This window comes from Silene latifolia, chromosome 5 (genome assembly GCF_048544455.1).
Source record: "Silene latifolia isolate original U9 population chromosome 5, ASM4854445v1, whole genome shotgun sequence".
In the NCBI taxonomy this organism is placed as follows: Eukaryota; Viridiplantae; Streptophyta; class Magnoliopsida; order Caryophyllales; family Caryophyllaceae; genus Silene; species Silene latifolia.
This window is the reverse complement of record NC_133530.1, coordinates 39,258,833-39,330,921: the sequence shown is the minus strand read 5'-3', so window position 1 is coordinate 39,330,921 and position 72,089 is coordinate 39,258,833. Positions and strand designations below refer to the sequence as shown.

At 37.0% G+C, this 72,089-nt stretch overlaps 1 protein-coding gene and 1 long non-coding RNA gene across 2 annotated transcripts; both read right to left on the bottom strand.

The window, feature by feature from the left end:
• Positions 1-20,344: 20,344 nt before the first annotated feature.
• Positions 20,345-32,066, bottom strand: LOC141657296 (DNA polymerase I B, chloroplastic/mitochondrial-like). Its single transcript, XM_074464473.1, has 14 exons — positions 31,718-32,066; positions 30,128-30,294; positions 29,410-29,730; positions 28,931-29,283; positions 28,254-28,445; positions 26,367-27,040; positions 25,356-25,782; positions 24,737-24,832; positions 24,185-24,277; positions 23,903-24,097; positions 22,921-23,013; positions 22,519-22,731; positions 21,442-21,531; positions 20,345-21,017 (listed from the first exon to the last, which is right to left on the bottom strand). The coding sequence occupies exons 1-14, from the start codon at positions 31,891-31,893 to the stop codon at positions 20,856-20,858; spliced, it is 3,252 nt and encodes a 1,083-aa protein (XP_074320574.1). The 5' UTR covers positions 31,894-32,066; the 3' UTR covers positions 20,345-20,855.
• Positions 32,067-35,793: 3,727 nt separating this feature from the next.
• LOC141656072 (uncharacterized) lies at positions 35,794-36,754 on the bottom strand. The gene is made up of 3 exons (XR_012548323.1): positions 36,622-36,754; positions 36,077-36,111; positions 35,794-35,970 (listed from the first exon to the last, which is right to left on the bottom strand). It is a non-coding gene; the product is annotated as an uncharacterized LOC141656072 (long non-coding RNA).
• Between the last annotated feature and the right edge of the window lie 35,335 nt (positions 36,755-72,089).

The following is a 72,089-nucleotide window of genomic DNA, read 5'->3' as shown; positions in this document are numbered from 1 at the left end:
TTCGCAGTACTTATCGTGTCAGAAATATTTTCAATTCTTTTAACAAAGGGTTTAGGAATTATTCACGAATGACGAATGCGCCTTGATTGAAAAATTCTACAACATATTGGTCGAGTCAAACCAGCGAGTAACCTCGATATTGGGAAGTTAACATATAAGACTATCATGCATAAAATTCCGTTATTGGTATTAAATATGTTTAACTGCACCCAACACAATGACATGCAAGGTTAATGTATTTATCGACACCAATTTTTACCATTATTCGTTACCTGTCATGCTAATATCAACTTACCATGTTAACACGTAACTCATTTAAATCACCAAATCACATTTCCCGTTTCGACATTCGTAACCAACCACAATCCACCAATTCGCTACATGGACGAACAACATGACTAACTTGACTCACCACTTGTGACTCCGTTCTACTTTCATTACTCCAGACTTAGCAACGATCATGAAACCATTCGACCAGACACTTGCTGGAACTCTCTTTCCGAATTTATACTTACATGACAAAGTTTAACTTCATTTTCAAAACCTTTACTTTCATATTGGACGGTGATCAAATTCTTAATATACTTCGTATAACATAGCCGTCGATAGAATTCCTTTACAACTTACTACGAGACTCAAACTCAGGTAGCTTAATTCAATTCCTTCCAACAAAACAAGCTTAAGCGCCGACTCATATATTATAATCTTACAGATTGACTTATTCATTTCAAATCCTATCTTTACTAATGAACGACTATTACCTCAATCATCAGGATTTTAGTTGCACTTCTTTACTCAGTTATATTCACGACTCAATTAAGCGTAACTATAACAACTATCATTTAAACCAATGTGTGTCATGTGAATCATAAAAGGGTTATCCCATTATAGTATTGCCAACATAGTTATCATGAACAATCTTGATTAGAATATAATTAATAGTGATGACTCAAGAATCTAGATATACCAATCGTCGTATTATATCAAACAATTTCCTTTATATCATACTCCTACAATTGCAAGAATCTCTTTAGCATTTTATGACGATCTAATGACGATCATTTCCAATACGAAATAACACACTGTTTATTATCGCGTCACGGAGTTTAGGTTCAATTGAAAACATTTATCGATGAAGATAATAATTATAACTATGGGCGCACAACTCATATGGAAGACATTAGAACTCAGATGACACTCTACACGTGTGATCATTTAGACACAATCATTACTACCATCCCTGTGTAAACTTTTACACATAATTATTGTAATTATTCATGTGAGTATATTAGCACAATTAAATTACTTTTAATACCATCAACTTTACCAAATTATTTTAATATCATCAACTTTACCAAGATATGACAACATAGTTTTATATTTATATGTATCCGACCACCCTGCAATTATGATGAGCACTCAGAGGTATCACCACGTGTCAAATGTATATTAATATGTGTAAACAACTGGACTCGTATAAACATTTCACCCTCGATTAAGAATCAATTTAAACTATTCAATTTCACTCATACTATCATGCCAACAATATTATCAACTAAACTTCAATTTTTATCACTGGTTGAGATACGTAACTATTGTACATGCCTGCTACTATCGTTATATAAAGACATTATAAATTCATATTATTAAAGCTCGTGAATTAATCAAACACTGTATGAAGACTCAACCTAGAACACACATTTTAAAAGTCATGATTCACGTTGTAACTTTCAAAGATTACTAATAAATAACTGTTCGATTAAAACTTGATTCATATTACTTTTACAAAACATGGAGAGTTAAAATCACAGGGAAAAGAATTAGGTTGAAAGCACAAGAATTCTTTTTTTTTTTTTAAAGAATTTTGTAATTCAATTGGTCAAGACAAGCATGTGACAATGATTGGTCTGAAACTTGGGTCAGTTTGCAAAACTCATTATTTAATATTGAGACATCAAGATTTTTCGTGGCTTATCAATTTGAAAACGCATGCAACTCTTTTGATCGGTGGAGTTGAAATTATGCAAAATTATTAATACAATTTAAATGAGAATTTTATAAATCGTTGGTCAAACATCACCGCACGGGAACTTCCTTACCATAGTTCACTTAAAGTATTTATTACTCCTAATCCGTATATCATATAAGCATAAAACCATTGTCAAATGAACACTAACTCACGAGGCTATCTCTCATAAAATTTTTATCCTTAGACAATGAACAAAAGGGAAATGGCAGTAACGTCAATTAAAGAGTAACATCAACCAACACAAGTTTCATCACTAAGTCTTTCATTTCCTATGTCCCAATTCTTACAACTACACTATCGCTACTAACTCATACCAACTTAGATCTCACATTTGTATTTACGTAAATATGTACCCATAGAATCCCTTCGCATCTCGATCTATTCCGTATATCTACTCACGATTGCTATGACTATAAACATGCAATTCAAATAGTGTTTCTAATTACTATCACAATACTATACTAACATGGCTTTGGGATCACATAACCGCATATTACTTAGTCATAGTGGTACTATCAGCACATCATTCAACATCCACCTAGGTAATTATCATCGACTTGCAATTATTTTCATGCTCACGACTAGCACAACACTTCATTGATTATTAACCTGAACTCGAAAATTTATTTCTCATTTTCCCAACATTATATGATCACGCCATCATTCATACAAGATACTTACCGTAGCGTTGTCCTGCGGAATGGTTAGAATATATGGGTTCAAAGTTTATATCAACTCGATTATGCAATAATCAATGCACCAATCAATTAACACTTAGGCAACGATATAAGCATTTCAGGTTCAATCCTTAGGCAACTTTTCTACCCTTTCTCTCATATACCCTCAGGGTTTTCCGAGTCAAACTGAGAGGGCCACTGGTTCGGTGTGAGGGGGCCCCTAACTCAAACCTTACCTCGGTGTGCTCCTAACAGATTCTATCCCTGTTCATTTTAATTAGACACATCCTAGGTTCATTGGGTTCATTGGTTTAGGCCTGAGGATCGTTCTCTCTGATACCACTTTGTAACACCCCGGTTTATAAAAGAAGTCCTCGTCAAGACATTCTCTAATAAAACGGACTGTTACCATCTCGGTTTCCCGAGGTAGTGAATAACAAATTAAACTCCAAGGCAATTATATAATATTTTAACTTAATTATTACAAACCTCTTTTCAACTCGATTACAAGAACTGACAAAATAAAAGTGAAAGTCTTCTAAATGATGATCTAGCCACTAAGTCGTCTGATCCAATGTCTCACGCCCATCAAGCTCCCGTCCTATCTCTTAAACCTGTCAAGTCTGCTCCCCATAAAACGGATCATCACAGGTGTTCACGAATACACAGGGTCAACCACGAGGTTGAGTAGGGAAAACATAATAAGTACGACAACAAAATGCATAACTTTATTTCCGATTCGTCACATACTCCACCTCTTCATATCACAGACCCTGAATAATCTCCACACCATATCACAAACCCTGAATAATCTCCGCTCCATATCACAAGACCCTGAATAATCTCCACACCATATCACAAGACCCTGAATAATCTCCACACCATATCACAAGACCCTGGATAATCTCCATACCGTATCACAAGACCCTGAATAATCTCCATACTGTATCACAAGACCCTGAATAATCTCCATACTGTATCACAAGACCCTGAATAATCTCCACGCCATGTCACACAACATCCTCCAACTCCAATGCATATGAATGCTCAAAAGAAATTGATGCAACACGTTATGTAAATCAATTAAATGATGAATCATAAAATCACGCCGGTTATCCGATATTGTACTATCATACTCAATATGATCAATTCAGTCAATCACCTTTCCGAATATAAATGATAACGTAAATCAACCACGAATCCAACCAACACAATTCAACAACAACGATATTAGGACAAGTGTATTTCCCCTACCTCAAGTGCCAGCAATCCAATTAAGCAGTCCAGAAATAAAGCAATGAATTGATTATCGATCCTTCACGAATCCGCCACCTAAAACAATTATAATATTTATAATTACTAACTACTAAATATGGAGATCTCTCAATTAGAAGTCTTCCCGAAATATAATCCCGACACCAACTTATGTCCGACGGATAATTAAAATAACCCGATTAGTATTTGACCCAACTTTCCCAAAATAGAAAGTTATTAAGGTATAATCTCTTAAAGTGGAAACCTTCCCAATATAGTAACTATTCTCTTTTAACAACCCGGCTCAAAACCCGACTTGAATTATTAATGTCTCGGGAATAATTTATTTAAGTGACCCGGGATTTAATTAAATAGCTCCTATGATAAATAAAGATTAAACGAATTATACGATTTATAAATACCCGCATCCATCCTTAAACAACTCAAACAATCCCGACTCAAACCCGTCTCTAATTATATTAAATAATTCGGGAATTAAATTAAATAACCGATATGATAATTAAAAGATTAAACGGATTATTCGCTTAAGAGAAACCCGAATTAATTATTGAACAATCACAACCCGTCTTAACCCGTCTTTAATTACTTTAATTAAATAACTCGGAATTTAAATTAATTAATTATTACAATGAATAAACAAATTATAACGATTAGACTTATGACCCAAAAACCCGTTTCAAAACCCGAAACAACCCGTCATCAACACGTCTACTTCACACGCACTCCCACCCTTCATGCGCCGCCTACACCACCGCGACTACCACCGCACCTGCTCCCTACTTCAGCCCCACCACCAACGACCACCACCAGCCTGGTCGACTACCGCCGGCGAGTCGAACCAGGACTGGCGTTTGGCCTGGTTCACAGCCAAGCCTCACCAACCACCCTCTGTTTACCTCTCACCACCACCGCAACCAACAGCTACCCACTGCCCAAACACCACCATCCTGCTCCCCGCCAAACCACGCACCCAGACACGGTGGCACCACTGTTTCGACCTCCCCCGAGTCCACAGTGGTGTCACCCCCAACCTCACCACTTAAACCGCCTGTAAACCTTCTGCTAAAACCCGTTTGTGAACCCCTATGTCGATGCCGCCCATCACTGTTACAACCACCACCAAGAACCACCGTGACCACCACCAATAAACTCGCCTCACACTACACTACCTGTATACCCCACCCACAACCACCAGGAACAACTTCCTTAGACACGAAACAACACTAAACACACGACAAAAATACAAAAACAGAGAAAAGGGTGGGTTGTTCTTACCTTTCTGCCGCCACTACCGCCACCTATGAAGGTCGACAAACACCCTAAGATTTCCTTGCTGCACCACCGACACTCCTGCTCTCTTCCTCTCTCTCGTTTTACGCAGAAGGGGTATGTAATCAAGGACGAAAATGGAAGGGTTGTCGGGTTTAATAAGGAAAAGAGGAGCAAGGGAGTATGGGTTGTTTTGGTGTTGGTGTAGGCGTGGGATATGGGGTATGGGTTGACGTGCACAAGGGAGTATGGGTAGTCTAGGTTCCATAAAAATAATCAAGCATGCCTTCTTATTTGTATTTAACCAATACCCGTAATCCTTACTTAATTATCTTTATGTGTAACGTAAACTTACGATCGTTGGATGTAATTATCGACTCACCATTAACTCGATATAATTTGCAATCTGAATTGTATAATAATTATAAAATAATATCCGTTTAAATAATTATATTATATAAAATACGGGGTATTACAACCGGTCTTTCCAGTCTTTGCAGGAAGTAAGCTTATCAACGGAGACGTAACCCGGCTCCATTTGCACGCTGTACCATCCGACGCGACCAGGAAATGACGGCCGAAGGTGGTGAAGCCGACGGAATAAATTAATCGTCGGGACCTCCCCCTTGAAGAGACAGAGCCAGACAAAGCCGACTATGGTCCTAATAGCCAAGGGGTGCAGTTGGGCCACGGCGACATTCATGGCTCTAATGATGGCCATAACATATTCGTTCAGCGGAAACCGGAGCCCGTACTCCAAGTGCCGGATGTAAACGCCGATGCAACCCGGTGGAGGGCAACAGACGGCCTGACCCTCCTCAGGGACAACAATTTTGTATCCCCTGCCGAAGTAGAAATGGCCTTCGAAGAATGTTTCGCCGGAACAACTGGCGAATTTGTGGGTCCAAGCACGGTCAGGACCGACCTTACAGGCGTCGCCATGATCCATGATGAACTGCCTCCCCTCATTAGGACGAGTCCTTCCAACATCCTCGCCGACATCATCAAAGCCTTCATCAGCCTCGTCATCATCCTCCCAGCCCTCCAAAACTTCCGGGTCAACTTCGGGAGAAGGAGACCTAGGACCCCCGGACCTTAGCGGAACGGCGGCCAGTGCCTCATCATCATCAAGACGCGACGGGGAACCCCCCGGCGCACGGCTACTAGGACCGGCATCAGCAGAAGACATGCTTACAACAAAACTTAAAAGTTAAAAAGGTGGAAAATTTTTGTTTACCTTGAAGAAAAGTGTTACGCCGGGGTAACAATTCTGAAAGCTAGAAAGAAGTTTCGTCAAAGAGGGCTAGAAAGAAGAAAATTTTAGAGAAAATGAAATTGGTGGCCAATTTCAGGGACTAACTGCCCTATTTATAGGAGAAAGCCCATGAAGAGGGACCAATCAGGGCACAACCCATGAAACGTCAGCCAATCAGCGAGCAGACACGTGTCAGACATGCAACCACGGAATGTCAATCGTTGCAACAGTTGAACGTCAATCAACGCAACAGTGACCAAGCGTCTTCAACACGCCCCTTCATATCTCTCTGCCTATTCATCTTCCTCAACAAATTCCTAAGTATCCGTTCTCCGCCGGCCACATGATCAACCAAGCTAGGTAGCACCGGCAGGGGGCAATCAAAAACAACCGGCTCTCTCAACCCAGGTCTCGGCCAGCGTCATTTTCTTTTCCACATCGGATGCCCTTTACACATCCATGTGGAGGGGGATATGGTACGGCCTAAGCAGAACCAAGCCGAGGTAGAAGAAGCCGGGGAAGAAATATTTTGTCTTGCGCAGAATATACGCTCAGCATACATCGGAGCCCATACCACGGCATAGACTACGCTGGGGGCAAATTTATGGGGCATATTCTGCACCCTCTGACCAAGTCAACACATTGAGCAAGGTCAAAGATATCCACAGCAAGTCAACGACTTAGACAGCCTAACCGACGCAGCCTGCCGGCCTGTCTCTTGTACCTCGGCTAGGACAACTAGCCAGCCGGGGCACATATCCGCGAACTCATATCCAAGACCCCTCGGCGGCGAGTTATCAGGGCTCGCCGGCCTGCCATGGGTCCCTCGACCGAGGGTACATCAGTCTTTCCACCTGCTAGCCACTTGGCCACTTGGCCACTACGTGACAAAAGGTGAAAGTCTATAAATACTCCTCAACCCTCATTGAGGAAAGGATCCACAATTGAACCTAAGAATCACTATTCATCTGGTAATATCTTCCTTATCTCTCTACAATATATACTTCGCCAAGTAACAACAACTTATCTCTTTAAGTTTACTGACTTGAGCGTCGGAGTGAGTTCGCTCGGTCCAAAGCCGAGCCCTCAGGAAAGTCAAGGTAAACTTACAGGTTTCAAAATCGAATTTCGAATTTCTTTTATAAAAACTTCAAATTTAAATCGAGAGAAAAGATTAAAACGATTTTGAAAACCAAAATAGAATTAAGGATCCGGAATGCCTTAAATGTAAACCAAGTAAAATATATAGGAAAGTGGTTGGTAAAAAAGTGTAATAAAGGAGAGAAGAACAAATATTTTAATTTTTAAATTAAATAAAAACACTAAATATGTCAAAAAAAAAACTAAAAATCCACATGTATCCTTTCCCTCCATTGTGCCCTCTCCGTCACCATACTCTCCTCAAGCCCCAGAAATCTCATATCTTGCTCTATCACTCTCAACCATGTCTGTCTCGGTCTTCCTCTACCTCTAGGGACCTTTTCTGTTCTCCAAGTCTCCAGCCTCCTAACTGGTGCGTCCATAGGTCTCCTTCTCACATGGCCAAACCATCTTAGTCGGTTTTCCATCATCTTGTCCTCTATTGGCGCCACTTTTACCTTTTCCCTAATCACCTCATTCCTTAATCGATCTTTCCTTGTGTTCCGGGTGTAATTCCAGAGCAGTTATTTGTTACCACCCGTGCTTGTAGAATGACGTCTTTGGTTGAATCCTCCTTTCGGTCTCCTGAAACAGTGCAACATATGCATAAAGAAGCTCATGAAGATCGGGTCAATGCTTACCGTGCTTAATATCCGCCCCTCCTACATTTAGCTAGGCAAGGACTAATCCATTATGTCCTTTGCCTAGTTGGGAGGATAGAGAGGTATTCTTCCCAAGTGTTTCTAGAGATGCCAACATAGATAGTCGAGTTGCTAGAGGGAAGGAGATTATTGTTGATGACAGGGAAGGTAGTGACTCTTGCCAAGAAGAAGAGGAAGAAGAGCAAAGTTCAAATGATGATGAGAATGGTGAAGCCTCCGGGTCAATGGAGGTAGATGATGAGGATGATGAAGACGAGGTTGATGATAGTGATGGGGATGTCGCAATGAGCGACAATTGAGGATTGATAACCTATTTGGAGGATGCCACATATGCGAGGTTGATTACTTGACTTCAACCTTTACATTTTCGCTCTCCCTTTTGTTTTTCATTTTCCCTCTTCTATTCGCTTTTTGAGGTGTGTGTTCACTCATAGAGTCATAGACTGTTCTAAAGGATGATTCATGTCAGCCGACCCCAAATCATTTTGGGATTAAGTCTGATGATGTTGTTGTTGTTGTTGTTGTAGCTTATTTGGTTAAATAAGCTACTTGTCAAACACTTATAAAAAAATAAGATACCTGAAATTTTGGTCAAATAAGCTACTTTGACCAAATCAGATACCTAAAATGCCTTGCCAAACGGAGCCTAAAAAAACGTTGTTGGTGAGGTAGTGAATGAATTAATGTTTAATGAGGTCATCATAAAGGCTAAATATATAGTTTAGGATTACACTCCAGAATTAAGAAAAGGCAGGGTATAACTTGAACAATCCAAAAAATCAAAAATACAACATAGGATTTTCCTATAGCTTATTATTGAAGGGAATAAGTTAATTTATAATGTAATGATCTACTCAATCTATCCTATGATTTAAGGATGCAATTAGTCTCACTATAGACGTATATATTCGTTTAAAGTAAACGACGGGTCAAATATGCTTAAAATGGTAACATTTTTGGGCACACCATGCAACTTATTGCATGTCTTATGCTTAAAGTGGGTGGATATTTGATTCGTCTATAACTATAGACGGATATCTCCCGTCTATAATGAGAGTTTGTGTTAAGGATGAGATCTTTTTGTGCTTGTTTATAATTTTTTGGGTTTGAAAGAGCTTAATCTTTTGAATCTCATGTCATAAATTTAGGGTGTTGATTTATGCAATACACATTTTACTTATCATAGTACACATTTGACTATACTACCCCTCTCATAATTTCTCCTCTCAATTTCACATCTCTCTAATTTCCTTAGTAATTGTACTAAAAAAAAAACAAAATTAAACTTTGAATTGCATCATAAAAACAACAAATATAGTGTACTGCATAAATTACCCCACCTCTTCCCACCACTACCACCACCGTGGATCAACGTCCCACTGCCGGCCACCATTCTTCCTCCACCCTTCTGCCACCGCGGACCACCTTCCTCTGCCAGTAACTATTTCATTCGCCATCCCGGCAGCAACTGTAACACTACGGATTTTCTTTGGAGCCTACTCGACCGAGTAGAGCCTACTCGGCCGAGTAGTGCTCTGAGTGCGTGTTATTTTGGTTCTGCCGAGGAATACTCGGCCGAGTATAGTGAATACTCGACCGAGTATTGGACACTCGGCCGAGTATGCACTTACTCGACCGAGTGTCCGGTTTGGCGAAGTTATATTTCGACGGTTTGATTAAGGAGTGATTAGGGTATTTTATATTTCCGCGTCAGTTTCTAATATCACTTTTCACAGCATTATCATTTCTACGTTACCCTAATCATACCCAAATCATTCCCTAATCCTTTCATTGAGCATTTCGTAGCATATTTGTGTGGATAGTTGCGGTGATTCTTGCGTATAAGTTCTTGTTGCATTGTTGGTAAGTTCTATCTTTGTAATTATTGCATCTTTTTGGGTTACTGTACATTTATATGGGAAGGGGATGTTGGGAATTGTACAAAGTGTAATTGTGTTGTATGATCATTGTATAGGAGAAGACTTCGTAGAGGAGCGTTTTTGATTGTCCGTGCTTGCATACTTGTTTGTGATTGCTAAGGTAGGGTTTCCTACTCGAGGTTGCTATGCTTTACATGACATGTTGTTGTAATTATCGTTGTCTCACGATCATCATAGTACGGAGATTGTTGTGACAAGTGTTGGTGTGAGGGGATTGAGAGATGACAAGTAATGTCATGTGTTTGTGTTTGTGGTGGAGTCACTTGCGGGAGTGGCTTCACACCCTAGTTCGCCCTCCGTGTAACCCGCCACGGGAGGGGATGTGCACATTAAGGGACAGGGATCGTTGTCGCTCGTTGAGGAGCTGGACTAGGTGGGATCGGTGCGGTCACCCATCGGCGGCGAGGATTACCTGTTGCGATGGGTAATCTGGCGGGGCTACACACTTTAGTGTGTAGTCGGTTACTATGTGAGCTTGGGTGATTGGGAGTTGATGATGATCGGACGAGTATTGCATTTGTTTGTCTTGTTTGTTGCATAATCGACCCCGTTTCTTGTTTGTGGAATCTGCGGTGATCCATTCGGGGGATGGTGAGCAGCTTGACAGTTTTGCTAGTGAGAGCTTGGGGATTATCTTGGGAGATTTGCCACCATGAGTCATAGCATCACCGTCTGAGTCTTAGCGAGTTTCTTTTATTATTAAGACTTTGAAGTTGTATTTCGTTAGACAGTATTTGGTTTTGGATATTGTAAACTTTGCAATTTACATTACTTTAATAAATGTGCTCAGTTCAGACGCTTTTGATATGTACTAACCTCGGGCAACCGAGATGGTAACGCACTCTCATGGTAGGGTGGTCCTGGTAAGGCACCTTGGTATGAGGGGGTGTTACAAAGTGGTATCAGAGCTGAAGATTCCGGCACCTAAACAAATGAATTTAATGAACCTAGGGAGTCTAACTAAAATGAACCCGGGGAGAGTTGTTTGGAGCTACCGCAAAGACTCGGGAGACGTCCCGGAGTCGCACATGGGCCCTTACTAACTCGAGCCGGTAACATGGGGGAAAGTGTGATGAGGACTAGGCCTTGTATGTGCACGTATGTGAAGATACATGTTGGTAAAAGTCGATAGTTGCATATATGTGTGATGAAGTTCTTAACTGTTGTGATGGGAGAAGTAATTGAGGAAACGGGTTGTGATTTCAACGTTGGATTTAGCATATGTGCAAATTGGATGTTGATATGGTTACAATATGGTGTTAAAGTTTTAATATATGCATTACATGCTGACGTGATTATAACATGGTTTTAAATCCTTAAGTATTTGTCGGGAATAGTGAGCATGATAGGGGAATCGTAATCAGTAAATCTTTTTATAGCGTAACTCCCCGAGCGAGGTAGGCACTCGACCGAGTATGGAGTACTTACGAGTAGCCAAAACTCGACCGAGTGTTGTTTGATAAGAAGTAGCAATTGCCTCTTGTTTGTGATTACTCGACCGAGTATGAGAGTATACTCGACCGAGTATAGGCCACTCGGTCGAGTGTTGTTACACTCGACCGAGTGTTCTTTTTGGTGTTTTGGCGTTTGTCTCTGGAGTCGATACTCGACCGAGTATCTGGGAAGGTACTCGACCGAGTTATCTATACTCGACCGAGTATGATGTACACTCGGCCGAGTGTTCTTATGGCGGAAGGGTGTTAAATTTTGAGCATGTGTTTACGTTTCTTTCTTTCTTATCAGCTCAAAATGCCGCCCAAAAGAACTCCCGCGCAGATCCAAGCTTCAGAGATGTCTCTTGATGAGGTTGCTCGCATGATTGAGCAGCAAGAGGCTCTCCTTGAAGCTCTCAAAAATGTGGGAAAAGGAAACGAGAAGACGATGGATGCAACCCAGCTTAGCATCAACATTGCTCGTTTCCACCCTCCCACATATGACGGGGTAGGTGAACCAAAGTCGCTCGAGAAGTGGCACCGTGAGATTGAAGCTCTCATGGAAATGGTTAAGTGCCCCGAGGATATGATTGTTGAGCAGGTAGTGTACTACCTAAGAGGAGAAGTCGCAGCGGTTTGGTGGCGTAACGTCAAGGATGATGCTAGAGCTTACTACCGGGAGGAAGGGGCTATTCCGTGGTCCTGGGTTGAAGAGTGCTATGAGAGAGAGCAGTTTGTCCGGAGCATATCCGACACAAGATGAGATCCGACTTTGAATCTTTCACTATGTCCGAGGAGATGACGATCATCGATTACTATCATCGGTTTATGGAGCTATCTCGTTATGTGGAAGATTTACAACTCGGACAAAGAGGTTTGGCTCTCCGATTTGAGAGGGGTTTGTCTGCTAAGATCGTGAGTCGTATGCCGGCTGGGGTTGCTACGGACCTCAAGGAAGTGTATCTGAGAGCGGGTCAAGCCGAGAGAATGGTGGATCTCTCAAGGGAGATCGAGGAGAGGATCGCTACAAAAAGAGGAAGGCCGATAGCGGGAACAACAATCACCCAACCAACAAGAAAGGGAATTTCAATCATTCCAAGGCTTTCTCTAGTGGAGAGTGGTTTCTCCGGGAGGTTCTCGTGGTTGGGGAAAGAATGGAGGTCGGGCTGTGAGTGACAACACCAACCTTACGTGTTTCAACTGTGGTGGTATAGGCCACAAAAGGCGAGAATGCACGAGCTACAAGCCCGGCAATGGTTCAGGAGCTCGATCAGGAAATTTCTCTCAGGGGCCGACTCAGAGTTTTGCTAGTAACCGACCGGGAGGTTCATGGGGCAACAGAGGTGGACAGGGTAACCAGGGCGGTTACAACCGTGGTGGTGGTGGATCTTACCAGCGCCAGAATAACAGTGTCACCCAGGATTCGGCAGCTAAGCCTAGTACCTCCAATGCTTCAGTTCAGGGTGGAGGACAGAAGAATAATGGAAAGCTCTTCATGATGGACAAGCAGGAAGCACAAGATGATGCTCATGTAGTTACCGGTACCTTTCTTGTTAATAATGTACCGTCCTTTTTTTTGTTTGATTGCGGGGCTACACATTCTTTTGTGTCTAAAAGTCATGATGTGTCTATGGGTTTGGGCAAGTTTGAGGTTGTAAAAGATGATGTGTTCATACCTTCGGGGGAGTCTGTGTCGTGTCTCAAGTTATATAAGGGTATATCTATGGTGATTGGAGGGGTAGATTTACCAGTAAACCTGTTAGAGTTTCCTAAGGATGGGTTTGAAGTGATTGTCGGGATGGATTGGCTAGGTAGGTATGATGCCAGGATAGATTGTAGACAAAAGAGAGTGTCTTTAAAGGGTCCCAAGGGTGTTAAGGTGTCCTATAGAGGGTTTGTGGTAAAGCCTAAGTGTAGGTTTATAGCGGTTATGACTTTAAAGTCATGTTTAAGGAAGAAGTGTCCCTTAATTCTTTGTCATGTGAGAGATCACCGAGTAGAGCCGCCGACAACTTCTGAGATTTCCGTGGTGAAAGAATTTGAAGATGTCTTTCCTGAGGAAATACCGAGGTTGCCTCCCAAGAGGGATGTTGATTTCAGCGTGGAGCTTAAGCCGGGAACGGGTCCTATATCTAAAGCACCTTATCGTATGGCACCTAAAGAGTTGGCTGAGTTGAAGAAGCAGATACATGAGTTGTTAGACAAGGGTTATATCAGGCCTAGCGTGTCACCGTGGGGAGCTCCAGTTCTTTTCGTAAAGAAGAAAGATGGGAGTATGAGACTGTGCATTGATTACAGAGAGCTCAATCGGGTTACAGTGAAGAATAAGTATCCGTTGCCGAGGATTGATGATTTGTTCGATCAACTAAGTGGAGCTGGTGTATTCTCTAAGATTGATCTGAGGTCGGGGTATCATCAACTGAGGATAGCGGACGAAGACATTCCTAAAACAGCGTTCCGATCTCGTTATGGTCACTACAAGTATGTAGTGATGCCTTTTGGGTTGACCAATGCGCCAGCAGCTTTTATGGATTTGATGAACCGGATCTTCACACCGTTTTTGGATAGGTTTGTGGTGGTTTTCATCGACGATATCCTAGTCTATTCCAAGACTAAGGAAGAGCACGAAGAGCACTTGAGGATAGTTTTGCAGACTTTGAGAGAAAATCAGCTCTATGCCAAGTTATCCAAGTGTGAGTTTTGGTTAGAGGAAGTGGCTTTTCTAGGCCATGTAATATCCAAGACGGGGGTATCTGTGGATCCTAGTAAGATTGAGGCCGTTACCAAGTGGGAATCGCCGAAGAATGTTGCTGAGATTCGGAGTTTCTTAGGCCTTGCCGGCTACTACCGGAGATTTGTGAAAGATTTCTCTACCATAGCACGGCCTATGACATCCTTGATGAGGAAAGAAGTCAGATTTGTTTGGGATGAGAGTTGTGAAACGGCGTTTCAGACCTTAAAAGAACGCTTGACCACAGCTCCTATCCTAGCCTTGCCAGAGGGTTGTGAGAACTTTGAGGTCTATACCGACGCTTCAAAGAACGGTCTTGGTTGTGTCTTGATGCAGGGAGGGAGAGTGATAGCTTATGCTTCGAGGCAGCTGAAGCAATATGAGGAGAACTACCCTACTCATGATTTGGAGCTGGGTGCAGTTGTGTTCGCTCTTAAGATTTGGAGGCACTACCTTTACGGCGCAACTTTTAAGGTGTTCTCTGATCATAAGAGTCTAAAGTATATCTACACTCAGAAGGAGCTTAACATGCGACAGGAGGCGGTGGATGGAGCGATTGGAGATTATGATATGGAGATCATCTATCACGAGGGTAAAGCTAATGTTGTCGCAGATGCTTTGAGTAGGAAGAGCGTTCATTCGCTATGTACATCTATGTCCTTGCTGAAGTTGAGAGATGAGATGTCTAGATTGGGGATCTTTATGATTCGAGAGGGGAATACCATCGGGGATTTGACGATCGAGCCAGAGTTGTATGAAAACATCAAAGGTAAGCAAGAGCTTGATCCTAAGATCCAGGAGTGGAAGTCAAAGGTAGAGAGTGGAGCGACTTCCGGGTTCTCTATACATCCAGATGGGAGTGTTCGTTTTGATGGGAGATGGTGTGTTCTGACGATGCGAGTTAAGGAGAATGATCTTGTCGAGGCTCATTGCACTCCTTATTGAGTTCACCGGGTGGTGACAAGCTTTACAGAGACCTTAAGAAGACTTTTTGGTGGCCGAACATAAAGAGAGATGTAGCTGAGTTTGTGGCTAGATGTTTGACCTGCCAAAGGGTCAAAGGTGAACAAAGGAGACCTCAAGGTAAGATTCGGTCTCGACAAAGTGCCCGAGTGGAAGTGGGAGTCGATCTCCATGGACTTTATTGTGGGGTTACCTAGGTCACAACAAGGTAACAACATGATTTGGGTGATTGTGGATCGGTTAACCAAATCAGCCCATTTCATCCCCATGAAGGATACTTGGTCTAAGATGCGGTGGCATGGGTTACTGAAAGCATGTGGTTCGGTTACATGGTATTCGAAAGATATTGTCTCCGATCGTGATGCGAGGTTCATATCAAAGTTTTGGCAAGAAGTGCAAGAGTTGATGGGTACAACACTGAAGATGAGTACTGACTTTTCATCCAAGCAACCGATGGTCGACATTAACGGACCATCAAGACCTTAGAAGACATGCTAAGGGCATGTGTTATGGACTTTGGAGGCAGTTGGGAAGACAGACTTGATTTGATCGAGTTTTCATACAATAATAGTTATCATACAAGCATTGGGATGGCACCTTTTGAAGCTTTGTATGGCCGTAAATGCCGAAGTCCAGTTTGTTGGGATGATAGTTCCGAGACAGTGGTTTTGGGACCACAATTGGTTCAAGATATGGTTGAGCAAATCCAGTTGATTCGCCAAAAGATGAGAGCAGCTCAAGATCGTCAGAAGAGCTACGCCGACTTACACCGCAGGGACATTGAGTTCGCGGTAGGTGACAAGGTGCTTTTGAAAGTGTCACCTATGCGAGGTGTTATGAGGTTTGGGAAAAAGGGTAAGCTAAGCCAAAAGTTTATAGGTCCTTATGAAATTCTGGACCGTGTTGGCGAGGTAGCCTACAGGTTAGCTTTACCACCAGCTTTGGATAGAGTGCACAATGTTTTTCATGTGTCTCAACTCCGGAAATATGTGAGTGATCCGTCACACATCCTCGAGATGGAGAACATCGAACTTGATGAATCCTTGTCCTATGCCGAGATTCCTAAGGAGATTCTTGATCGCAAGGTTCGTAAGACCCGGAATGGTGAGACGGTCTTACTCAAGGTCCTTTGGTCTAATCATAATGTGGAGGAAGCCACATGGGAACCCGAGGAAGCTATGCGAGACCGTTTTCCTAACCTTTTTGATCAGGTATGTTTGGTTACGGGGACGTAACCGTAGTCTTTTAGGGGGGTAGGAGATGGTCGCGATGGTGTTTTGTTGTTTCTTTTGCTTTGTTTGGTTCGAGTCGGGAGATGCGTTTGGGGTAACTTGTGGTGATGCTTGTATAGTTCCTTGGAGTTGTCTCATGTGATTGTTAGAGTCTTGTGTCGTGGTGTTGTGCTTGCTTGTAGTAGAGTGTGAACTTCGGGACGAAGTTCTTTTTAGGGGGAAAGATTGTAACACTACGGATTTTCTTTGGAGCCTACTCGACCGAGTAGAGCCTACTCGGCCGAGTAGTGCTCTGAGTGCGTGTTATTTTGGTTCTGCCGAGGAATACTCGGCCGAGTATAGTGAATACTCGACCGAGTATTGGACACTCGGCCGAGTATGCACTTACTCGACCGAGTGTCCGGTTTGGCGAAGTTATATTTCGACGGTTTGATTAAGGAGTGATTAGGGTATTTTATATTTCCGCGTCAGTTTCTAATATCACTTTTCATAGCATTATCATTTCTACGTTACCCTAATCATACCCAAATCATTCCCTAATCCTTTCATTGAGCATTTCGTAGCATATTTGTGTGGATAGTTGCGGTGATTCTTGCGTATAAGTTCTTGTTGCATTGTTGGTAAGTTCTATCTTTGTAATTATTGCATCTTTTTGGGTTACTGTACATTTATATGGGAAGGGGATGTTGGGAATTGTACAAAGTGTAATTGTGTTGTATGATCATTGTATAGGAGAAGACTTCGTAGAGGAGCCTTTTTGATTGTCCGTGCTTGCATACTGCTGTGATTGCTAAGGTAGGGTTTCCCTACTCAGGTTGCTATGCTTTACATGACATGTTGTTGTAATTATCGTTGTCTGCTGATCATCATAGTACGGAGATTGTTGTGACAGTGTTGGTGTGAGGGGATTGAGATGACAGTAATGTCATGTGTTTGTGTTTGTGGTGGAGTCACTTGCGGGAGTGGCTTCACACCCTAGTTCGCCCTCCGTGGAACCCGCCACGGGAGGGGATGTGCACATTAAGGGACAGGGATCGTTGTCGCTCGTTGAGGAGCTGGACTAGGTGGGATCGGCTGCGGTCACCCACTGGCGGCGAGGATTACCTGTTGCGATGGGTAATCTGGCAGGGCTACACACTTTAGTGTGTAGTCGGTTACTATGTGAGCTTGGGTGATTGAGAGTTGATGATGATCAGACGAGTATTGCATTTGTTTGTCTTGTTTGTTGCATAATACTGACCCCGTTGCTGTTTGTGGAATCTGCGGTGATCCATTCGGGGATGGTGAGCAGGCTTGACAGGTTTTGCTAGTGAGAGCTTGGGGATTATCTTGGGAGATTTGCCACCATGAGTCATAGCATCACCGTCTGAGTCTTAGCGAGTTTCTTTTATTATTAAGACTTTGAAGTTGTATTTCGTTAGACAGTATTTGGTTTTGGATATTGTAAACTTTGCAATTTACATTACTTTAATAAATGTGCTCACTTCAGACGCTTTTGATATGTACTAACCTCGGGCAACCGAGATGGTAACGCACTCTCATGGTAGGGTGGTCCTGGTAAGGCACCTTGGTATGAGGGGGTGTTACAGCAACTCCTTCCCCTTACCTATCAAACCTTCTCCACCTTTGCCTCTAACCCATGACATACCACTTTTCGCCGGAACACCATGCTCCGCCCCTTTTCTCACCGCCCTCCGCCTGCGCCACCCTACCCTTGTCGTTCTCCACCCACGCCGCCATCCCGCCACCACCCAACAACCAATGTCATAGAACAATAGTTTATAGATAACTAAAACCCTAAATTAAATTAGATCATCTAAAAATCATGAAAGAAAGGCCTTAATTTAGTTCATAATTATAGAATTTACAAACTAAATCACTGTTTTATAGTTAAACTAGGTCTAATTGAAAACGGACGAATCAAAAAATTGTTGCGGGAATTGTAGTTGAGAGAATTGTGTTTGAAAGGTTTTTTTTTACCTAGGGGTATGAAATGGAAAAAAAATGACAAAATGTACTGGGTTGAGTAAAATACGTACTGCGAAAATAAATATCGGGATTATATTTTCACATACATATTTTACTCTTTCACATACACTTTGTCATAAATAATTAGGACAAAATGAGTATAAACATGCATATAACAAAAAAATTCAAATATTAAATAACGATTAATTTACAACTTTATGTAAAAGATATAAATAACGATGCAAATACAACAGAAAAATCATAGTTTAAACACTAATATTATCATATCCAAAATCAAGAAAATATCTAACTCAAGATCCCAACAAGTTTACTTCAACAAAAATATTTAGGATAACAAATTTAGTTCCATCACATAGCTCCTTGTTGGGTCAAGTAGTAGGCTTTTCCAAGTGTCTAAAGGTCAAGTACATAGTGTTTCAATGGAACCAATGGCCTTTGTTTTTTAGTCCCATATCCTTTTCTTTACATGAGAAATTGTGGGCATGTCTTTCGTTCCTCACCTTTGATCACATATCATCATAACAACCACAAATACTTCATCTATAGAATCTTAACACCTCGACATACTCCTTATTTGGAACTTATTTAATAAATTCTTACCTTGCCTACAATTACTAGTCATTTTCATCTTCAATTTAGTGGTAGGTTTGGTCACTTTATAAAGTTTTCAAGATTTTTTAAGCATCTTAAAGGATTATATCAACTAGTGCTAGTAGATAAATGGGGTAAATTGGGCTTAGTGGTGATAAAACGAGCCAAGTTCGCCGGTCTAGCTCGACTTTTTGTTAGGTTTGGGCCTCTTATCTCGGTCAGATAAAGCCCATATAGGCTCGACTAATATTTTGGTTGCGTCTGGTTGAACATTTAACGCAAATTAAGTTTATTTGTTTATTTTTATTTTTTGTTAATTTAGTCAAATAATTTTACAAACATTTTAACAGCACATCTATTCACATTATGTTATTTCTATTATACGAAGTATATAAAAATAATGACAGTCGAAACTAAAGTGATCACATGCTTAGATATTTACAAGTAGCTGATATGTTCATGCAAAAATGAAATATTTTGGTGTTTATCTTTTTTTTTTTTTTGTAGCATAATTCCATGGCTTAACATAAGTTTTATGTTTTTTTAAGGTCTTTAATAAAGTAGTCATATAAATGTATTAACCCCTTTTTCTCGTTCTTTATTATCTTTAATCTTTAGTATTCTGTTAAAAGCATTATAATCAAAGATTAACAAATAATTGACACGAAAAGAATTTATGTTATTTATTTTTCTATATTAGTTTCGACTTCCAACTTCCACGTCTCCTGCCCAAAAATGACCCATTAGAGCCAGCCTGAATTGATCCGTGGGCTAGATTTGGGCTAAAGATTTGGGCTATTAGGCCCGCACATATCTTGGCTATTTGTTAAGGCCAGGCTCAAACCCGCCGCGCAAGCCATGAATCCATGATCACCTCTGGTTGGGGCTTGGGCTCTTCCATTGTGAACAGGAAAGTTGAATTTGCAAAATTGTAAAAGAAAACACAACTTTTACGCGACTGTTTTTTTAGGCAATCATTTACCTCAAATATCATTATTGTTTTTTATTTTATTTTTTCAGATTTGAGATACGAAATAATACCAAATTACCAACACCAAAAATTAGTCAGTGTCGGCTAATAGTAGTAACATGTCTAACAACTAACAAAGGTTTTTTTGTTTGTTTGAAATCGGAGGGGAGCGGGGAGAGATTAAGCGGTGACAAATAGAACCAATTAGAACTAAAACCAAATAAAAATGGGTAACAAGCCCAACCATAATAGGTTACCTCCTAAAGGAAAGGGGCATTACCTTAGTTTTTGTTTTTCCTTCTAGTAAAGATAGCTACAATGACATTTTTGACGTCGACGAATGTCAATGACTTTACCGGTTAGATTACCCGACATTTACACAAATCTACTGAAGTCAAAATGGAAAGACAGGCAATCGAGGGTTATTCATGGAGTGGCCATGATAGTGACATAATAATAGGATCAAGAAGCTAGAACCAGATGAAATTTGAAATTACGTTGACAACCCAGTTGCTCCGGAATTAGGGGTACCAACTCTTTTTGAGGGACATCCATATCTTCTATATACACAAACCCACCTTATATAGTGGCAGAACATCGGGGCTACTGGCACACAAAACGGGCCCCAAACTCACGTACCCCAACAAACCATCAGCATTTAACGAGTTTCCTCAAGTACTTAGACTGCCCAAGGGAAACTTATTTGGCAGCATACCAGTTCTGGGCACATTTGGCATCAACAACTAGCTCAACACTGAGAATGTTTTTCCCATCGAATGGTTTTGACATGCATTCCACAACTAGATCCTTGGCCTCTACTGAGGATTCTGAAGGTCCTTCCAAGATCACTTCATCATGAACCTGCACAAAGGAAACGGCATCTTACAATTCCGTGATTGACCGGCTTATGGAGGATACCAAAGGAAAAAGTTGAGTCATACTCCCTTTGTCCCAGTCATTTGTTTACCTTTTATATTCTTTGCGAATGATAGTTTAATCAATGGTAAACAAATGATTGGGACGGAGGGAGTATACATATTACTATATTAGACTAGAAGTCCAGAAGTTCACGAGTAATTTTGAGAACAATCTTTTAATTGGTGAGTCTTGTGTGAGATGGTCGTATGCATACAACAAATCAAGACCGTTTGACATTAAATGGCTAGGTTGTATGCAATCTATGCATACAACCGTATCGTACAAGCTTTTTTTGCACTATTTCTTAATCATGCCATTTGTAATGAAATGGGAGAAGCTTAAAAAAAAAAACATAATCCAGCCGAACCTGGAGAAGCAGTTTCCATCCAAGCTCTTTCAGACGTGTATTTCTCTCTATTTCCATCATGGCACACATGGCGACATCAGCAGCACTTCCCTACATTACAAAGTACCATGTAAACAAAATCACTTTCTGAGTAAGAAATAAATGGCCTACACGAACGAGAAACAAGGATGAAAAAAGATTCAAAAATAGGTTGAGAATAAGTTGTGGCCATGTCATACAAAGATCTAGTGTTGCACCAATTAGTAGCCTGCAAGCGTGGTGAAATGATGATATTGGGACTTTGTGATGTGAAATGATGATATTGTGACTTTGAGAAGTGAAATGAGCATGAAAAAAAACACATATATATGATTGATTGAAAGTGCCGTGAAAATGGAATCACTTTCCAAGTAAGACACAGATGGCTTACACAAATGAGAAACAAGGATTAAATATAACTCAAACATATGTCAAGGGTATGTTGTGGCCATTTCATACAAAGACCAAGTGATGCACCCGTTAGCAGCTTTCAAGAGTGGCGAAATGATTATATTTGCGACTTTGTGAGAGGTAAGGGAACACCTAAAAGAAACTTAGGTACGAGTGATTGCAAGTGATATGTGTCTTCTTGCAACCGAAGAAAATATGCTCGGACTATGTTAAACGAGTGACGTGGGTAAGTGAAGTGTCAGATACAACTAATTTGTTCAAAAAAACTCCATGTTTTGGCCTAAAGGATATGTCAGATATTTGTGTCGTGATGACACACAACCAAATTAAGTACCAAAGTCATATAAGTGTTGGTAAGACCGGAAATCCGGAATGAAGAGAATATGGGGCATGGATTAGACTATATTAAACCAATTTGATTCCTTTGACCTCATCTTTGTTATCTTATTTATTACGTTTCTCTCCTTTAGTCTCACTTTCACCTGCTTACTTTTCTAAGTTTACCATCTTTAACTTGTATCTGGATCTTTTTGGTCACACTTAAGGTGGCAGTCCCATAAGATTTAGGACAGCATTTAATGTACCTATTGTTGCATGCAACTATGCAAGCACAAGCCATCTAGACACAAGTGCAGCAGAAATAGCTACCTGCACGGGTGTGTTGATAGCAGCACGTTCAATGTGACCTTTTTGTAAGGGTGAACACTTATCTACTGAGGGGAAGCGACGAGCCCTCCCTAGCAACGTGTGAACACAACCATGTGTCAAGGCTTCTTTTTTCCTTGCCTTTTGCCATCTCAACACCTCCTGACGTTCTCTATACCACAGATCAACAGTTTCCCTTGCCTCTTGAACAGAAACCTGCAGATAAAGAATGGAATAATATAACAACTTGGTAAACAGCACACTAATTTTCGAACTCTAAATCCAAATGTAAGATTTCAGATCTTTGGTTAACACAGAACAGAGAACATAATTACAAGAGTACTGATCCGCATATAAATAATTGCAACAATACAGCAGGTAGAGTGACGGGAATAACGAAGATACCTTCCAGTCTTTAGCAAGCCCCATGGGAGTTTTCCCATATGCAATTGAAAAATTGAGCATTTTCGCCTTCCTTCTTTCAGATCCATAAGCATCCTAGGAAGTAGTTATGCTATTAAAATGAATTCAGAGAGATGAAACAAAAAAAGATGTAGCTCAATCAATCGACAAGGAATTTTGACTGAAATGCTGGCCTAAAAGAACATATGTTTTCTAACATAATGAATACGCCCTTGTAGGATTGTGAAGGGGTGTAAGTGAACTAATCCCATCTGACAATCCCTCAAAATTGATTAGGTCAAACCAATCTCAAGTTCGAACCCTGAGACGCGATTGACCTAATCAGTGTCAATAATGAGCTTAGTCATGTATCTCAAGTAAGAGCCTCCCCACCAACCACGAAATGTCATCTAAAGGGTCACAAATGGTTTTTCTCTTTTGCTTTAATTGTGTGAAACAAAATTCATATTTTTTCCTCTAGTAGTAGTCACTCTTTGTATGAGAGGGTTGTAATGGAGCTAAATTTTGGGCTAAGGCAGAGGGTTGTTTAAAGGGGAACCCAATTAATTTTCTCAAAAATCATTGAAAACACTTGTAACTTCTTAGCTAAAGTAATTTGGTGTTCTTCTAACCTTTAAAGTTTTTTTAGACAAGTTTTTCTTCTTTTCTGCTGTTTGTTGTCACAAGACAAAGTTATACCAGCTTTGCAGAATTACAATCCTAGACTCCTAGCCCAAGGGTGACGGATCCTGAGAGTAATGCCAATGATTAACAGATGAACCGAACTTTATGTCATACAACACTAATCACAAATCTATGGTTTTTCCTCGAATCAAACTGCAACAACTAACCTAAACAAGAATGTGCGCCAAACTTTCATCTGTCACACAGTTAAACCCTAACACGTGCATCATAAGCGTTTAAAGACCAAACATTCTCAACAGATCAAAAACTGTATCACCAAATTAGGGCAAGATTTTCATACCTTAAGCAAAGGGACAGGAGGCTTTTCTTCACCGGGCTGTGGATGCCACTCTAAAATTACTTCATTTTGTTCAACTGCTTCCCTAATATATGGATACATATTCATTGCAGTTCTAGAATGGAAATCACCACCAGCCACAAATGCTTCTTTCATACTCTTACAGTCTGCAAGGTGTGCAAGAATCCTAAGTTCCAACTGTCATAGGGAACAAATAAAAGTCATTATAATAGGAAATCAGATATTAGAATAGCCAAGGAATTAATAGAGCAACAGTTTGCCAACCTGTCCATAATCAGCAACTATCAGTGAGTTTCCCGGGGAAGCAATGAAAGCTTGGCGAATCTTATATCGATCTTTCTCTAAAGCAGGTTGGTTCTGAAGGATAGTAAAGAGAGAGAATCAATATAGGTAAAATGAATAAGAAAGCTTCTTCCTGTTGCGCTGCCTATGTATTACGCGAGGACAGCATAAAAATACTCAACCTAGATCCCATGTTATTCAGATACTTCATTTCCAGCAGCATATTGCCTGCTGGATACAACACGATATATTGGCACTTTGTTTTAGACCAAAAACATGAAACTTGTTCGCCAAATAGCCATGCCAAACAATTGGCACCGTGTCGCATCCGAAACTCGCCACCGAGTCAGTTTAACATACATAGCCCAGACCTTACTCTCAGAATTTTTAGGGAATATCAGTACTCTTAAAAATAACATTCACATGATAGAATGCTTATGGAGCAACTATACTTTGATCCAACAAGAGACCGATAAATATTCACCAACACAAAATAAAGTTCAGAAGAATCGTCATCATATGAATGATGGCTACCTGTAGATTTGGTCTTCTAGCAGATAACCGGCCAGTTTCTGTGTTTATGTTCAACGAGCAATGAATGCGCCCATTCTTCCCTGATATATGACTGCCCTGAAAGACAAAACAACGGCTGAGACATTTGTTGAATGCCAGGAGTAACTGAATAGGCAATATTCAAGCCATATAAAGAATCAACATCATCATGCCTATAAAGTCCAAAACTAACATTGAAATTAGCAACAACATGATAACCCTTGGACTTTAGAAAACAAAGGTAGGCCAAAGGTATTTTATACCGAGAGAAAGCAAATGAGAGACCTCAGATAGCAAATGTGCCGCCTAAGAAAATCCTTTTAACAGCTTTTTATCCTTTAAGAATGAAGGTTAAACCTTTAAACATCAGTTTTCAATAATCATTGGATATTCACATGTCATCTAATGGATCACTGGATTCTAGAAATATGTTCCACCTCTTATTGACGTTTTAAATGATTTTTCATGTTCGTCAACCCTGACATCTGGGGATTAAGTCTTTTTTTTCATAGTATGAGCTTTTAGGTATTTATGTCGGAGTTTCTAAATAAAGCATATTATCTTAAGAAATTTATGCAGTTCGGGACAGTACAATATATACCTGCAAAGGAAGTATGAAATTTGAAATCAAGGAGTCAATCGAGCACATTTCACACAACGCAGCAATCGCATGACAGGCCTCCATTCCCTCATGTCCTCCGTCAAAGGCAGCATAAGCCGATCCATAAGCAGATATATCTACATCCTTACTTCTTGAGTTTTGTGGAGCATCCAATGCTTCAAGATCAGAAGCCTCACTAGAAAAATCATATTCTGCTGATACCTTCCCAGCAAGAGCCTTCAGAGCATCTCCACTCATAGAAGGCCATCCACTCGCCGTGTACAACTCAGTCTGTAACGGAGAACCAATTTTGTACAATGTAATATCGCGAAATTTTTTCGGGGCCTTCTTTCCTTCTTCAATCACATTATCAGTATTCGGAATTTTAAATTTTTTCTCTGTAGGAAGAAACTCATTTTGGTCCTTCCTGTTACAAGATACAGAAGGTAAGTCACCAGACAGTCACGACAATTCTCAATAAGAATAACAGAAACATCTCACCTTTAAACTAGTGATGATATTTATTAATAATAAAACAAAGCTTCAGCTTTGGAGTCTAGTGTTAAATAGTAGATTGATGATCTTCTGTGGGGTGCGCAAGACATGTCAAATCTTTGTTGCTAAATGTCAAATCAAATCAACCTCACACTTTTTATAAGTAAGATATAATATAAATCAAGGGACACCAAGGTGTGTGTGTGGCACCCATGTACAAAAAGATAATAATATTAATCAGATCAACCTCATACTCCTCAAAATTGTATTAGATAACAGATTCCCTCAAGTAATGTTGAATGATGAACAAGAACAATATTGTAGATGGCATCCAGAAACAAAATCTCTGAATTAAATTTATGCATAGCAAAAAAAATGTCAATTCTAAGTTGGACATGTACAGGTTCACTTTTAACATCTTCTCCAAGTGTCGTATGGGTTTCAATCACAAAATTAAATTTTCATAAAAGAGGGTCCAAAACATCAAAGGAAAACAAGAAGCTAAAAAACATAAACCTGTTGCAACTGCCACCAAAAAAGAGTTGCCTTAGCTGGGTATCACTCCCCACATTCATATGCCTAGCATCTGGGCAGTACTTAGATGCCCAATTCCGGAAACGGTCAGCAGCAATTCGTTGCTCAGCAATAGCCACCTTTTCCACCTTTGAAAGATATGCTCTGTCTACTAACATTCCTTCAGTTTCCATTTGCACAAGAAGTTTGCCAAAAGGCCGCCAGTAGTTTTCATAGAAATGGAACATATTACCATAACAATTACCATTCATTACCCACGGCATTTTTGATAACTTGGATTTTAAGCTCTCATATAGTTTCAAAGTACTCATAGAATCTAAAGAAGAATAACAGATCCATGGTTCCCTTTCTTCTATCTGCAACTCCTCGACCGAAGGAAGAGACACAATTTTCCCCATCGACCCATCTTTTTTCGTCTTTCTCCTCCCAAATATGGTTTTCATTGATATTTTACCTATCAAGTCTTCATCCTGGAACATCTTGCCCTCATTCATGACCCTTGGATCACTTGTTAGAGCCTCAAGGGAGTAACCACCCTCTGTTCGTCTAGAGGAATCCCACAGCCTTGCCATGTGCATTGTATCAGCATGGAATCCTGATAATTTGATTTCATAATTCTCTACAACATGGCAATCAAAGCTGTAGTTGTGCCAAACCTACACAATGTTGTATAAGCGGTAACTAAACATGTGAAAAACATTGATCATTGGTGGCAACCCTTCCAACGCCTTACATTTGTATGGACAGAGCCACAGAGGGCTTCGGAAGTAAAACGAATAGGGACAAAATCCCCTGTTTTGTAAGCAAGCAGAGATTGAGAGGTTTGGAGGAGGGGAGAAGTGGAGAAGTGGAGGGATCCATTTTCCCTCCTACAAGCCTAATTTAAATCCCTCCAATAAAGGAAAGATTTGGAGAAATCTCCCTTTCCCTCCTCTATTCTGTATCCAAACCTAGTGTTCGTCCCAAACCCATTTTGGGGGTGGCTAACATGAATAATCATATAGATCCGTCAATGTTAGTTAGTAGTACAAAAAAGGTATAAAAGGAAAAATAATGAAAAAAGCAAAGGAAAGTGAAGTGAATAGGTGTAAGAAAGAAATGTTAAAGAGGAAAGAAGGCGTGAGGAGAAGGGAAAGTAGGGAAACATAAAGTGGAGAAATTACATTTGAAGAAATCGAAAATAAAAGGACTGAATACACCAATTTATACACAAGAACAGATGATGGAGTATTGAGGCAAACTTAAAGAAGAACAGCAATAAAATTTTAGCTTTAACCCCTGTTTTAAGCAAGAAATGGGAACAGTTTTAATTCACACATTTCGGAAAATTCACGTGGTACCCCTGAACTATGCTATTTTGCACGTGGTACCCAACTTTTTAGGTTTGTGCACAAAGTACTCTTGAGGTTTGATTTTCAAGCATGACGTGCCCTTTTTATCGTTCTTAAAATTTTCAATTGAGCATAAATCGTAGACAAGAAATCGGTTTTTGGCAATTCTTTTTTTCATATTGATTAACTTTTCGAGATCTATAATTTGACAAAACGAAATTGGTTATTTGGAAATTTAAGATCGAAGTTATGGTTGATTTGAGGTTTTCATACAAAAAAAAAACGACAAAACGTCGTCGACATTCGCTCCCCCCCCTTCTCAAATCATAGAGTATGATGAGACAATCATTTTAGAACAAAAATTGGCCGATTCTAAATGTCGGTCTAGGAGTTATGGTCAATTGAATTTTTTATAGCGACAAAAATGGTATGTTATGCATGAAAATCAAACATAAAGGGTATTATCCGTAGACATTTTACCATGTCTTCGAATGCACAAAATTCATCTAGTAATACTGGATCTTTAAAGCAATTTCACCTTTTTAATCGACGGGTCTTCAAAGAATGGAGCAAATTCAGCCAGAATATGTTTCCCACCTCCATCTAACACGTCTACCCATATACAAGATTTCCCGTTTCCATAGTCCACATCTTTTCCAGAATAAATACTGAAGCAGATTATTTCACCATGGTTAACAGGTGTATCCTGTTTCACGTCGATCTCGGATACCTATCATGACATATTTAAAAAGCCAATCAGTAAAACCAACATTGAGGAACTCAATACATAATGCATATATTCCATATATACACACGTCAAAGTACAGTACGAATTGATACAACTGCAGGATATTACATATATGATCCATGGACCGATATAAAATCGTATATATGAGATCCTTCATTAGCTTGCTAGAGTAGTCTGAGCCTATGAAGCAGAAGGCATACTTTCCCTTCCCCCATCAAGAGGATAGGTTTACAAAATAGTTTTCATTAGATTATAAAACAATTAACTCCCGGATAAATTTGCAGCATATACTCTTCAAGGAAGAGAATGTTATATGATAAACCTATGTATACTGTGATAGATTATCATTCAAAGTTGACATCACTGACTACTAAGTCAAATGGAAACGATATAAACAGGATGGAGTATTACAACTCCTTAATCAGAGACTATGAGGGGAACTATAAATTCAATGGTACAAAACATACCTCTGTATCACAAGCATGTACATGGTGCTTGTACTCATGTGTGAGTTTATGAACAACCATTCTTGCAGTAGCAATATTATCTACTATAAGAACTTTATTAATGATGCTACAAAGCCGCCAGCGAAGTTTGGATTGGTTATCAACATCTACTTCCCGGGATATTGTATAATCATCACATTCTTCAGAAAATGGAAGACCATTAGCAGATAGATCTATTACTTCATCCCCAAGAAATGGACTATAATCAGCAGTAACCGACTTTTGATGCGCAGTATCTTTGTCTTGTGTTAACAATGTGCCATTGACTTTCTCCATCAGGACACCATTAGAGTTGAGACCCCTTTTAGTAGCATCTGCCAAGGAATAAGAAGCATACTTTAATTCATTACGTGCTTTGTTGCTCGATCTATCAAATAAAGGAAGCACAAAATGGGGAAAAAACACTAACATCCATCACACAAGAACAAAAAAAGGGGTACCTGCATTCAGCCGTTCATGTGCTTCAACCGGACTACAATCCGGTTCAATCGTCAAGTCTGCCGTGGAAATATGACGAGGACCAGGAACAGAAGAGATGCCAAGAGACCTAGACTCCTCATTTATGCTTTCGTGTAAAGAGTCCATGGAAGGCTTTTGTGTGACCTTAGAAGGTGCTCTTTGAACTTCCACCACACTTTGGCTGAAGTGCAATTTACTATTCTTTACTTCCTCTGTATTTTGTCTCCAAAGACTTTTTTCAGAACCTGTGACTACCTTCGGTCGTCCAGGCTCCTCGTAACGCGTTTGCCTTGACAATCTCCCTACATTTAAGAGCAGCAACAAGTGAGCAAGGCTATCATGTGAATTTTCATCCCGTCACCACAATATTTACTCCTTTAAACCTATCCAAAATGGTCTTTGCCCCCAGTCACAAAATAAGGCAAAACTTTGATGTCCAATATGCTCAATTGTGAAGATATGAAACAGTTGTAAAATACAAGGCCGCAAGCAAACACAGAGATTTGAAGACCCTTGGAGGCCCAATATCTTAGGTGTTCTCACAAAGATCATTTTGGAACTGCATAATAACAAAGCCCCGGCATAGGCTCCCCCCACCAAGTAGAGTTAGTGGGAGTCGGCTCTGAGTGTGTTTCAGATACAGAAGAGTACAGCCAATTTTAATTAACAACCTAATTATGAAAGAGGAAAAAGCATTACATGGAGGCATAGAATTTACTGCAAAATCACTAGTTGAGTCAGTTGTACTTTGTCTCAGAGAACACATGGGTTGTTCATAGTGCCTTCTTGATTCTGTGGATCTGGTCCATAATTCATTATCTTTATAGGAAAGTCCACACTTCCGCTGTTGGAGTAAATGGTCCTCCCTGTAAACTAATTAAGATATTCTTAAGTAATGGGGATGATAGTAATGCATCAGCACGAAGTTTTTTTTTCCAATTCAATAAACATTACTTGATTACACAATCATTCTATATAAAACACATTATAGTATCATACCCGACAGGTTAAGAACTTACACAAGACACAATTGACAAATACGTACTCGCAAGTGCAGCAACTTCTTAGCCCACCTTCAACAAGAACCTCTCGAAATAACACATAATGAGGGGTGAATTGGGCAGTATGTACGATCAAGAGCACCAAATAAACTGCCCGCCACCAAAAAAGACGGCTAATACATGGGGTCTAATGTACTCTCGTGTGCACCTAATTATAAATGCCTACCCAAAAAACCACACAGCATGGAGTTCTGCACTCTCAAATGCAGCAACGAATTTGTCGACTATCAACAATAAAATTCCTAACTACTTGTGTGGATGGATGTACATAGAGGGAAAGGGGGTGGGACAATTTTCCTTGTACAGTTCCTTGTTTGGTTCTGAATGATGATGGAATATAGCAAAATAGCTCACTAAATTGGCTGATATTCTTTTTATTGTGTAGCACCATCATTCATTCCATGCAGTTCTCAATGCAATTTTCAATTTTCATCTTTGGTCGTTCGTGTTGCAAGCACAAGGGTAAAGCTGCATACATCCGACTCCCATAGCCTGCAATTTGCCGGCGGCCTTGAACATTAGGCTAATGTTGTTCTTCCAACATAAGAAGGATCCAAACTGACATTAGCATCGCCTCGCCTCACCATGGAGTTCTGCACTCTCAAATGCAGCAACGAATTTGTCGACTATCAACAATAAAATTCCTAACTACTTGTGTGGATGGATGTACATAGAGGGAAAGGGGGTGGGACAATTTTCCTTGTACAGTTCCTTGTTTGGTTCTGAATGATGATGGAATATAGCAAAATAGCTCACTAAATTGGCTGATATTCTTTTTATTGTGTAGCACCATCATTCATTCCATGCAGTTCTCAATGCAATTTTCAATTTTCATCTTTGGTCGTTCGTGTTGCAAGCACAAGGGTAAAGCTGCATACATCCGACTCCCATAGCCTGCAATTTGCCGGCGGCCTTGAACATTAGGCTAATGTTGTTCTTCCAACATAAGAAGGATCCAAACTGACATTAGCATCGCCTCGCCTCACCATCTGGTCAACCCCCCCCCCTCTCCCTAATTGTCTGCACAAAGAAGGCGTAAACCAGCAGTTGTGAGGTATGTCCCAGCAATAACACCCAAAAAGAAGAGCACTCCACCTCAACAAAAACAACCATAAATCACAAATAACTACATGAATATAACCCAATTATCATAAACCCACAAACAGATTAAACCAAAGAAACATAACATAAAAGCAAAAGGGTAGTAAAAGAAAGGAAGAAAACGGACCATTCACGAGCAAGCGAAGAAAAACAAAAAAATCGGGTTCGGCAACGAGAAGGATAAGAAGAAGCCCAGAAAAGGGGAGGAAAAGGAGCTTTCAAAGAAGAAGAAGAAAAAGAAGAAGCCATAGATATAGCTCGAAATGAAGCTCTACCCAAGTGTTGGGTACTCTTGCTACACATACAAGACCCCGTTTTTAGGCTCAAGTTTGTGTCTTTTTGTTGTAAGTTGCAAATTTGAGAGATGGGATTTTTGGGGAAGGAGGGTTTAGAGAGGGGTTTTGTGTCTGAGAAAAGGATTAAGGCAAAGGGTTGCAGCAAAAGAGAAGACAAGAAGAACAAAGGGTCATTTCTTTGGTGACAAACTAGTGAAAATGGTGGATTAGCTAGGTTTTTAGACCCCTACAGAGTACACACTCGAGACCATTCACCGTAGAGTTAACCCCAAATTAAGGACCTCAACTATTATTTTTTTTCCAGTTAAGGACCTAAACTATCAATGTATACAGTTAAGAACCTCACAACCAAAATCCATCCATTCTACCGTTAAGTTTGGATAATCTACCAATAAAATACTTCAGAAATTAAATTAAATACTTACTTTTCTTATACTGTATTACTAGTTGAAAAGCCCGTGCGATCTTGTGAAATTTATTATTAAGTTATCTTTATAAATATATTCTATAGTTGATAAAAGAAGTTCAATTATGTTTAAATCATTGATAAACAAAAGTTCGTGGTTGGTGTAGTTGATCAATGAACTATCGGTGCTTTTAGCATAGTAGTTTTGTCATTTAGTAGTTATCATTTCAGTTGTAAAACATCAAATTACATAGTAAGAGTATGTAATTAGTTTTTCCATTTTTGTTATAGAAATCATTGGTTTTAATTAAATACTCCGTACAAAACATTATCTCCATAAATATAGTGCAGCTCACCAAATGAACCGCCCTTAATAACTGAGACAGACCTTTATGAGTTCTGCAAATTATTTTAACCCATAACAACTACGTAAAACTAAATGGTGTTACGTAAAGCAAGGAGTATCATAAATATCTATATTTAGTGTGTTTAGAGAAATGTTAGATCTCCTATAGCAAACGTTTACCTTGACTATCTACAATTAAGAGAGTAGTTTGCTCTTTATATACCTTCTCGTAAAATCAAATCCATACTAAATTCTAATAAAATTAGTAGTCTCTAAACAACAGTACAAAAATATTTGTGATTCTGTTACATAGAATGCATGAGGCTCCCATTAGGATCATCTTAACAATATGCATGTTAAACGTTCTAAGAATTTGTTGAACAACAGATTGCAAACGTTGGTTTACATTGTCATAGTTTGATAGTAAAAGTCAATTAAGTTGATAAAAAATAAAGTCCAACTATCTTGAAAATCGAAACATAGAAAACTTTTGGGTTGATTATTGATGGATCATCAGTCCCTTTAACTTAAAAGCTACTCCTTTTGGTATTAACTATATCAGTTGTATAGCATCTGAAGACACGGTTATGTTATGTAATTACCTATTTTTATTGTTGTACGCGCCACCGATTTTAGTTAATTTAAAACGTTATTCCCAAAAATGTGGTTTAATTTCATAAAATGAACACGTGATAACTGAGGCCGATTTTATAAGATTCACAAATTAGATTAACTTATAACATTTACGAATATTCCATTTTGTAAGCATACGACCATGTAAATGTTGAATGGTAGTACGCAAAATAACATGTATCTCAATTATATATGTAGCCTGTTTGGAGGAATTTTGTTAGATCTCTAAACAATAAAAAAATGTTTTTGACTATTAACCATTAAGACTGGTTGTTCCCTATGAACTTCATGTAAAATATATAATACGAAATTTAATTTTTTAGATGTGAGATATATTTTTAAGTGAATTAACGGTCAAATTTTGCAAAGTTTGACCTCCAAAAAATAAATCAGGGGTTTTGTGTGGATTCGAGGGAGTAGGATATTATGATACTACTCTTAAAATAGATTAGTTTTAGATTAATTCTATTAAAATTATAATATAACTCATTTTTGTTTATTTGAAATGTTATCTATTCACAAAATCAAGTCTCGCTATCTTATATTGTTATTCTACTTTTTAGTTATAATAACAAAATGAAAAAATTTTCAAAAATAGTTTCAATTTTAAGAAAATTGCTTCAAATTACTAATTATATACGTACAATCGTTTTTCTTCTTAACCAATATATATGCAATTATGTTTTTTATCTTAAGGTCAAACTCTTAAGTTTGACCTAATTTATTACACTAAGGAGTACTTTATATTCAACTAAATCCTTATGGGATACCCCATAGTTAACCATAAACAAAAAAAAAATGATTATTTCCACTTTGGTGCCTTAAGGTTCAGCCTAATTTAATTTTACTTTACTGTCCTGAGGTTTGCATAATTACACTTTGGTGCCTTGAGGTCTACTTCCTACTTAAGTGACCTATACATAACATTCATAATATTTTATACTCCCTCCATCATCTTTTATCTCCCCGGCCACTTCTCTAATATATGTGAGAGAATTTTATTGAAATGAGAAGATACAAGATAATGGAGGGAGTACTAAAAAAATATTTTGAACATAACAAATCAGGCATTTTTTTGCAATATTACTATTTTGTATGCAGTTTAATATCCAATTATGCACTTCATTTTACTGAAAATATAAGTACTTGAGATAAAAGTTGACTATTAAATGTTTTAGGCCACCAAAAATGAAATTTTATTCAAAACTCAAGTTAACAAAGTAGAAGTAGTCGAAACCTTAGGACACTAAAGTGGAATAATGCAAACCCCATGGCACTAAAGTGGAATTAACCCAAATCTCAGGGAACAAAATGGAAATTTTGCAAAAAAAAAAAAAAAAAAAAAAAAAAAAAAAAAAAACCTTTGAAAAGCTATGTAAAAACTATTGCACTTTTTAATATACAACTAGTTTTGTGACCCGTGAAATTTACGGGATCTTTTGTTTTTTACTATGATATTTTTAGTGAATCAAATCATAACATTCTACAATATGATTTCATGTTTTAAGACTTCTATAAAATCAAGACAAATTAGTTTTTTTGTACAATAATTTTATGTAAAATCAGAAACTAAAGTGTTATATAGTAAATACTTTTATCAAAACCATGTCATTATTTGACGTTCTTTTATGAGGGTTTTAAATGGTAAGTGGTGTTACTCAAATCCTTTTACGTGCTTTGTGATATGTCAAATATGCGCAAATAGAAGCTGATTAAAATCAATTAATAATACAGGTATTCGCATAATCGAAAACTGAAGTAACTCAATGGAAGCTGATTAAAATCAATTAATAATATAGGTATTCGCATAATCACATTACATGAAACCATAATATTATCAAACAAAGATCGCCAAACATGCAACACCCTCACTAATTAGATATTAAAATTTTATCAACAAATCCAAAATTAATATAAAACACACGATTAGAACTGTTGTGACAAAAACTAACATTTCACAGCACCCATAATATTGTAGCTAGTACTATAATAAATTGCGAAACTAAGAATTTGAAAGGAGCAACTCGTAATAATTGGATCATTAAGTCCCTATACTTCATCCATTAAACAATATTAAGCAAAAATGTGCTTTGACATTTCTCCAAATTTTCCACGTTGGGGATTCAACCGTATACTTCAAAATAGATAAACTAAGCATTCCACTCAATCATGTTTTCTATCAAAAGCCATTTTGAATAGGCATGTGTCTCATGTGTATAATTAAAGAAAATGAAAATTAAATTTAAGGTGTACAAAAGAATAATGTAGATGTAAATAAACTTTTTAGATTTCTCTCATCTTTATAGTTATTAATAATTGATAATTAATTCACCTCACTAATTTAACATCTAACTCCTTTCTTAAATGATAATTTTTGGGCTTTTCACTCCATTATTTATGTTACCTATTATCCATGTCAATAAGATTGAGATCCTCGCAAATTTAATTTCATTCTATGAGTGTTATTTTTCTAAGGAAAAATGATGATTAAAAAACAACACATATCAAAATAAAGCATACATTTGAAAGTTTTTGAAATACTAATTTTTTTTATGAACCTAAAAACAATTAGTCATTTACATTCATGTTGTCAATCTTATAGTTAGTTTATAATATAGTATTGAGTCGAATGAATAGAGTATTTGTTTAAGTAATTCTAATATTTCTCTTCTTAGTCTTCTTTCTTCAATAAACCATCCCTACATAAAAAAAATCACTTAGTCATTAATTTTTGTTATTAATTTAAGTTTCTCTTAAATAATGGAAGAAAGATGACATTGAGTCTAAAGATGTAAGTATATTTACCTTTGAATAGCACAACACCACAAATCTCAATATCCCTAAATAAGAAATAAACAACAAATATGCGAGGATAAAAATGTGATGTACTTCATAACCAATGGAAAATAAATAAAAATGAATTCTTAATTTAAAACTTTAATACATTTACCTTGATGCTGATACAATGATAAAAAAAAAGTTAGTGACATATACAATTCTTTTCGCGATAGCGGTACAAAAATATTTACTTAAATGTTGTCTCACAAATGTTGTCTTCCGTCAAAAACTTATAGTCAATCTTGTAGTTAGTTTATAATATAGTATTGAGTGGAATGAAGGGAGTAGTTGTTTAAGCAATTCTAATATTTTCTTTCTCCATATAGTATTTTTTCTCCAATGAACCATCTCTAGGGAAAAAAAGGACAAAATCCACCGAGTAATTAATAAGAAATAAAATGGTGAAATTTGATTTACGTGATATTAATCTTATCGTTATTAATTTAAGTTTTTATTTAAATAATAATAGAAAAAGGGCATTGAGCCATAAAGATGTGAGTATATTTATTTACCTTCGAATAGCACAATACCACAAATCTTGATAGTTCCTACATAAGAAAGTTTTAAAAAGTGATGAGCAACCAATTGAACTTAAAAACAAATAAATGAATTATTATTTTAAAACCTTAATACATTTACCTACCACAAATCTTGATAGTTCCTACATAAGAAAGTTTTAAAACGTGATGAGCATTTCATAACCAATGGAACTTAAAAATAAATTATTAAATTATTAATTTAAAACCTTAATACATGTACCTTACCTTAATACACTTACCTTGATGTTGATATACTGATAAGATTTAAAAAAGACTATTTACATATACAACTACGATTTTATTGGCGATGAGGGCAAAAAAATATTGGCATGAAATTTGGCTCACAAATGTTGTCTTACATCGAACATTTATATCCAATTGAGGATGCATGTTATGACTTTTGGGTGTCTTTTTATTATTATCATCAAATTTAATATATATAATAATTATGTAGTAAGGTTTTAGGACTTTTGAGCATTCTTTTTCATTATTAGCAAATTTAATATAAACATAAATATGGAGCAAGGAGAAATGAAATGTTAAAGGTTTGCTTTAATTTTTATTTTATTTTTTATTTTTTTGTTGACAAAAGTCACCTTGTTTAATGTTAAATATGTTATTATTTACTCTTAATATCAACAAAATATTTGTTTTTTTAATAAACGGAGTAAATTAGAATTATGTGATATTTATTTGTTGCTTAAAATATTCTAACAATAAACGTCGAAATTTAAAATTTAATATGAATTTTGATTTTAATTGTTGTTTAATTTATCTACAAGCTTAAAAGTCCAAAGTATAATATTTGTAATACTATTTGCATTTAATATTTCTTTCTTTTTTTCTTTTTTACTTTTAAAATTAGAAATAATGATGTAAACTTTGGTGTAAATTTTAATTATAAATTATGAAATTTTGATGTAAATTTGAAAGAGATATATAAATTTTGGAAAAAAAATATATTTAAATTAATGTCATATAATAATAAGTTGATGATTTATACCACATTAACTCGCCATGTCATATTAAAATTTGACATGGCATGTGTAGTAAGTGACATGGCTTTTTGGTAGTGTAAGGTGGCATTTATGACGTGGCATTTTAAATTCCCCTTTTAATAGTATTATATAGATCAATACATGACAAAGTAATAACCAGCCATTCGCAAACCGCGGTAAATAATTAAGTGAATAAAAACACATAGAAGAATTGGAATTTAAAAAGTACAAATTGATCTAACCGCATAATTTTGTATATTTCGCAGTTCAATACATTTTTAATATCTATTATGGATTTGATATGAATTTGAAACCAGTTTGAATAAACAATTTGGTGATATAATAGTAGATTATATATTGTTCTCACAATTTGTATATATATTTACACTGATTTATTCATAGTTAGCTGGTTCTTAAAATATTAGTCTGCCTAAAATCGAAATTCTTGACTTTGTTCATTTGTATTTTATTTTTTGGCTCATTTGACAAAATCGATATGAGACTTATTTAATATTTTTAAATGGTAGCTCAATTTTTTTAATCTTATGTGAATATTATTGGTAATCTGATCATACATATTTGATACGTTGTAGAAAGTCAGAGTTAAAACTATTTCATGCCATCGTTGAAGTTCTTTATTTCTAATTTTGTCATTGTAGAAATATTTCTCTGTCAAATGCCAAGTAAATATCATTATTGACCTCTTTTTCCTATTATGACATATTACTTTTTCATGAAGTGTTTTTTTTTTTTTAAAATAAAGTTTAGCTTCCTCCTAAGGTTTTTGTGTAAGACAATTACAGGTTTGGTTATAATTACCAACTCGAATCTTTTGTAAATCTTTTAAATATTCAAAAAAGTTTCTAAATAAAACTATCTTTATTACTACATGAATTTCACCAAATAGTTAAAATCGAATAACTTAGATTTTTGGCAATATTTATATTTGTAAGAAATTATGATCTCTTTTTTTTTTCTCACAAAGATTAATTATATGTGTATAAAATATACAATTTTAACACTTTTATACGTTTATTGAATGACTTTTTTTGACTTTATAAATATTTTTAAAATAAATATTCTTTATAATCTATTATTATGTTAGTAAAGAATAATCGATAAATTATTAGATCCACTTCCATTAGTATTTTTTTCTTATAAAATATTACATTTATTTACTTCTATTAGGATTACTTTCTCATAAATTATTAGAACTACTTTGATTAGGATAATTTTATCATAAAAAAGCTAAATCTACACTTATTAGGAATTCCAAAAAAGTTGGACTCTCTAATATCGCTCGAAAAGTTTATACTTTATATATATGTATTGATTGATTGGATTGATTGATTGATTTTTTTTGTTCTTTTTATAAATCTACTTTTATTAGGATACATTGAATGTCATTTTAGTTCATTTTCAACTTAAGATAAAATGAGAAGTTGGTACTCACAATCACATATAAATAAATTTATAATCACTAAAATCTACATATATGTGTGTGATTTAATAAATTCAATCTACTTATATTAGGATATAAAATTAAATAAAATTTGTTTTTTTTTTAAGAAATCTAATCTTATTAGGATAATTTTATAAATTTAATATTTTTTTTTAGAAATCTACTCTTATTAGGATAATTTATTAAATTTTTCTTTAAATTATATGATTTCTAAAAAAATTGGACTCTCTAATATCGCTCGAAAAGTTTCTGCTTTATATATATGTATTGATTATTTTATTTGGTTTGTAAACCCAAATCAACAAACAACCCATGTACTTGGTACTCAGCAGATTAATATTAGCGATGCATTGGTGAAATGATTGTAAATGGCGATTAGATTGACAGGTTTGACTAGTATGTTTCAATTAACAAATTTAGTAGAAGTGTTTGGTAATTAGCAGATTTTGGTTAATAGATTGTTGTATATATGTGTAAATGGTTGACGGATTCATATTCCACAATCTACTAATGTGAATATGCTGGGTGGAGCAGCATATTGAAAAACAGTAGATTGAGCTCCAATCTACTCTTTCAATATGCCATTTACCAAACACTCAAAATAGTAGATTGATGAGTCAAACATGTTAAACGACTTAAATATGCTAAAAGTTTATCAATCCGCCGTTTACCAAACACCCCCTAATCTCTCATCACCTTTCTCGCATAGCCTACATAAATAACAAACTCCTTCAATAAAATTTTTATGTTTGTGATGAAGTATATCACATTCCAAAATTAAAACCGCAGACTTTTAGTGCTATATAATGACCGTAATTATAGGTGGCTCAATGTAGTATCTGGAAATATTACGAGTATATCACATCAGTCGGAATAGTGGTCACAAAAGTTTAAGTGTGCGACCGATATTCGAATGAAAATTAGTCAAAATTAAAACCACAGTGAAGTTTTCAGTCACATTTGTAGCAACTGAAGTCGGTTTAACGTTGGAAAATATGGTCGGAAAATTATCTTTTAAATAACATTTCAAGCGGTCAAACGAAATATACGCGTTTTCTAGTAGCGAGGGTTATGAAGTGCGATGAACAATGTATTGAGAGTTTGACATTGAATATGAACACAATCAAAAGCTTAACCCAATTTATTTAAATTTATATGAAAATTAAAATATGAAATTAAAGCAAGCGAAATGGAGAAAGCATATGTTGTGAAAGCAGTATTAGTACAGTGCACCTAAGGAAAGAGACTAAGGATTATATATAATACATAATACGTATATAATATGATGTAAAAGCACAAACAAATAAGATAAACAACTTAATTTTTTCCATAAATTAAGAGTTATAAAATGTCAACTAGGTTTGTGACCCGTGAGATTCACGGGTTTATCTGTTTTAATTTTTGTTATTTTTATCGTATTGTTTATATTTGTCTGAATAATTAGTTGATCCATTTAAAAAATATAATCTTTTTTTTGGCAACTGATAAGAAAGATTCTTACGCTATTGTCATGACCCTCCGAGCAAGAAGATGAGCCTCGACATTGCGTTCCCTATACACATAAACAATGAAAGTTAGCCGATAAGCAAGTGATGTCGTCTAAAATGCCTTTTATTTGGCAGTGCCTTGATCCACTGCATGCCCATTGCATCAGAAGTTGAAGACAATCCGATGAAACTTCCAGATGAAGAAAGCCACTGTCGCATGCCCATATTAGGGCCTTCATTATCCCCAGAGCCTCTGCTTGCAAAGGAGATTCTGAGTGTCCCTTTCCGCTTCATATCGTCTTGAAATACATAAAAGTTAGTTGGTTAATGCCTTATTTCTTTGACAATTTTGGTTTATTTTCAAAACTATATATTGTATTTTAATTGTTATTTTGATTAATATACTAAAAACATGTGCTTTTAAAAAAAAGTTACCTTTCAATGAGTCCAGTAATTCATGGCACCGTGTAAAAAAATTAAATGCTTAAGGTTGTTTTTTGATTAGGTTGTATAGATTTTGTACTAAATTTTCTATGTAAAAGTTTGAACGTCGCTTTGTCTTCCGACAAATAAAGTTAGTAAGTAAAGACGAAAGGGCAAATTAATGCATAATGAATTATTTCTTTTTTTTTTTCCTTCTTTTTTTTGAGAATAATAAATCTCACAATGTAAGGAGCTTAAAACATATAGAATTATAAGGTTTTTTATCTTCTCAATATTTTAATTGTCATAAATCATATAGTAGCATAGTTATGAACTTTAATAAATGCTAGTCTTACTAAATCATCTATACCAATTTGTCAAAATTTTCAAATTTTATATTTTTGCATAAATGATAAAATGAGTTAAATAATAGCGTACTACAAATCACATTGCAATCTCTTATGTGTTATAAGACATATGCATGAGATAATATGACATGTACGCATAAATATTAGATAATAATTTATATTTAGCCACTATGTCAATATATTTTTTTTGTCCAACTTGTTAATAAGATTGAGATCCTCGCAAGTCCAATTTCATTCTATGAGAACTATTTTTCAAAGAAAAAATGATGAATAAAAAAGAAACACATACCCAAATAAAACATACATTTGAAAGTTTCTGAAATACTAAATTTTATTTATGAACCTAAAAACAATTAGTCATTCTCATTCATGTAGTCAATTTTGTAGTTAGTTTATAATATAGTATTGAGTGGAATGGAGGGAATATTTGTTTAAGCAATTCTAATATTTCCCTTCTTCAAATGGTCTTCTTTCTCCAATGAACTATCCTTAAAAAAACTTTGAGTGATTAATAAAAAACAAAATGGTGGAATTTGATTTATTCAATATTAACATTATTGTTATTAATTTAAGTTTTCCCTTAAATAATGTAAGAAATAGGGTATTGAATCATAAAGATGTAAGTATATTTACTTATGAATAACACAACTCCACAAATCTTGATAGCTCTTAAATGAGAACAAACCAACATATATTTGAAGGTTAAAAATGTGAAGATTACTTCATAACCAATAAAACTTAAAAATAAATAAATAAATTATTAATTTAAAACCTTAGTACACTTACCTTGATGTTGATACAATGATAAGAAAGATTATTGACACACACACACACACACAGATATATATAGATTTATATATATATATATATATATATATATATATATATATATATATATATATATATATATATAGAGTAAATTAACAATTACTCCCTTATAGAAACCACTTTTCTAAAAAAACTCCCTTATGAAAACTTTTTAATTTTTTACTCCCATAAAACTTACTCTGATCAAATATTACACCCAAATGGACTTTCAGGTGAAATGTATGATTTTATGACCGTTTTGCCCTTGTTTTTTTGATTAACCCAACATTTCCAATTTGACTCTTCGGTTTCAATTTTTACAACTCCCACTCATTTCCCTCACTTTCCTCGACAAAAAAATTCAAACTTTTACTCTAAAATCCTCCTTCAAATTGGCGCGTTGGTGATTCCTTCTCTAATTTGTGACGGTTCAGCATTCATATATGTAAGTTTCCTCCCGAATTCATGTCTTTAGTTTTAATTTGTGAACTTAATTGCTTTATTTTTCATTTAGGGCTTTAATTGATGTCATTTTTATTCAAATTTCTGGGTTTAAGTTCGAATGAATTTTTTTGTTCGTAGTCATATTTATCGTGTTGCTCAGTTTATGGGTTAAATTGATGTCATTTTTATTCAAATTTCTGGGTTTGTAACCCAAATTTATGTGTATTTATGTATATTTTCTGGGTTTGAAATCCTACTTTATGGGATTGAGCTCTTAATTTCTGGGTTTGGAACCCTAATTTCTGGGTTTAAAACCCTAATTTCTGGGTTTTAGACCCTAATTTCTGATTTTTAAACCTTAATTTCTTGGTTTTAGTTCCGAATTTCTGGGTTTGAATCCCTAATTTTTGGCTTTAACCCTAATTTCTGGGTTTAAAACCCAAATTTCTGGGTTTCAATTCTTAATTTATGTCTTAAACACTAGTTTATTTGTTTCAAATCCCCTAATTACTTTGTCTTCAACACTAAATTATTGGTTCACATCCCTAATTGTTGAGGTAAGTTTGTAGGAAATGACCTCAGAAACAGCTCACAAGAGGGTAACTGTTCGTGCCTTTCATGGGGGTAACTTTGAGCCTAAGGCCAATGGAAAATTTGAGTATGAGGGTGGTGCTGTACACCTTAGAGCTGGTGTTCTGTTAGATAATCTCACTGTAGATTTTTTCAAGAAATTGGCTAGTCGCTTAACTAGAAGTGAGGACTTTGAAATTTGGTATAGAAGGCCAATGAGGAGTATTTGTGATGCACATGGAAAGGGGTTGTTAGTATCCAGTTTTGATCTTATCAATATTTTGAAGACTGTGTGCAAGAAAACCAATACAGTGAGTGTGTGGATTACTCTACCAAGGACATCATCTATTGCTTCATGTGTTGTACAAAGGACAGAAAGTGTGAGTGTTGACCCTTTAGAAAAAAATTCTGAGGAGGGAATCAATACTTTATCAGAAAAAAAACAGTTGGTGGGGGCCCATAATAGCCTTAATGATTCTTTACAATTCAAAGCACCAAGACAAAAGCTACCCACCCAAAATAAATGTCCTGCCTTATCTCAAAGAAAAAGCCCTAGACTGAAGAAAACTACCACAGAAAACTCTAGCACACAAAACTCTGAAAAACAAATCTCTACCTCAGATCTCCAAATTGTTGATGTCCCAACTAAAAGGAAGAAGTTGCCTTTGAGAAGGAATCTGGGATTTGGTGTTCAACCTGGAATTGTTATAAGAGAAAGAGCTGAACATGTTGTTATTGAAGAGTGTAGTGATGGGTCTGTTGTTGTGACTGAAAAAGGCAAGGGGAAGGCTAAGGCTAGTGAAAGCAGTAAGGAGAAGCTGAAGGTGAAAAAGGGTGACATAAAAGGGAAGGCAAAGGTTAGTGAAAACAGAAAGGAGGAGGTAGCTCCTAAAAAAAGAACTATTATAGGGAAAAAAAAATTGAATTTGAAAAAAGGTAAGAAGAAGGTGTCTCAAAACAAAGCAAATGATGGTGATGACAATGATGAGGCTGAGTTCACTGATTCTGAGGTTAGTGAAGCGAGTGTTTGAGTGATCTTGATTTTGGTTTGAATGAGTTTGACCTTGGTTTGAATATTTTTGATTATTTCATTAATAATCAAGAGAAAGAGGGTGACTCAATATTAAAGGGAGTGGAAGCTGGATTAGGTGTTGAGGGCCAGAGGGATAATAAAGAAGCTGGAGTTGAATGTTCTAAAGCAAGAGAGAAAGTGTTGGTTGGGGTTGATGAATTAGATGTTAATGTCACCTCAGATGTGGATTGTGACTCAGATGAGCTAAGGAGTCTTGAGGGATCTGATGATGAGGCATGTCCTTATCCTAGTTTTAATCCCGATGTTGACTTTGGAAAGGGTATAAAACTCAGCAAAGGATTGAAATTTCCAAGTGTTGAGATATTCAGGAAGGCTTTGATCCATCATAGTGTGAAGAATGGGTATGATTTCTGGTATTCTCACAATGGAAGGGACAAGGTGACTGCCCAATGCTACAATAGATGTAACTGTCCATGGAACAAGAAAAGGTCAAAGCTTGAAAAGTGTGTATGTGGGATTGAGAATCCTTGTAAGTTTTATGTGCATGCTAGGAAGCTCACAGGCCAAGAGACATTTCAAATTAGAGGGTTGAAGTTGAAGCACTGTTGTGTAATGACAACTTACAATAGAAAGGTTGGTTCTGAATTTCTTGCTGACAAGTATTTAGAGTTTTGGAGAACTAACTTGGATTGGAAGATAAAAAGATTTCAGAACCATGTTTTGAAGGATCTTGGAGTTCATGTCAGTTACATGACATGTTGGTTGGCAAGGTCAAGAGCCAAGCTGGTTATCCATGGTAATGGAAAAGATCAATATGCAAGGGTTTGGGATTATGCAGAAGCTGTGATTAAATATAATCCTGGCAGTTCAGCTTTTGTGGTTTGTGATAACATTGACAGGCCACCTGTTATATTTAAGAGGTTTTACACTTGTCTGAAAGCTTGCAAAGAAGGGTTCAAAACTGGTTGCAGACCTATACTTGGGATTGATGGCTGTCATTTGAAGGGAGTATACCCAGGCATGTGTCTAGTGGCTGTTGGGTTAGATGGGAATAATAATATCTACCCAGTAGCATGGGCAGTGGTGGAGGTGGAGAACAGGGATTCTTGGACTTGGTTTTTAGAGCTCTTGAGCCATGACATTGAGAAGGTGGATGGGGAAGGATTAACTGTGATGTCAGACAGGCAGAAAGGGTTAGTTGATGCCCTAGCTAATGTGGTTCCAAAGGCCAACATAAGGTGCTGTGCTAGACACATTTGGGCCAATTTTAAGCTCAGGTGGAGTGGTCAATTATTCAAAGAAACATTTTGGGCATGTGCTAGAGCAATGACAAGGGTAAATTTCTATTCTTTTCTATTTTAGTTTATATTGCACTTAATTCATAAGTTATTCTTTAATTTGACTGATATTCAATTTTATTCATTTATTTTGACTGATATTCATTTATTTTGAGTAGTTTATAATCTGTTTCTGTTTATTTACTTGACTGATTTGAGTAGTAAATTTCTATTCTTTTCTATTTTAGCTTATTTATTAGTAGTTCTATTTAGAACTGATATTCAATCATTACAGGCTGATTTCAAGCGAGAAATGAAGGGCATGAAGTTCCTATCAAAAGAGGCATATGCCTACCTGAATGACATTCCCCCTCAACATTGGTCTAGGCATGCATTTGATGTACAATGCAAGTCAAACCTCCTCCTGAACAATTTGTGTGAAGTATTCAATGCAGTTTTGAAGGAGGCAAGAGATAAACCAATACTCACACATTTAGAATGGATGAGGAGGTATGTAATGCAAAGAATTTGTCAAAAACGAGAGGGTGGAAGGAAAGTTGATGACAGGTTGATGCCATATGTGACCAAGTACTTGGATTGGGCAAAGGAGGAGGCCAGATTTGGAACTTTTATGCAATCTAATGATAGTGAGTTTGAGGTTGAGTTGAAAGGGGAGCAGTTTGTTGTGAACCTTAACACCAGGTCATGTGGGTGCAAGCATTGGGACTTAACTGGACTGCCTTGCCCCCATGCAATGTGTTGCATGCTTGAAAAGAGAATGGACCCCAGAAACTTTGTAGATGATGCATACTCAAAGGAGAGGTACATGATGACCTATGCTCACTCTGTTTCTCCTATGCCTGGTGTCAAACAATGGGAACCTACTGGTTTACCAGAGCCATTACCACCACCAATGAGGACCATGCCAGGAAGACCAAAATAAAAAAAGAGAAGGAAATCAGTTGGTGAAAAGGAAGACCAACAAGTGAAGAGGTTGAAGAGGACCAACAATTGTAGCCATTGTGGTGGCTCAGGGCATTACAAAAGAACCTGCAAAAATCCTCCTGCACCTCCAAAGACAGCTGCAGCTTCTGGTGGAAGGCCCCTTGCTAGAAGTGAGTGGGCAAATAATGCAAGGGAGAAGAGGCAGGCTAGGGATGTAAGAAAGGAAGCCTGGAGAACAACACACCATACTGCCAACTCCCTAAGTACATCCACTACTGCAAATGCACCCAACCAAGCACCACCCAATTCACTGTCATTCACTGAACTTTTATCCCAAGCTTCAAACAATCTTCTATGATCTGATCTTATCTACATTTGTTGTTGCTGTTGAACTTTAATTTTCAGTATGCTTTTGTTGTTGTGTTTGAACAATGTAGTCTATTTAGTAGTACCCTCTTAACCATGTATTTGAACAAGTGAACAATTTATGTGGTGAATGTCAATTTCAGTCTTCACAGACTGTTTGTTTTGTTGAAACAATGTGTGTTGCAGGTGAGTATTATTGTTGTTATATTGGAGCAATTGATGTGCTCTGAATTTCTGGTTTGCTTGTTCAGTTTTTGAGATTTTTACAGGGCGGTATTAGTGGTTTTATTGTCAATGGTGAGCATTACAAGCTCAAGGTAGTAGATATAAACAAGGATTACTTGTTTATATTGACTGCCTTAAGCTGATAATACACAACATTAACAATGAAAACACTACATTATACATGCCAGTAAAATTGGAAACTTCAAACAAGTACGTAAAATAGAAAATTGTTCAACTGCTATTACGCCAAATGAAAGCATTGTCATTACGCCAAATTCTTCAACATTAGACTACTCTTAACATTACATTCATCCAAACTAATACCTACTTACTACATACTATTACAGTTACGAAAACAATGACAATGGCAGCAACAATTGCCAATGGAAACCCTTTGCAATAAGTAGCCCTTTCACACTTTGACATGAAAGCTTTGTTCTTCAAGTTTTCAATCTCAAACTGAAGCTTTTTCCTATCATCCTTCAACCATTGAATTTCACGAGGCATTCATTTTGTTGATTACATCTTTCTGCCACTCTGTTTGAACACGATCGTGCCAACGAAACCAACGACAACCTCCCATACCAGCTGATGGGTTAGAAAATTTACACCTTTCAAACCTCCTTCCTGGATTGTCATGTGTGGAAGACGTCAAAATGGCAACAGGAACACCACAGAAGCACTTCTTTGGCTGCTCATCAACAACACTATGATGACTGTTTTCATAGCTGCTTTCAATTGACATGTTGCGCCTAAATTTTTGAACAAAATGTAGAAAATATGAACCCTAATTTGAATGCATAAAATCGCACATTTAAACTATAGCTACGAGTAAAATCGCACTAATATGAACACTAATTTGATTGCAAAAATCGAACCCTAATTTGTTTTCAAAAATCGCAGCTCTTCATTTGAAGCAAAACAACCGCAAATAACAAAATCAAAAATTAAGAGTATAGAAATAAAATTAAGAGGAAGAAGAACATACCTTAATTTGGGGGGAAAATGGGGAAATTTAAAGAAAAGGGTGAATGAATGAGGTGAGGTGAAAGTATAAAGGAGAGAGAAGAGTAATAAGAGGTATATAAGAGAGGAGAGGGGCAAATTGGTCATAAAAATAGACTTAAAATCATAAAATTCAAAAACTGACGGAATCAGTCACCGGAGAGTCCATTTGGGTGTAATATTTGATCAGAGTAAGTTTTATGGGAGTAAAAAATTAAAAAGTTTTCATAAGGGAGTTTTTTTAGAAAAGTGGTTTCTATAAGGGAGTAATTGTTAATTTACTCATATATATATATATATATATATATATATATATATATATATATATATATATATATATATATATATATATATAATTCTTTTGGCGATGGGGTAAAAAAATATTCGCTTGAATTTCGGCTTACAAATGTTGCCTTCCATCAAACATTTATAGCCAAATGAGGATGCGTTTTATGACTTTTGGGTTTATTTTTTATTATTACCAAATTTAATATATACATAAATATGTATAAATATTTTATGACTTTTGAGCATTCATTTTCATTATTAGCAAGTTTAATATAGACATAAATATAGGGTAATGCGAAATGAAATATAAAAGGTTTACTTTTTTTTTTTTTTTTTTTTTTTTTTTTTTACAAAATTCACATTGCATGAGAATTGTTTAGGGGGTTATCTTACGAACTAAAAAATGGTAGATATTTTGTCTTCAGTTTTATTTATAAATCATATTTATAGATTTACATATGTATTCAATTTAATGAAATTGAGCAAGTTTATTGCAATAATATTTAAGAAGGAGTTGCAAATATAAATAATTTAAAAGAGTGATGTAAATTTTTATTTTTCGTTTAACCAATTGTAGTTTTAAAAATTTAAATGTCAATGTTTAATGTTAAGTATGTTATTATTTGCCCTTAATAGTTATAAATTCTTTATTATTTCATAAACGGCGTAAAATTACAATTATGTGATATTTATTTGTTACTTAAAATATCTACGAATAAACGTAGAAATTTAAAATTTAGTATGAATTTTGATTTTTAATTGTTTTTTTAATTTATCTAGAAATTAAAAAGGCCAAAATTTAATGTTTGTTACGCTAATTTATTTTTTATGTAAATATTTTTTAATTTGTGTATCGTTTTAAATGGGTCATTATACGAATATGAATTACCCTCTTAATTAAACATGTCATACTATATGGAGGATTGGTGACGTGAAATTTTGGTAATGCAAGGTGGCATTTGGTAATACGAGGTGGCATTGTTTATGTGGCTTTTAAGGTTTACCCTTTTAATAATATTTATAGATTGAAGTACAAGATAACAGAATGTTGACAGCGTTGGGTTTTGGTTCCTTAGCTGGAAAAAATATAGTTGAGGTTCGTAACTGGAATAAAAGTGATAGCTGGGGTCCTTGTCTTAGTGTTAACTCATTCACCGTACCACCATTTCATAAATTTTGAGTATACCGCCCGCTCCGTTCGAGTTACCTTTATTTATCATTATTTTATTTTTTGGGAAATGAAATTTAAGTAAGACTTGATTAACTTCTATGTACCATTTATACTGAAATGTAGAATTTATCAAAAAATGATGAGATACATTTCACTATTCCTGTTGTTAATACTCCCTCCCTACCACACCAATGGTAACGTGGTAAAAAAAAGGGATATTTAAGAAAAGAGGGTAAAAGTAGGGGCAAAGATGGAAAGTAAAGTGAATATAAGGGATTAAATTATTGGGTTACTGAGTGGGCCACAAGTGGTCATTGTGTAAATATAAGGAGAATATAAGGGTATTATTGTAAAACACCCAGTCCATTTATAGTATGTTACCATTGGTGTGGTACGCCCGTATTAGGTAAGTGTAACCATTGGTCTGGTAAGGAGGGAGTATTATTACTTTCACGAAATATCATGTTAATAGTAGTATTATATTCACTACACCCCCGGTTATTGTTGTTTCTTTGACTACTCACGCTATTTTTACGGCTATATTCATTCACGTTCATTTTATCAAACTCATATTTAAATAAATAAATAAAAAATCTTAAATCAAATTGTTAGCTAATTTTTCATACTTTCGTCGTTATTCCTACTGTTACTTTCATTACATTTATTGTGACTAATATTACTTTTACTACTGCCGCAGTCATTATCGTTTCTTTCACTATTTCAACATTTAATAATGTTAATTTCACTACGCTCGTTGTTACTATTACTTTCGCTACTCCGCTGTTAATAATGATAAAGAAATAGTTTAGGGAGGTCGGGTCACACATGCAAATTATGTAAATGCTCAAATTAAACATAGGAGTTGATAAATCGTTAATTGTTTAGGCTTAAAGACACCCACTTCACGATATTAGTGTCAACCATAGACCGGGTCCTAGAGAAACTCTCGTTTATGACTAGGTCGTCCTACTACACATGCTTAGTCTAATCCGATTCCGTGCCTCTCGACTTATAGAATGAATTAACAAACTTAATCGATGATTATGATCCATTAAACAAAGATTAATCGTGACAATACAAACATGTGATAGAAACAATGAAATGATATTATAACATCCTAGTTTAACAATTGCAAGAACTACTTATGCATGGTTTCCCTTATTCCCTAGACAATTGAATTACTTATGCATAATGAAAACTAATCTAATGACATATGAAATGATAAAGATAAACATACTAACTAGTGATGTAAATGGCAAATGAATAACAAAACAATACTGGAAATAAGATTACCTTAACAATTGGGAATGAATTTGAAAATGAAGAACAAGATAGAACAAATGGAAATAACCTGAAATATAAATTGTATATAACTTGAATAAAAATTGTTTATAACATAATGGAAATGCTAAAGGAAATCTAATCTAACCTAAACTAAGAACTAAAATGAGAGTATAAAAGTGGTGTAGAAGGTGTAAGAGAGATGTCCTTTAGGTCCCGGATCAACACCCTTTATATAGGGGTGAAAGGAGTAACGTAAACAATCAAGAGGGGGCTAACCCCGATCGGGGGCGCCAACCCCGATCGGAGTCGTGGTGATTTGGCTCCGTCTTCTTAATTCTCTAGTTAATGCTTAAGGAATCCTAAGTTGATGTTTAATGCCTTATTTAATCACCCGGTTAAACTCTTAAATTAGCATCATAAGCTTCACTAAGCATCCAATGTTTCCACCTTAGTTGGACTTCAAATCTTGGGCTTGACTTTGCATAAGACTTTATTTTGCATTTTCATTTTAATCCATATCTTTATGCATGCAAATCCATGTAGCACTTCAATGTTGGTCCAACTCATGCTCCACACTTAGCCTTGTATACTAGCTCTTGCAAATTTGGTTAGAAATAAGCTCCTAAAAGCTCAAGTTCCTACAAAATATGACAAACCATGCAAATACAACTAGAACACAATATTTTGCTCATAAAACCACTAGATTAGTGCAAATGACATATATATTAGAGCTAAAGTAGAGGGTCAAAATGTTTATAAAATGGACTTATCAACTCCCTCAAGCTAAACCCTTACTTGTCCTCAAGCAAGCACACAATACAATGTATGATAAGGCAAGGGTACGAGCAACAATCATCCCTTCCAAATGCAATTCCCATCAAGTAACTTTACAGCACAATGAATCAAATCCCAAAACAACGTGGGCATAGGGAAAATGCAACAACATGGATGAGATTTATATGACGGCGTAGCATGAATGATTTCAAATGAACTTTTCGGCCCTTGCATGATCTTTTAACTTTGGACTCTCACGGTACACTCAAGCTTTTTTATATGTAAAAGGATATTTATATGAGTAGCACTCACCTATCCTCGGCTCATGAGAGTGTGCCCGCAATCTAATATGGTAGTCATTTCAAATCACAAGTCAAAAACAATAAAAATGTAAGCATATAAAAGAAGCCATTGGGTAGAAGAAGACAATATGTAATGGGTAAGAAAGAGGAACATATGAATTATGGTATGTGGAGCTAAGTCAAGCTAGCAACAACCAAGTGAAAGGATGCTCAATCCCAAAACTAAACCCAATGTTTCAATGCAAAACATAAGAACATTCTCCAAAAGATGATAATAAAACATGAGAATTTCCTTAATTTCCACTTCTTCTTCCTTATCTCAATACAATTCATGCTTTTTTTCCGTCTTTTTCATTCATGTGATTTTTTCATTTTTTTTCTTCTTTCTTCTTTCTTCTTTTCCTTTTCGCAACTCTTTTTTCACTTCTTTTCTTTCATTATCCAATTCCGGAAACTAGCAAATCCGGCATAACCAAGCTCACAAAGACCAAAAATTAAGCAAATCCCAAATGAGCACCCTAACACTAAAGACATAGCTACTAGCTTAACAAGGTAGGCAAGTATGATGTAGCTAGATAAGATGTAAAATATGTGTAAGAAGGGGCTAGAAATGGGCAATAATGTCTATGTGAATGGCTTCAAATGCAAACATATAATGAAAGTAATGCTCATAAAAGAGACTGTTGCACCAATTTTATTGATGATGACAAGTCCTTCACTTTTATCCCTCTAACTTAATGGTGTGTGCTAGATGTGTGTATGACAGGTCCACAAGTAGATCGTATTTACTCGGAAGAAAAGATGGACGATACTTGGATCATGTCTTGGATTGGGTCTAGAAATATGTAAGAGTATAAAATGTGTGTTTACTCTTTTGTTCGGTCCAATAAATCACAGCTTATCTTTTTTCGACAAAGGATTTTTAAATATATTTTTTTCCACATAGTTTTGACCAAAAATATTCTGTTGAAAAATTTGTTTCGTTAAACAAAAAGATAGCGTATAAAGTTTTTTGTTAAGTGGTGTTTGTCGCCTAACAAAAAGATATGATTTGGTCAAATGTTTTGGAAATTATTTTATCAAGGAAATCTTGCTGATGCTTAACGTGTAAAAGGGGTTTTCTCATGAAACCTCATATATAAAAGAAAGATTTGACCTTAAGATTTTTTTCAACGAAAAACTTACCAAGAGATTAAGAGTCCAATAAGGTTACAGCTAAAATCGCTTTGTCGCATTTGTTCTTGAAAGTAATTTTTGCAAATCTGATTAAAACGTCTTTTGTTTTTGAATTTGCAAAATAGTTTTTAAAGCTGTGTTTTATAAGATCGTTCTTGAGTACACAAGTTCTTATACTCATAAGATTATTTTGTCTCCATCGTTCCAATCGTTGAACCATATAAGGAGACAATTTGTGTTGTAATTTTTTCTTTGTGAGTGAGTGTTTTTTTGGGGTACGGGGTTGTACTCGAGTCGCACGATCGGGGTTGATCGTGGGGGTTTTCTTTGTAATCGAGTTTGGTTATAAAGGAAATAATAATAAGAGAGAGGGTGGACGTAGACCTTTAGAGAGTAGGTCGAATTACGTTAAAAATCGTGTGTCTCTTGCTTTCTTTTATTTCGTTTGCCTTTGTTTTATTTGTTTTTCCTTTTTGATTCACGTATTCACTCAAACGAAGAATACAGCACAACTCTGATTGTTTGAACAGTCACCGAGACTGTTCAATTAGCCTGTGTATTGTTTCAGAAGGAAATTCGTGAACGGCCTAGCGCTTTAATTTCGTTTTAATTTTTAAAAGGTTACTTAATTCACCCCTCCCCCTCTTAAGTACCGGATCGATAAACTCAACAGAGATGAAATAAAAACCATACTTGTGCGTTATTGATATAACACACACCATAAGGAGACCTACACTCATCTAAGTGAGACCGGAAATGGATGAACCGGTCCAAGGAGGCTCTACCTTATCATCTTGTGACTTGCCAAAAGTCAAGATCAAACCTATTTGGTTCAAATTTCATCATCCACCTACTATGTCAAGACATCCCCATGTATGCAAAACCCGTCAAAAGCGCGACTCATTAGCTTTAAAAAGCTACAATATGGGAAATGCAAAGAGGAAAGACATTATGCATAAGACAAAAGGGTGGACACAACAACCAACTTTTTTTAATTTTTTCAAATTTTTAGTTTAGTGGATTTCCCATAACTAGACTCAATAAATCCCTCCCCCAAGCTAGAACAACACATTGTCCTCAATGTGTAAAACAAAGAAGGACACCCAACAAAAGGAGATGGGACGACATATGCGGAAATAAAAAAAAGGAAAGAAAGCATACAACTGCGTAGAAGCTCCCCCAAGCTAGCTTGAAAACGGGGTAAAGTCCAATCCAAGTAGCAAAGTACATGCGAAAGACAAGCTACTACATACGAAAGCAAGCTAAATTTCTTATTGTCCTAACTATTACATCAAAACCGAATTGAAATTGCAATTGTAAATTGTCTTAAAAAGCATAAGTAAAACAAATTTTCCGAAATGAATATCCATTGTCCTCTAAAAAGCATGTCAACGTCCTTAGAAGTTGATCATATTCCTGCGCATGAGCAATACACAAGCATATGTAAGCAATTGATAAGATATAAGCATAAAAGATCAAAGGCAAGAAAGGATTAATCTTATCAAATTGCCCATGAGAGATTTCAAATAGAACCACCGTACTCCACTCGTCAGCAAGAGAAGGAGCACCAGGCTTAAGACCATAAAAATAGCCGTTAGTGCACAAATTATAATCATGAACGGTCTTAAATTGGTGGTATGAAAACTCAATGTGGTAGGACTCATCAAAAATGGGGGGTTCATCCCACTTATCCTCTATATTAGCATCACTAAGTCCTCCATCAACTTCGAATGGTCAACTACATCCCATGTGAAAGGATTTTCAAAGGTTTCAAATGACTCGGGCAAAACCTTATCCGTTTCACTATAGTCGGGCTCAAGCTTATCCATGACACGTGTGTCAACTACCTCCTCCACGAAATGGTAAATTGAAGCGATAATAGAGGGCATTTCAATAATGAAAGTCGGTTCATCGTCATCGTCATCCAATAATTCAAAATGATTAGGGTCAAAAGACTCACATTGGGAGGTTGGGAGAGCATAAGGAGAGGTAATAAGCTCACATTGGCTCGCTTTCTTTTAAGAAAGTTGTTCCAAACGAGCTTGAAGCACTTTGAGCTCCTCTTGGATACGCCACACGTCGAATTGGCGTGCTAACTCTCGACATTTGGTAGCCATGGAATCTAAGAAATTCCAAAGTTCCGGCCTAATCATGTTGTAGAGACTCTCATCACTCAACTTTAGAGCCAATCCACGGGTCTCAGAATCCATGCCACCAAGTACGAAATGACCCAAGTAATCCCCGTCAAGGACATGTCCAAGGGAGATGAGACCATCACAAAAGTAGTAGAATCGGTCAAGATAGTCAGGAAAAGGCTCATCTTGGAGTTGTGGGGCGAATTCGTAATTCATTACGAAAGGCCAAGCTTTGTTACCTACAAAATAGGCACTAAAACTACAAATAAACCGTGAGAAGATCTCAAGGAACAAGTGTTCCTCGAGACAAAATAAAACAAGATAAAATTCAACAACTAATTAGCTAACAAAACCGTGCTCCCCGGCAACGGCGCCAAAATTTGACAGGCTATCGCACACCTATGCAAAAATAAATACCCTAGACGCAAATAAATATAGTACGTAGGGGTTGAATCCACAGAGAGACGGTAGTTGTTAATTAGTTGTTATGGAGTGAATTTTATCTTGAGGTCGGTTATTGTATGATTGATTGGTTGGATAATGGAAGAAAACAATAATGATAAAGAAATAGTCTAGGGAGGTCGGGTCACACATGCAAATTATGTAAATGCTCAAATTAAACATAGGAGTTGATAAATCGTTAATTGTTTAGGTTTAAAGACACCCACTTCACGATATTAGTGTCAACCATAGACCGGGTCCTAGAGAAACTCTCGTTTATGACTAGGTCGTCCTACTACACATGCTTAGTCTAATCCGATTCCGTGCCTCTCGACTTATAGAACGAATTAACAAAATTAATCGATGATTATGATCCATTAAACAAAGATTAATCATGACAATACAAACATGTGATAGAAACAATGAAATGATATTATAACATCCTAGTTTAAGAATTGCAAGAACTACTTATGCATGGTTTCCCTTATTCCCTAGACAATTGAATTACTTATGCATAACGAAAACTAATCTAATGACATATGAAATGATAAAGATAAACATACTAACTAGTGATGTAAATGGCAAATCTATAACAAAACAATACTGAAAATAAGATTACCTTAACAATTGGGAATGAACTTGGAAATGAAGAACAAGATAGAACAAATGGAAATAACTTGAAATGTAAATTGTATATAACTTGAATAAAATTTGTTTATAACATAATGGAAATGCTAAAGAAAATCTAATCTAACCTAAACTAAGAACTAAAATGAGAGTATAAAAGTGGCGTAGAAGGTGTAAGAGAGATATCCTTTAGGTCCCGAATCAATACCCTTTATATAGGGGTGAAGGGAGTAACGTAAACAATCAAGAGGGGGCTAACCCCGATCGGGGGCGCCAACCCCGATCGGGGTCGTGATGATTTGGCTCCGTCTTCTTAATTCTCTAGTTAATGCTCAAGGTATCCTAAGTTGATGTTTAATGCCTTGTTTAATCACCTGGTTAAACTCTTCAATTAGCATCCTAAGCTTCACTAAGCATCCAATGTTTCCACCTTAGTTGGACTTCAAATCTTGGGCTTGACTTTGCATAAGACTTTATTTTGCATTTTCATTTTAATCCATATCTTTATGCATGCAAATCCATATAGCACTTCAATGTTGGTCTAACTCATGCTCCACACTTACCTTGTATACTAGCTCTTACAAATTTTGTTAGAATAAGCTCCTAAAAGCTCAAGTTTCTACAAAATGTGACAAACCATGCAAAGACAACTAGAACACAATATTAGCTCATAAAACCACTAGATTAGTGCAAATGACATATATATTAGAGCTAAAGTAGAGGGTCAAAATGTATATAAAATGGACTTATCATAATCACATACAATTACTAATTACCCCTTAATTAACCGATCTAGTATGCCGAATTACCAATTCCCTCAATTTTCCCAAATTAGGGTTTACGTAACTATAAGAATAAAAATAAATCAACAAGGACAAGACACTTACTACTGCGATTGACACTAAACAAGATGCTAAAACTCAAGATTTAACAACCTTAGCCTTGGAGATAATCAAAATGATTAGAGAGGCAGTGTACGTAGTTTATGTTTGAGAAAAATGATTAAGAAATGATTAGAAACTATTAACACGCCTTTATATACTTCTCCAATTATTTTAATCAAAACCGCGAAAAATAAACGTAACAAACCGAGCACTCGGTCGAGTACCTGACATACTCGACCGAGTACACCATACTCGATTGAGTACCAACAAGCTCGGTCGAGTGCTAACACTTCAGAAGGCAAACTTCAATCACCCGATGACCCACTCGGTCGAGTATCATCCACTTGATCGAATTCCTTATAGTCAAAAACCTGTGGTATTACAGTCTTCTCTCATTAAAAACAAACTTCGTCCTCGAAATTCACACCCATACCTACATAGCATGCACACATACCACTTCACCAACCAACACCACTCAACTCTCATCCTCCAACCTTGACACTAACTCACCCAACAACACCTACCTCCAACAACGCAGCCCGCAACATAGTATCAACCATAGAGTAGCCCACCTAACTCCATAATACTATCGAATACCAACAACACCAGTGCCGCCAACTTTGTCTTATTTCCATACCTCTCGCTAGCAAATTCAATACCAACACAATCCACTAAACAGATGTTACATTCTACTACCTTTAAAATGAACTTCGTCCGCGAAGTTTACTCATATTCATAAACGTCACCACCAAAACTGTCAACACTATTGCAACCATACTTACCTATAACTTTAGTCCAAAACCATACATATAAAATACATACTACTACAAGCATAACCTTTACCTTTAATAATATCAACCACAAGTCGATCCTTATTCTACACCAAGACTCAAACTTTCTCTGTCGGATCCTACCACTCTTAAGATAAACGTTACGTTCTCGTAACCCAACTAGTACTATATCCTTAGCTACTTCTTCTCATTATCACCATCTCATGTCACTGATCACCGACTATAACCTCAACACCGACAACCATTCCCATATCCAAGGCTCTCTTTCTTTAACAGTTCCATACCTCTAATCACTCCGCACACCACCTAACATATACCACAAAATCCTCAGCATAACCACTACTTCAACTCTTCCATGTTACCGCACAACCACATTCTTCCCTATTCACGCAACTATCCCCACAACATCACCCACGATCCATAAATTGTTACGCACTCACTAGGTCCTCAAATTTCCCTTTTTCTGCCGCCAAACTCGTCCATAACTTAACATGATACTAATTCCCAACACTCCATACTTACCGCCCTGATAAATATTATGAACCACCTACAGCTTCCAGCTCAGTATACACATGCTCCCCCAATTACTTGCCACAACTATGTCAACAATGCCTCATCTAAAACAAGATCGAAAGTATTCTCACAACATCCCACAACTATGTCCCAACAACAAAATATCACTGTTTTATGACAACAACAACCACATGCGCAACTTTTTTCCATATTATACTCTACTCTCACGCACAAGCCGAAAATCACAGGAAACATCAGTAAACAGACTTAACAATCTATATGCCCATACTAGGCTGACATATACTTTCAGAAGTTCGTCTCACAAGTACCCCACCTACTCCACCACAACCGATGACGGCGTCGCAACAGCGCCACCAATAGCCGCACCGCAGCGCGAAAGTATCCGCATCGCAACATGGAGTACCGTGCCCGGATCAAAACCCGGAACACAACTACCAGATTATTATTAAACAGTGTCCCGACACAATGATCACCTCATGACTCATCCAACCACGCAACATGTTACATGGAATAACCAGATAACAACTTTATGAATATCATCCATACTACTACTTACGAGGTCGGAACCTCACACGATCACTTACATACATCATAAATACACATTCAAGTATAATTAACCATTCCAAGTCACGCAAGTTACCAAGTGGAAAAGTATATAGCTAACACCAGATTAAACTCATATGCTCTTCATAACCCATTCTCCAATTCACATAGTTACCATCTTCTGATCGATGTGACCATAATATTAATGCTCCACTACTAGCAAACGCCTTCTACATCAACATCTGATACTCTCTCGCAACATGTATATCAATTCTTATAGCAACTCCATTAATCCTATCAACAAAAATTACCTCAATATCCATACTAATTTTTGTCCTCGATTACCTCGCCACCTAGCTTGCCACCAAGGTCTCATACTATGTAGTTACTCTATTAGACTCTCATTCCTTTAGTTCCTTGAAACTCACGACTAACATGCTTCTCATGTATCTTATATATATATATATATATATATATATATATATATATATATATATATACATCCTTTAACTCACATTCTCATCTTAGTAGTCTACGTTTTCATGATTCCTTACCTTCGTGCCCCATAACTTTTGCGAACTTTCACTTGACTTACCCCCATCCTTCTTATCCCATTGCACTTGACAACACCCATTATCCACTCAACTCATTACTCTTACTACCTAGCTCTTTAATCATTCCGTTACCTTATCATTACTTCCCAAAAATTAAATTCCAATAGTCTATATCAATAACTTCTCATTCAACACAGTTTTATGGCATGGGTATATCATCACAATAATATGAATACGATGGAAAAATTATACAAATTAAATATCAGTGATGAGGATACCTGTTGGATTTGCAGAACAACACAGAAACCATTGAACATCTCTTCTTCATTTGTCCTTACAGTCATAAAGTGCTCATCAACATAGGAGAATGGCTTGGGATCTCGCTACCGAGCAATGACCTCCTGACTTGGAGATTGGGTTTCATGGGCTCTAAAACCAAATGAGGTATTGTGAATGCAACCATCAACAACTGCATTTACCATCTATGGAAACAAAGGAATCAAAGTAAACATGAGTTCAACATCCTCCGACTAGAGAAAGTGGCACAACAGATCATAGAGGAGTTGCGCTATAGAGTCAAATACCTGATCTCAGGGCTGGTGAAGGAAAAGGATCGTATTTTTGTGCAGTGAGTCATTGGTGTTGATTGCGATCGTTTCTGTGTACTGGAAAGCAGATAGATTTTAGGGATTTAGGGATTTTCCATTCCCAAATCTGATTTTGTTCTTATGCGTTTTTTTGTTGCTCCACTGAGTGTATTTGGATTTGTTGGATTTCGCATTGGGCTGCTAAGCTGATAGCCCAAAACAAATCTTGTATGGTCTCGATTTTGTTTATAATATACTTAACTTTAACAAAAAAAAAAAAAAAACTTCTCATTCATTTCTTATCAACATTCTCTCTCATCATGCTACTCACTCATATTCACCACCAATAAGTCCAATAAGTCCACCCACTCAAAGGTTTCTTCTTTATTGGTTACATCTTCCTTTAATATCTCCAAAAATCAAGATTCACCTTATCCCGTTACTTCCCAAAGAATTACACACTAAGCTCACCTCCTGGTAACCCAAATTTTCAAACACAGCCACTACATACAAATCCACATAGCGGTATCCATCGACCTAAGCTCACTAAACACCATTCCTTTCCATTCTTCTATCACGGCTTCCCAGTATACCTATCCGCCACCAACATAGTCATACCCATCTCCCTCCATTAGACCCCTACATATCCCAAATTACCACAATTCACATCCCTCATTTCAAACTTTTTATTCTCACATTCCTCAGAAGTACATTACCCCTTGACCATATACACTTATCACTACATTACTGAAGCTTACGACTATATCGCTCACCATCTCACAAAACATGCTCTTTGCCTCAATAAGTTCATCAACTTCACTTCTATTCGACACGATCACACATCTTCCTCACAACCCATACTATCTACAACATAATGTTCCCACATTATAGAATCCGTCTACCTCATGCATTAAGAGCAAAATATACGTAAGACAACACATTAAGAAACAAAACTGATCGGTCGAGTGTATGTCGTCTATGCTCCCAATCAAACAATATTATATTCTCAACAAACTAATCTTAGTAGAGTGGTAAGTAAAGGCCGGATTCTAAGGGACGGGTATTGTATTGACTTATTGGTTGTAAAAGCTATGTCTTTAGTGTCACAATTTGGGTTGAGGTTGAGATTTGCAATCTAAATTACTTAACAAAAGGAAGAGTAAATAAATGAAAGCAAAGCAAAGTAAGCAAATAAAGTTTGTAAGGAATTGATTAAAACACTAGGGTGTCATGGATTCATAGGGAAATCATGATGAGATCACATAAATGAGTTACATAGATGCAAGCAATTTATTGTTGTAATGGAATCGAGTTAGTTTATATCATACAATTCCTAGGGAGTTTTAGGTCTCGGAGCCGAGTCGATCAAGACTTTACAACACCTACATCGACTTAGTCTTCCCTATTCAACTATATGCATGGTCTAACAAGCCTTGAGTTGGTTTATGTCTTACAAGTCTTGTTGAAAGGATAAGAGAATTATGCTAGGTTCTCAATCAAGCATTTCATCAAGCATAACATGTGCATAAGTTAAAACTACAACAAGCAAGCATTCATATGAACTTATTAAGTAAAGATCTACCCCATGATTAACTCTCCTAATCCCCCACTAACCCTAGTTAGGGAATTACTCACTCATTATCATGGTAAACATGTTAACAATTTTGTCAATCATCTTAACAAGCATAAACATGATGGAAGAGTAAAACAATAAACAAGGATTAAGTAAAGAGTAGAGAAATTGTACCAATCTTAAGACGAACAAATGGAAAGGAAAGAATAATAGAAGAAAAATTGATTGATAATTAAGAGTTGTCAATTCTCCAATAATAACCCAAATAATTTTCAATTATCCAACTAGATCTAAGAATTCTTGAACAATAATTAAAGAAGGATTAAAGTGTAATTAAGCTAATTGATATTTAATTTACTAAATTAACTTGGTACTAATCTCCTATTACAAGGGAGTATTTATACTAAGTACAAGTATTAGGTCAACTAAGGGATTAAATGACGATTAAGCTCCTTAAATGAAGTTTAACGCCTTGTAAGTCCTAACTTGGGACGCACGAACTCCTCTTGATGGGCACCCATCCTGCATTGAAAGACGCCCGTCCTGATTTGGGGATGCTCGGGCTGAGCTTGGGGACGTCCGTCTTATCTATGGGACCTCCGTCCTGAAGAGCAGTTTTGCTTCTTCTTCACTTGGCTGTCCCCTAACTCGTGGGGATCCTTCAAGGGTCATGGGGGTGTGGACACGGGGGGCCCACGGGGGCGCTTGGGAACAAGCGTTTACATTTGTGGAGTCGCCACCAATTTTTATGGGAAATTGGAACCGTTCGAATACCTCGTGCCATGTCAAGACACAAAGTAGTGACATGAACACTAAGAACTCGTTACCCTTAGCATTCTATGTCTAGAATGACTCTCGTGGATGCCAATGAACACGGATGTTCACGGAGATTTGGAGTAAGGGGTGAGGGTACATATTAGGAAGTCCTTTTATTGAACACCTAATCCCGCCCGCCTCGATAGCAGCCTCTACTAATGATTATGGAAATCGTTTGTACTCGATATGTTGTCGATTATATGCATGCAATGCAATATCCACGGATTAATCCTAATATGTGAGATTAGACTAAGTCGGTGAACATGTAATTTAGCACATAATTATGTCGAATTAGGGTTTAGAACTAATTACATGTGAAAACAAGTAAATAAATCATACATAATACAATACAATAAATAAATTGCGATAATTAAAATTACAATAAATTACAATGGATTAATTGATTTACGTCAAAAATATATCTAAGACGGACGATTTGAGGAAAATAAGGGAAAAATAAACTAGGTTAGAAAATATGGACATATTAGTGGTGATATTACGATTAATAGTCGATTAATACGTAATTAAAGCCACGTCAAAGCAAGAACGGAAGTTCAGGGACATATATCACCCCGGAACAGGCGCAACAAAGCTGCGTCCCTTGGAAGAGGCGTAGTGGCCACTGCGTCTGTTCCTGAGGTGAGTTCTGGCTGTGAAGTCAGAACTGCGTGTTGTTAATGTTCGTTGGTGTATTTAATGGTTGATTATTGATCTTTGACACGGATTAAAGTGATTTAGCGTATTATTAACATATGAAATCGTCATAAAAGCGATAAACGCGAATTGAAACGAATTAAAACTAATTAAAACGAATTATAGACGAGTTAAAAACTAGTTACAATTTAATTTTGTTATTTACAGAGACGGAAACGAATTGAAAGGACTAGATAAACTGGAAATAAACGGTAAAAATATGTACAAAGGCGAACTTCAGAAACTTGATATGAACAAATCGAGTCTCTAAAAATCCGGGTTTGATTTAATGACGAAAACCCGCAAATATCGATTATAAGGGATTTAAGTCGGAATTAAAGCGTGATATTTATTAAGAATATGTATTAAAAGATTATTATATACGAAGAAAAGAGAATAAAAGGAAGCAAAGGGGACGAACTAACAGAGAAGCAAGGAAGAAGAAGAAAAGCAGGAACTGCGGCAGCCTCCGGAAGAGGCGCAACAGATGCTGCGACTCTTCGAAGAGGCACAATAGTTGCTGCATTTCTTCTCTACGTCTACCTACTGTTAATCGTAAAAAAACAAAGGGTTTTAGAAATAAGTCTTAAGCATATTTTTGACGTAAATCTTACATTAATTGTTACAAAAATAAAATACAATAATAAAGATGGGATTTACATCCTCAGACTTACATGTTTGGCGAAACGAGATTAACTAAGTTAACGTTTTAATGATTGCTCGACTCGAATGTATGATGAAAGTGCCCTCGTAAGAGGATTTAGATTAAATTGATTGATTAATTGATGTGTAGTTGGTCAAATTGGTCGGTCATGCAACGTGACTGGTACTCAGAATGATCTGAGCTTACGTGGTTGATTGATCAAGCACGTAGACGTCTGTAGACACCTCGTTTCTGCACCTCCCGCAAACCACCCGGTGATGATTGGGCCGCATGTTTGATACGCGGAACGATTTATGACAGTTCGTAAGATTGTCGTCAAGTGATTGCTCAAATATTAAATGTCGACCTCTTAGTTGTCATCTACGTCCCGATACGGTCGTTTTGGCAGTAATTAGAGTACATTCGGAGTCCGGGTCAAAAACCGTCTCCATTTTTCGATAATCGTTAAATCCCAGTCGGAATATTTGGAATGTTCCGGATATTTCTATTCCATATTTCACAAATTTTATCTTTTGGCAAATAATATCCCGTAATATTCATAAGATAATCGAATTATTTCCGTCCTACCATAACTCAAACGCTGAAATCTTTCTTGGGAGGAAACCTCCTGGGAATAGACGCAGCAGTCTTTGCGCCTCTTCCAAGAGACGCATGGGCTCGCTGCGCCTTTTTCTCAGGCCCTTCTTTGCATGTCTTACGTATCTTTTTCATATCTTTCCGAGATTCACTTCCAAAGAGTCTCCGAAACCCTAATTCCCTCCGCGTGATTAGTATAAATAGGAGCTTTCGTTCCTCATATTTCTCACGCGAGTGTCCGCCCTTCTCTTCTCCCTTTGCATTCTAGACTTTGTTCTTACTAATTGGCGCCTACGTGCTTGAACTTTCGACCACGTAAGCTCGGATCTTTCCGGGTACCAGCCTCTCCGTTGCATGACCGACCAATTTGACCAACTACACTCAATCAACTTAATTAATCAATCGTTTTCCTCTTACGAGGGCACTCTCTTTGCATTCGCGTCGAGCATTCACTAGTCGATATCTTAGTTCATCTCGTTTCGTCAACATGTAAGTCTGAGGGTGTATAATCCTTATTTATTTATTGTATTTTATTTATTGTATTTTATTGTAAGATTTATGTCTAAAACACCATTAAAACCGATTTCTAAAACCGTGCTTTAAAACTCTGTTTTGCGGATTTCCAGTAGACAGACGTCGAGAAAAGACGCAGCAACTGCTGCGCCTCTTCGAAGGAGCGCAGTTCCTGCTGCGCCTCTTTGTGAGGCTGCCGCAGTTCTTGCTTCTTTTCTTCTTCCTCGTCCTCTGTAATTCGCTTCTTTTTTGTTTGTTATTTGTTCGTCCGTTAATTCTTTGATATAATCGTCACTGATAATTCACATGTATATTGTATCATATGATTCATCATTCATTAGCATGTTTAATTGCCACAAATCCGACTTAAATCCTAAGTAATTCATATTTGCGGGTTTTCGTCATTAAATTCAAACCCGGATTTTAGAGATTCAATTTGTTCATATTGAGTTTCTGGAGTTCGTCATTGATATAGTTTTCATCTGCTTATTCACATATTCGTTGTATATCCGTCGTATTTAGCCTAATTGATTTATTTCGATAGAGGACTCATTAATGTTTTCATCATAATCTCATGTAATTAATTCGTTTACATCCGTATCACCCATGTTTATCGTTTTTATGACCATCATTCACATGTAATTAACCTGTTAATCACTTCCATCCGAGTAAATATTACCAATCAATCATTAAAATTACCAATCGACATTAACGATTTGCAGTTCCGGCTTCACAGCCAGAACTCACCCTTGGAACAGACGCAAGAATCGCTGCGCCTCTTCAGGAGGCTAGCGCGATCTGCTGCGCCTGTTCCAGGATGATTTCTGTCCCTGAACTCCGTTTCTGCCTTGACCTAGTTTAATTAGCTTACGTATTAACTGACTATTAATCGTATTATCACTTCTGTTTTGTTCGTTAGTTCCTCCTTTTATTCTTTTTTTCTCAAATTATCCGTTTTAAAGGTATTTTCGACATAAATCGCCTAATCCATTGTAATTGATGTAATTTTCATTATTGTAATTTATAATTATTTCTTTCATTGTTTGTATGCTTTCACATGTAATGAGCATTAACTCCTACTTCGACCCAATTGTATGCTAAATTAACTGTCAACCGACTTAGTCTAAATTTCACATGTTAGGATTAAGACTTGGATGTTGCATCGCATGCATATAACCGACGATATATCGAGTACGAATAACTTCCCTAATCATTAGTAGAGGCCGCTATCGAGGCGGGCGGGATTAGGTGTTCGATCAAAAGAGCTTCCTAATACGTACCCTCACCCCTTACTCCAGATCTCCGTGAGCACCCGTGTTCATTGGCATCCACGAGAGTCATTCTAGACATAGAATGCTAAGGGTAACGATTGCTTAGTGTTCATGTCACTACTTTGTGTCTTGACGTGACACGAGGTATTCGAACGGTTCCAATTTCCCATAAAAATTGGTGGCGACTCCATACAAAATGCAAACGCTTGTTTTTTGACCTTCACCAAGCGCCCCCGTGGGCGGCCCGCTGTCCACAGTTTGGCGACTCCGCTAGGGATAATACACTTACGTGTAGCCAAGGGTGAAACTTGAACAAGGTTAGGGAATAGTTTGTACAAGACAATTGTCGGTTCTCATAACTCGGTCTTCCTAGACCGTTTTATTCGGCCTTCCTAGGCCCAACCCAACCCATTCGACCAATCGTCCTGTCTAAACGGTCCTAATTCTTATTCGGGCCTAAGGATGGATAGCGATTGACGTCATCCATACCATGATGCTTACTCTTGTTTGTATCAAGGGCCTTCACTACTTGAGGAAATGGACTAGGAATCGGCCTTACTCTTGTTTGGCACGAGCCTCTCCATAGACTTCGGGTTTGATGGTTCGGTATGGCAACCCACCCTTTAAACCAAAACCCTTTTAAATGCACTCAAAGATCCGTTATAATGCTTGTATAAATGTGTAAACCTTACGTGATCACCATTTCTAAACAAATCATGACGAATTTTCAAAAATCAAAACCCCTTTTCTTAATCAAAATTTCGAAAAAGGCCTTCAATTAGCGCAAAATCCGGTCAAAACTATGTCCGTTTGTCGTGTCAAAATTCGGGCCACGAGCCCATTTCAAAACCTCACTTCGAGTCCACTCCTACAACTACACTACAGTTGACTAGGACACACATTTTCAAAGACCTTGTCTTTCTTCAAAATCCACTCAACACAAGTGGCACACACCCACTTCACGAGTCAAAACTTTTCCTCTTTTAGCAAGTGTGATAGAATGGTCGATCGTGTTTTGATTCGTCGCCGATCTCTCATCCAGTTTCCAAGATGCCCGGATCAAGTGAAGAAACAAACCTCCAACAAATTCAAGATAGTAATGATCGAATCCTAGCCGCGCTAGCCCAAATGCAAGTTACCCAAAACCAAACCTATGACCGCCTTGAACTCATCGAAGGCCGTATCTTTGATGTAGAGGGAAGGTTGTCTCCCCTCAAAAGTGAAGTACTACGTTTCTCCGACGACGAGTCTAGGGATGAGAATCCTATCATAGGGACAACTGCAGCTGAGAAAAGACTCCAATACCTAGAGGAGCAATTGATGTACCTTAAGGGGGATGACATTTATAGGGAAAACAATCGCAAGTATGAAGCCGTCAACTCCAAATTGCCAACTAACTTTAGCATGACGGATATCCCTAAGTTCAAAGGACATGAGAACCCTTTGAACCACATCCGTGCCTTCAAGGATTACATGTCTATCAAAGGCATCAAACCCGAGATGTTCTTAAGGATCTTTCCTTCATCTCTCGACACCATCCCGAAGCAATGGTTCTACACTTTAGATCACAAGAAGGTCGCTACTTGGGAAGACGCCGCAATCGAGTTCTCGAAACAATACGCGGATAATGCCGAGATCCAAGTCAACATGCGTACTCTAGAGGTTCTTACCCAAAATGACAAAGAAGGATTCACCGACTTCCTAAGTAGGTGGAGGAAGACTAGTACTCAACTAGTTGAACGCCCGGATGAGGCTACTCTCGTGGAAAAGTTTGTGGATAATCTAAAGCCCATATATGCCAACCATTTGAGATATCAAAACATCAAGACTTTCAAGGACTTAACCGTATTAGGGACACGAATTGAAGATGACATCCGCAAAGGACTCTTGTCCAAAACGGTAGGTCGAGGATATCAAGGGTCCACAAGTCGTTCATACGGCTCTACTAGTAAGACCGACGAAGTTAACCTTCTCGAACCATCTAAGAAAACTACTCCACCAAGGAAATTCACAAACCTTGGGGATACGTACTCAACGCTAAAAAGGTTAATGAAGCAAGGTAAACTCCAACCCATTGGACCTACTCCCGAACCCGAAAAGAAGTCCAAGTTTTGGGATGAAAATTCGTACTGCGAATACCATAGGGGCAAAGGGCACGACACAGAAAAATGCTACAAGTTGAAACACGTGCTTCAAGATATGATTGAAGATGGTCGACTTCCAATTCCACCAGGAGGTAAGTGATACGGTCGTTTTGTGCCAAAAATAAATACCTAAGTTACTACTAACAGAAGTCAGCGGTAAGTAGGGTCGATCTCCACAGGGAGGCTAAGTTGCTATCTATCTGTTTAATTCGGTCTGTCAGGGTGTCACAGAAATGGGAGTTTAATTGATTGTTGAACTAAACTAATAGGCGAGAGAGAAATGAATGTAAGAAATTAACAGAAAGAGAAGGGAAATATGCTAGGAGTCGGTCCACTGTGGCAACTATACTATCGGGAATACTAAGGCGATTAGACTATTGATAAGAAGAGCTATGGTCGTCACCTTTCGATCCTTAAACCGCCCTAGAGCGTAAACAGCTTAACTTTCGCCCTCACTGCAATACCCTATTGTAATTAAGCAAGCCTTCCCTTCCAATCTTTCGATCTAGGTCGGGGTTAACTAAATTTATGGTCTCCTGCATGCATTCATTCGACCGGATAACAATTAAATTGCCTAATACAATTCCTATCGCAAAACTAATCTATATAAGTCAATTAAAACATCGCTACCACGGCTTCCCTAATCCTAACATACTAGGGGAATTAGCTACGCATAATTAAAGGGAAACAAGAGTAATAGAAATAAGAACAATAAATAAACATTAAAAAGAAAGAGAAAAGGGAGAGAAACAATTACTGAATTTTGATCCGGAAAAGAAAGAGCAAAACAACAGTGTAAAAGTGACAGAGTATTAAGAGTAATTAGAGAGGTGAAGAGGGAGTAGAGAAGAGAAGAGAATACAAAATGTCGTCCTTACTTTCCTATTTATAAGAAAATAGGATTTATTAACCTAATTGCGGAAAATAAAGCTAAAAACCCAAGCCCGTCAAAGATTGTTGCTCGATCGAGTGATATTCCTTAGCATTCCTCTCGATCGAGAACAATTCCTCTCAATCGAAGACTTCTTTCCCTTTAATCACTCGATCGAGAAGAAGTAGCTCTCGATCGAGCAAATGGGCTCTCGATCGAATAGAAATAGTTCTCGATCGAGCACTTCTCAGTGCGTAATTCCTGCTTCGCGCACTGAACTTCAAACGGCTTCCATTTCTTCGTTACTTGGTCAAACAGGGTGATTCCGGTGGCATTGGAAAGCTAAAAGAACAAACTTTCATCTCCAATTGGAATCACCTGAATATCTGTTGTACAACCCGAGATATGGCTCTCCAAAGTAGGCACTAGCAATTTGAAGTTCTTCCTTTGCTCGCCTAGCTATCTTTCTTCTTTGCGCATCTCAAGATAGCTACATTCCCGCTCCAAATTCACTCTTCCTCCAAATGCATGCTAAAAGGACGGTAAAAGGCTTGATTTAGCTCCTCTTCGGTTAATTTCTGCAAATAAGACAAAACAAACCAAAGTAGCATATTCGGGGCATTTCGTAGCATAAAACCACGATAAAAGCATAAAGATACGCGCATAAATTAGGCTAAAAAGACTATATAAAATGCACGTATCAAATCTCCCCAAACCAAACCTTTACTCGTCCTCGAGTAAACTAAAATGCAACTAATGGAACGGAAAAGATAACTCAGAGCTAGCTACAAATGCCCACTTAAGCCAATTTAATGCAAGCAAACTAACACTTATAGCAGGACAGTCAAATGCAAACGAGTTATAAGATGTTTATAATAAAGCTGAACCGTCGACCTTGCAAGACCTTTAATAATGGACTCTCACGGGTCACTCTTCTCTCATGAAGCAAAGGGTAAGCATATATATGTAGGAGAGAAAGAAAAATAGTCGCTCACCTAAACTACGACCCACATAAACATGCATGCAACTAATATGATAGACAATTCTAGCTACCAAACATACATTCCAACCAAACAAGGTCCTGTCACAGCCGAGGGCTTACAAAAAAATGGTAAAGTGAGGCAATGGGTAAGAAAAGGCAAAATATTTATGGGAATGTGGAGGTATAGGTGATCAAGCTAGTACCTAAACAAAACCATTTAACAACATCCAGTTCCAACTCAATTATAGAATAAAGCACATGCCCTTCATTTGGCATAAGATCTCACCAAACCAAGCTGAACATACTCCTCAAATGATATAAGATAGAACATAGGAGTCAAACCGTCTCAAACAATTTTTTTTTTTTTTTTTTTTTTCTGTTTTTTCGATTTCTTCTTTTTCTTCTTTTTCGAATTTTTTTCTCTTTTTCATTTTCGAATTCTTTTTTTTTTCAACTTCTTTTTTCAATTCATCTTCTTTTTTTCTTTTCTACCGACTCCAAATCAACAGAATACGCGCCAAAATTTGATACAATAGACAGTATACCGCAGAACAATCTAAACTAGCTTGGCAAGGCAGGCTAAATTTGGAATGTAGCTAAGAGTCAACAGGCAAATTTGGCTAATGTGGAATTTAATGGGTAAAAATGAAAGAAAGGGAAAATGTAAGCACCTCTCTGCATGTGACACCAACCACTAACACGAATGTATGACGGCAAAAAGCAATTGAATTTCATATACGTGCAAATTGATGAACATGCTATGCAAGGAGTATACTACTCACAATCCTACATGAAACTGGTCACAAGTGACACCAGTTTATAAGGCTCTAAATCTTAGAAATTATAAGTAGCTTGCCAAAATTTCAGGTCAAGTCTATATGTTCAGCTAAATTAAACATTAACTCGTAGATATGCAATAAGACAAAGCTAATAAGATAACAGTTTAATGCAAGGCTTAAGCAAAAAGACAGTTGCAGTGCAATTTCATCATTGAAATCTACCGTTCCGACTCAACCTATATGCTAAAATAAACGTGCAAATTTTTTGAATTTTTAACAATTTTCTGATTTTTGTGAGATTTTTGATTTTTATGAAAATAAACAACAATGCATACTGAAATTAAACATGATAACAGAGATGCAGTAAAAACAAAATGCAGACACAGATATGGATGCATAACCTCCCCAAACCAAACCGTACAATGCCCCCATTGTACCAAAACATGGAAAGGAAATGCAAGCTAAAGGAGGAAAAGAGTAAATACGGAAAAACTCACAAGATTGCGCGAATAAGGGACCTCCCCAAACCAGCCAGCAACGTGGGAGGTCACTAATAGCTCCGAAACATCGTCACAAGAAGCTATCCAAGCAATGGACGTCCAAAACAGCTCGATCGAGAGGAATAGTGGTCGATCGAGTAATTTTTTTTTTTTTTTTTTACTAGGTCGAGTAGAAAGTTACTCGATCGAGTGGAAAGTTACTCGATCGAGTAGAATTCCTGCAAAGACGCAATAAAAACACGCATACTGATAAAGTCTATGGTATAAAACCATTTATTACAACTGAAAGTAAATAAAAATGCAAAATAAAATCGCCGGGTTGCCTCCTGGTTAGCGCTAGCTTGATCAGTCGGTCCCGACCTTCTTTTTTTCTTGAGCCTCTATAATTAGTCACAATCAAAACAGCTCAAAGCGCGCAGCAACCTGTCAAATAGCTGCGCATGTGCTACACAACAGCATAAGTAGCACCAAAGTGGAATAGCAAAATAGGAAATAAAAATGTTTAACTTTTTAAGCCTAACAAATTTCCTATGAGCGCTCCTAAATTTATCCACAAAA

Excerpts from the sequence above, each read along its gene's own strand:
- LOC141657296 (XM_074464473.1), bottom strand. The coding sequence starts at position 31,893 with ATGTGTAGCAAGAGTACCCAACACTTGGGTAGAGCTTCATTTCGAGCT. Across the intron at positions 27,041-28,253 it reads AAGACCCGTCGATTAAAAAG|GTTTGGCACAACTACAGCTT; the intron begins GTGAAATTGCTT and ends AACATTGTGTAG. Across the intron at positions 21,532-22,518 it reads CTATCAACACACCCGTGCAG|GGAAGTGCTGCTGATGTCGC; the intron begins GTAGCTATTTCT and ends TTTGTAATGTAG.